We start from the raw sequence: 72,089 nt of genomic DNA on the forward strand, positions 1-72,089 counted from the left end.
GTTTACAAGTTGATCTACGCAAAAGGTTTGGGTTCTTAAAACACATTAAATGCATAAAAGGAAGATTTATTGTAAAGTTTTAATCCATTTTGTTCAGCTGTCTATATTTAATACACACCTCTGGTTTTGGAGTTCTGTTCCTCACCGTGCATGTAATAAAGTTAAATGCAACCATGTGACCATATGAATTGTTACAAACACTGTCACCACAAAGTCACTATTGCACATTAGTGGTTAAAAGCGAAACACTCTTTCAAAGCTCCATATTTTAAAGATCAATAAAGGGATAAAAGTTAATGAAGTGTTGCCGCAGGTGAATAATGCACTAAAAGGACATAAGCAAGTAAACAAAATGGCAAAATATTAGTTAACTTCTAACTAACTTCTCCTCTGCAACCAAGGTACACTGGATGCAGGGAGAATACATCTGGGGAAAGATATTGTCAGGGAGCTGGTTATGAATTCCTGATACTGGAGGCTGATCTATGTTAGTCCCAGCATAAATTAGCACAGTGTAGGGTCTGTAAGGGAGGATCACCAGAGCACAGCATAGCTCTCCTGTGACTTTCCTCGCTCCCTACCTCTTTTCACTCCCAACATACTCCTTACACCAAGGAGAGAGGGAGCATGACTGGCACCGGAGCCAGCCTTATGCCAGTAGAATATGCCTCATGTTAATCCTTCAGGGGAATTCTTCACTGGCCATTTGTAGCTAGGATCATGATCAGGAGCAGCCCTAGCCATTCTACCAGCCACCAACGGGCAGAAAATAGTTTTGCTGTTCCCGAGCAACTGAACAAAAGCAACCAATCAATGAGCTAAAAAAGCCTAGAGGCACAGCAATGTGGAGCCTCCTGAAAGTTGGCATTCAGGGTGACTGTCCTGCCAGGGCCGGCTCTAACTTTTTTGCTGCCCCAAACAGCAAAAAAAAGCGCCGCGCTGCCCCCCCGCCACCCCAAGATTGGCCGCCCCTTACCAGGTGCCGCCCCAAGCATGTGCTTGGTTGCCTGGTGCCTGGAGCCGGCCCTGTGTCCTGCTTGCCTACCCCTAGAACTGGCTCTGGTTAGAATGCTGTCTCTTTGCATGGCCTTAGTGCAAAAGGTCCTGATCTTAAGGGCCAGTCTGGCCCCCTGGGGTTATGAACTTTTATTTTTGAAAAAGGACACCAGGGCTGAAATCCTCAGGGATATTAAGTATCTAACTCCCATTGACTTCAGTGGGGCCAATTGCTCAAAACTGAAAACTCTTACCCACCTGTCTAGTCCCACTGATGTCACTGAAATAAGAAATCCCTGTATTTAAATCAATGTGATCACTCTCACGAGTGAGAATCAGGTCATAAGAGATCACTTCATACTGAAAAGTAAGTTGTTTGAAAGCTCTTAACAAAATATACAGTGTGTGGACAGGATCAAAACCACAGTGATTGGAAGGAGGCATTACAAAAAATTTATCAAGCTTTTGATTTGGGATTTGCTTTATTGCTGTCGCAAATGCATCTTTATCCTTCCACTGACTATTAGCAAATGCCAAAAATAAATAAATAAAGGGAAAGACGCATGGACATGAAGACTTTTCCAGTTGCTCTTCACCTCCTTTATCATTACAGTTCCCAGAATTTCAGGGAGGAGTACTTTGCTTGATCACTTCTTTAAATTGCTCAGCTACAATGCTCTGTTTGTCCACAAATCACCAAAATGCATTTCTCTGAACAGAATATCTTTTAGCAAGGAAGAGGAAATGAGTACAAATCCTCCCACTACACTTACAAATGGGGAAACCCAGAAGGCAATCAAAAAGGCACAATATACTGAACTATCACCAATCATTTATTTATCTCACGCATGGCAGAAGAATAATCCCTTTGCTCACAGCAGCATTTACAAACACCACGGATTGGGAATGGAACATCAGACCTGACTCTTTGTGATTAGCAGGCAATTAGTTTTAATTTGTTGTTAGTGATAAAAGAATTAGCAATGGTGGTTTCTCGGACCATATTTATCCATAATTTTTGGTAAGCCCAATTCTGTATGATTATATAACCTACCATTCCTGGTTACATTATAGCTTCCTGTTCATACAGGCATAAATCTTTCACGGGTAGTGTAGTCTATTTCTAATGAAAGTCTTAAACCTTAGAATAAGAAGCACTCAATTGAGGTGCTTTAGAAACAGTATCTCATTCAAACTGCTTAGGAGGCTGCTTAAGTACCTTGCTGCCCAAATGACTTAGGGAAATTAATGGACCAAATTAAAGTAAAAACCTCGATATTCCTTTCTTGTTACAAAACCAGGACAACCTAAAATTGCTGGGGGAGATTATATAAACAATCAGCTGCTAACAATGCTTTCCTAAGTGAGCCAATATATCAACATTATTTGGAATTCCAGATTTCACTGGGAAGAGCAATTATATTAGTGAAAAGTAATTGGGTTTAAAGCTTTTCAGGATTTTAAGACTTTTCCTTATGTAGCTAAGTAAGTTTTTTTTGTAATCTATATAAGTTTATTAATTCATTTAGATATGGTACTAATTAGAACTGGACTCGATCAGCAGAAATGTAGATCCTGATTCCCAATGTCTCAAAGTTCTGTATGTTTGGAGCCAGGTGTGCCATATCTGTATGAATTTATAAACTCTATTTTATATTGTGTGTTCAAAACATGTCTGTGAGTACTTATTGTGCATTTCAGACAGTGTCCTGCGCAGAAGAGGCACCTCTGTGAAGGTCTACAGTGGAAAAAACATCAAGATAGCCATTTTGGGCCATCCATTTTGAATTAATCAAATGCTGGCCCACCTCCATGAAACAATGTTTTTTCTACACAGGGACCTACAGGTAGATCTTGCCCAGGGGTGAAAGTAACATTGAAAACTTACCGGTATGGGGGCCAGCTCCACCCCCACGGAGGGGGAGGGGCCTTGGGTGGAAGGGGCAGGGCTAGGGGGTCAGCATCCCCCTGCCAGCCCTTCCAGGCTGCCTGGTCCGCGCCGATTGGGGCTCCAGTGGCGATTTAAAGGGCCTGGGGCTCTGGCCGCTGTTATCGCTACCGCAGCAGCGGCGGGAACCCCGAGCCCTTTAAAATCGCTGGCCCCAGGGCAGCTGTTCCTTTTGCCCCCCAACCCTGTTGGCAGCCTGTGGGGGCAAAAGGGGCAGCACCGATAAAGCGCTGCTGCAGCAGTGCTTTAAGCAGGGTACTTGAAGCGCTGCCATGGCAGCGCTTTAAAGTAAGGTGGTAGGGGCGGTACCAGCAGCCACTTTTTACCGATATGCCGTACTGGCCCGTACCGGCCCGTACCACCGTACTTTCACCCCTGGTCATGCCTGAGTCAGTGAGGGTACTGAAGCTTCCCAGAGGATCACATAGCAACGAGACAGAGGCTAGGTCTGTGCTACAAACTTTGGAACATAGCTGTGTCAGTTAGGGGTTGTGAAGAGGTGTGATTTGTGACTGACACAGCTGGGCTGGCAAAAGCTCCTAGTACCGATGCAGCAATTTTGCTTATATGAGTTATTTTACTGGAGGGGCTGGAATAAACAAAAGCCAAGCTTTGCCAGTATAAGCTGTGTCCACCCTTAAAGCACTTTGCAGGTGTAGTACACTAAAAAAAGTTATGTTTCTCGAATAGCTGTTTTATCCAATAGCCCAGTTTTAATGTGGAAATTAATATGCCCTTCAAGTAAATGATAAAACCTTTGCAATAATATTAAATGCATTAAAATTACTGCTTTCATTCAGTTGTGATTAGAGTGCTTTTTAAAAGCTATAAAATAACAAGCCACAATTGCACTTTATTGATTTACATTTTTAATTACAGTTTATAAAATGGAAAATTAATCTGGGGATGATTATCTAGTTAGTAAATATTTTAGCTAATTAGAAAATTGGAAAATCTCTTGGGCTATGTAGGAAAACAAGGGGTGAGGAAAGGGTTGACAGTACAAGATGTTTTAAGTATTTTGACCATTATATACTTGTTATGCAGTTTTGTGATGTCTGCCAGTGCCAATGGAGTTTAGACTCATTATTTCCACTGTAAAGACAGTTTCCAAGGGCCTATTTATAGCTTGGCCTTGAATGTTACCAGTGAGAAAACAAACATGTACATCTCGGTTAAGATTTTTTGATTAAGTAAAAGAACCTCTAGGCTAAAAATCAGGACAACCCTCTTGACTGTTTTCCAAGGGAAATCGGGGAAGTCCCATCTCTGGAAAGATTTAATCTAGACTTGGAAAAGAACCAGAAAAAATGCTGGAGGGAAAAATCAAGTAAATATGGGGGTTGGTATGAGAAGGGACTGAACAGATCTTTTTCCATCTCAAATTTCTGTTAATCTAGCATTTTATTTTTGTAATTAAATTTGAAGTAAAATAATTTGGTCATTTTAAAAAAAGCATAGTGTAATAGGAGTGTTGTGGCTTCAAATGTATTTCTTTGCCTTTTGTAGATTAAAAAAAAAAAGGCTGAAAGTAAATTTTCCAGGCATAAGGTCTATATTGGACTAATGTCTCCGGGTCATTTTTAAATGATTTAAGATTTAGGGTAAAGCAATACATGTTTTATATATGGGAATTCACTGCTTTTAGTTTTGCTTGTATTTTAGCTTTGATTGTATTGCCAAATTTTGCCACCTTCTTCAACCGGCCAAATGTTAGTTTGCATGCCAGCAGTCTGGTTCCATTGCTGCACTACAACCTCCAACCTCACAGGCCATTTCCCTGATGTGTAGAGGCAATCAAATGGTGCCTTGAAATTCTGAGAGCAGCAGCAAATTGACTGGATCAAACCAGCACCTTTGTGCGGGCCTTAGTATATAACCTCCTTTTTCACTGTACAAATGATTCCCAGCATCAGCTCCAGCATCAGCTCCAGCATCAACTGGTAGGCCTGAACCAGGTTCCTTTTAGAATTCAAGTAATGCTGACCCTGTTTTTGTCTGACATTTGAACTCATGTCCTGTATACAGAGCAGCACTGAAAAATTCTACTTACCTCTTTATCTGGGCAGAGTACATTTTGGGGGGAAGGAGAAGAAATTAAATACTATTAGCATAGTTTTCTTATTGTTATCATATTGTAGTAAAATGTGTAGATTTGTGTCTAGGCTGATAAATTTCCATAACTATTCTGGTAGGCTGATGTAGTGTCTGATCCAATGCCCACAGAAATCACTGGGCTTTTCACTGACTTCAAGGAGCATTAAAAAAAGTCCAAAATGCATAGCAGGACCAGGCTTCATAAAGATTTTTCTTATGCCTACTCAGTACTTGAGCAGCACCGAACATCAGTTACACAGTACATTATTGCTTTTAAAACAATGTCATTATAGACCACAGCTTTTCAATGGTTGAAGAATTGTCTCATTCTTCTAACATTGCCAATTTCCTGAAAGAAATTAACTGCTGATGTAAATGTATCACAGAGATGGTGATGGGAGCTACTTCCCCAGCTTAAAGCTATTGAGGAGGGCGAACAGCTAAATAATGTGGCAACCTGTGCAAGCTAAGATCAAGAGGAAAGTGGCCAGCAACCAGTATTCATTAACCCAAGAAGAGCATGGCCACTCTGTGCAGGCTTTGATGCTGTGCTGAAATCCAGACATTCTACACTTGTTCTACAGGTGCAATGGCTGCTGGTCACGAGGATGCTTCCCTCAACATGCCTGGAGGCATTATGCTTATCTCCAAAAGCATAATTCCTTCATCCGTTGCTGCTCAGACAGTGCATTACCTTCTTCCCACCCAGCAAACCCCAGGATCTCAGGGAATGTCTACACTACCGTTTCTCAAATGCGGCCACCAGGGGGTTTCTCTGCAGCCACAACAGCTTCCTTGGCGGTGATGTGGGAGGCGGCAAAGTGTCGGCCCCTCTCCCTCCCTCCCTGTTGCTCCTGGATGCACCACTCTGCACGTCTCTGGAGACAGGTGGGGCAGAACACTGAAGAAACAAGGTGAGTTCTCTACCGGGGTTGGGGGGGGGACCGGAGGCTTAGTGGGGCTTGGACTTCAGCCCTGGGGTGGTTGGGCGGCAGGGATTTAGGGAGCCTGGCTGCAGATTATGGCTCCAAGCACGGGGCTTCAGACTTCAACCCCTAGTCATGTAGTGGCGGGCTCCGATCCTTGACTCTAGCCGTATGGTGCCAACCCCCAATCCCACCAGCAGCCACTGGCCAGAGCCAGGGATCAGAGCCCACTGCCGCACGGCCAGGGGTTGGAGTGTGTTCTGACCCCCAGCCCTAGTCACTGACCCCATGTGCTGGCCCCAGGCACCAACCCTGAGCTCCAGCAGCTGCTGGCCCTGGGTGCAGATCCCCGGTGCAGGTCTTGGGCTCTGGTGGGTGTTGGCTGTGGATGGTGAACCCTGGCCATGTGGCAGCAGGCGCAGACCCCAAGCGCCAGCCCCAAACTCTGGCGGCAGTCAACCCCCAGCGGTGCGCTCTGACCTCCAGCCCTGGCCATTGCTCTTGGGCACTGCTCCTGGATGTTGACCCTGGGTTCGGCAGGTGCTGGCCATGAGCGCCGATCCCGAGCCCCAAGTGCCCGTCCCAGGTGCAGATGCCCAACCCCGGGCATGCATCAGCAGGCACCAACTGCAGGCTCCGGCGGGTGCTGGCCCAGAACACTGACTCCTAGCCCTGGCTGTGCAGCAGTGGGCATGAACCCCAACCGCCGACCCCCAACCCTGGTCGCACAGCAGCAGGTGTCAGCTCCGGGTGCCACCCCTCGGCTGCATGGCAGTGGGTGCTGATCCCTGGCCCTGGGCACACAACTGCGGGCACCGACCTGGGCAGCTCCAGGAGCCGACCCACATCTCCAACCACACGGTGGTGGGGCCCCCCATCCATCGCCCCTGGCTTCTGCTGCCTCACCCCTCCATCCAAGTCTTAACTTGCCAGGATTTGCTGTAAAAAGTGATATTAAACATACAAATATCACTTTTCACAGCATTATTTTATTGAGTCTGCAAAAAGCCCCTACATAAATAAATTACAATGATCTGGACGTGTACGCATGCATATTTATTTGTTTTTCCTAAAGTTAATTAAGTATTTTAGGAAAAAGTGTCAGTGCAGCCACCAGCAAGAGTTGATGACTGCACTCTGTGAGAACCCCTGGTCTACACTGCAATTAGGCACCTGTGGCTGGCCCATGCTATCTAACTTGGGCTTGCATGGCTATTTAATTGCAGTGTAGACGTTCTGGCTCAGACTGAGCCCAAACTCTGGGACCCTTCCACCTTGCAGGGCCCTAGATCCTAGCCTGAGCCTGGAAGTCTACACTGCAATTAAATAGCCTGACAGCCCAAGCCCCACGAGCCTGAATCAGTTGGCATGGGTCAGCCATGGGTTTTTAATTGCAGTATAGCATAATTAAGCCCTTTAACTGTACATAGAGTAGCAGGATCCAATGTGAATGTTCAACAGCAATCCACAGAATCAAATATCCAGAAAGGGTTTTGAAGTATTACATCTGAAAAGAGTTTGTAAATGAGGAGAGCTCAGCATCTACTCACAGACTCCAGTAAATCATTCCCACCACTTTGATTGCATCAGATAATGTTAGAATGTTTCAAGTCTGAGGCTCACAGAAGTTAATCTACTCTTTTAGAGAACTAGGCAGATAATCTCAGTCTTCCTCTCTTCTGTGTTGCACCAAACATTTGAAATTTGCATAGCTTATTTTTCAGTTTAATCCTATCTAAATTCTCTTCCACTTTGATTTATTTTAATAAAATCAATTATGTGATAGTGTGATTATTTTTTGCTTTTATAAAACCAATTGTAGTGTTCTTCATTAATTTCACTGTGTTCTAAAATGAATGATTATATTAAATGAATTAAATCTGTCTCTTTCTGTCTCTTCTATCCTCTCCTATTTCAGTGCAACTACACTACAGAATTAACTCAAACGATCCACCCTTGTGTTAAGTCCCTTGTGTTAGCTTGTCATACTACAGGCCATACTACAGAGAGTAACAATCAACTGCTAAATGTCCACATTGGTGCTGTACTCACTTGTGTGTGGCAGGAGGGAGGGAGGCCCCATGATGCATAGCCCCACAGTAACAGTGCCACTATGAGTGCTTCCACAAGGTATTGTGGGAGAACTTGTCTATACCTTCTGGTGATTGTAGCAATGTGCAAGGAAATTGGAGGGAGGCATACAGGTAGGTGTAGGAATGTCTCCCTGAGATTTCAGATAGCTTGAAATGATAGCTCTGAGAAGTGAGCAGTCACATTCAATTCAATAGGTGCTAAATAGGATGCTGGTGATGATACTTTAAAGGTCAACATTGCTTACTAAGGGCTTGTCTTCACTGCAGTTTTAGCTTGAGGCATAACTTGAGTGTTGCTACCAACTCGAGTCTTCACCACACCCAAAGATCTCTAGCACAAGTTAAGTGATGCTTTAAACTTAAGATAGCTGCCCCATGCTTGATCTGACACTAAGGCCTTGGCTACACTGGCGCTGTACAGCGCTGCAACTTGCTGCGCTCAGGGGTGTGAAAATGCCCCCCCCCCCGAGCGCAGCGAGTGCAGCGCTGTAAAGCACCAGTGTAATCAGCGCCTGCAGCACTGCACGCAAGCTCGCAGCACTGCAAACTACTCCCCTCGGAGAGGTGGAGTACATACAGCGCTGCAAGAGAGCTCTCGCAGCGCTGGCAGCACGACTACACTCGCGCTTCACAGTGCTGCTGTGGACAGTGCTGCCACGGCAGCGCTGTGAATTCCCAAGTGTAGCCAAGGCCTAAGTAAATGCATTTTACGCATACACTTCCATGATAAGAACCTTACCGATGTCAATTTTTACAACAAAATAAATCTAGTTGTCTAATCAATGGATGAGCTGGTTGTGAAGCTGCTACTTAAAGCCCTGGAAAACTTTGTGACAAGTCAGCCTGAAAACGAATTGGGGTTAAAGTAGAATTCTCCTAGTCAGCGATTTCAAACATGTTGCAGACTCTAATACTATAGCGGGTGACCATTCACCCAAACTTTTGGTGATTTAACCTATCTCAGCTCTGTTGTCGATAGCATGGGAAGCCACAAAAAAGAAGTGGGAGCCTGAATTGCAAAAGCATCATCAGTAATTGGGTGCCTCATCAAGAATGTCTTTCACAAAACCGAATACTGTGATATAGACAAAGCTGCTTTAGGGGTCAGTATTCTGACCTATGGGTCTGAAACATGGCCCCTCACTGTCAAGATTGGATCCCATTCAGATGAAGGATCTGCAAAAGACTAAAAACATCAAATGGTATGAATTCAAGTTGAATTAAGAGATCCACTTCCTAACTTAATGGGTCCTTCTTGCTCAAATGATCACCCAAAACTCTCTACCATGGTACAGTTATATGCACCAAATGCCTACCGGCTTCCTTGTGAGAATCATTTTCAACTTTGAACCAATGAAAGCAGGTTGGAAATGACCTCCAAGAAGACCTAAAACATGATGGCTGGACAGCATCAACAGACACCTGTCCCTCACAGGCATTCTACTCCATAATGTGCCAGATTTGGCCCATTGCATTAGGTGGCCACTACACTATTCAAGCAATAGCATGAAAACTAAACTAGCTGACCTGTCCAGGGGAATGGGTTGAAGCTTCAGTGCTGCTGCTGATCAAGCTGGTAATGCAGCAGGGAAGCAGCTACAGGCTACAAACTTGAGTTAGCACAACTCATCAGATGTTAATCCAATCACTCTGTGCTGCAAATCGAACAATTCTGCATAGCTCAAGGGTTGCTTTGCAGTGTGGCTGATCTCATTCAAGCTAGGCTAGCTTGAATTGAGTAACTCGAATGTAGTAACTTGAGTTAACTGTTACAGGGAAGACAAGCCCTATGTTACTGTTCATCAAGGGCGTGTAAGAAAGAGCAGGAAGTATCACATACTGAAGATCTAGACTAGCATTTCCAAAAGTGGTGGTGGTGGTGATGGGTATTGGGAGGGTGAAGGGCTGGCTGGGGATGTGAAAGATGTATAAATTAAGATGTGGGACTTTAATGACACATGTTGCGGGGGGCGGAGGGGCATAATTAGTTTCATTCTCCAGAAGGGGAACTGAGCTTTCGAAGTTTGGGAAACATTATTATACAGTATTGTATCAGAGTGGGAAGGCTTTTAATGACCCAGCCTGTCAGTAGGTGTTAGAACCCTGAAAGCTGCTTAATTTTTCACTGTCTAATGGGGGTAGGTGTTCTTCCAACTTGGATAGAATGATATGGAAGTGGATCTCTAGAGAACAAGAGCTAAGAAGCTAGGACAGAAGAGGAACTGGAGGGAAATCCTAGAGATAGCCAAGCTCAGGCAGTGTCATGTCCTGGTGGTGGGCGGTGAGACCTAGTGGTCAGAGGAGTCGGGAGTCCAGCTGAGTTGGGTAACAGTGGGCAAACCAAGAGTCAGGCATCAGTAACTAGTCAGGGTGCAGTTACCAGGAGGTCAGAGTCCAAGATAGGCCAGAAGGTAAACCAAGAGTCAGGAAGCAGGCAGAGTGAGAAGCCAGAGTCTGGGATTTTACATGCACAGGGTCTGAAGCAAGACAGGCAGACAGTCTGTATTGTTGCTCAGACAACTCCCTTTCAAGTCTTCCTGGCTTAAGTACAGGTGCCAGCCAATCAGTGGGCTGTGAGGAGCTGCCACTCAGGTCCTGCTGGGCGGTACTTCTTGCTCGTCCCAGCCTCACAGGGTCCTCCCAGAGAACCTAGCCTAATCCTCCCGTGGTGATGTGGAGGCATAAGTGGCCCTATGGTCCCAGGTTCTAGCCCTGCAGGTTCTTACAGGGAGGAAGCTTAGACTTATGCTCATGCGGTGTTACTGATCCAAATTCTGTGTTCAGATGTGACCCCAAATGAAATCAGTAGAGTTACTCCATATATACTCCATAGACTCCTGGTCAAACTGGCAGCAACATTTGGACCATTGATTTTTTGATACCCGTAAAGCTAAACCCCTGAAAGGTGTGTGTTCTCTGTTGAGGACCAGGTATCCTAACAAAGTAAATATTTAACACTAGAGGTGCATGCAGTTTTTGATTGTTGCCCATATTGTTTCCTGTTGCAAATGTATCTGGAGATTTATCTTATAATCATAAGATCAAGAATATAAATGCTTAGTTAAGAGTCTCTAGTGGGTAATTAGTGTGCAAGCACTTGTATTCAAATACCATATATGTTAGTGTAAGAAAGATCGAGATTTCATTCTAACAAAATAGAAGTGATTAGTGCTAAGTGAAAGATGTAAAGACTGGGGAACAGAGTATCTACAGTACTGAAGTATTAGCCTATACAATAGTAGCAACGTGTTTTCTTTCTAAGTAGCATTATTAACCACTGGGTATTTAAATTAAGAGTTTAAGTTACCAGTTCTAAGAATAACTTTTAGATAATATCCAATGATTGATGGTTATGACAGGGACAAATAGTGCTCTTCCAGTGAAACAGATATACCTCTACCCCGATATAACGCTGTCCTCTGGAGCCAAAAAATCTTACTGTTTTATAGGTGAAAGCGCGTTATATCGATCTTGCTTTGATCCGCTGGAGTGTGCAGCCCCGCCCCCCCGAGCGCTGTTTTACCGCGTTATATCCGAATTCATGTTATATCGGGTCGCGTTATATGGGGGTAGAGGTGTATTTGAAATGCTGGCTAGTCCTGTAATATTTTAATGTACATTTTAGATGCATTCCCACTTAAGATTCCTAATTAAAATGATCTCCAGAATCTCAGGAGATGGGTGTTTTTCCTGCTATTGTCTCTGATAATTTGTGCTGTATACCTCATTTGTGGTGTTCATCATATGTCTTAAAGGCCATTGACGCATGATGTGATATAGTCAGGTTGAGAATCTTGCTCACTGAAATATTTTCTCTTTCTATCTTCCTCAACTAGTTCATTATTGCCTGCTATGATAGGCACACAATTACTGTGTACATACTATGGCTGAATCAAGTAACCTGACCTCAGTGGTCATGTTTGGGGAGCTATTGAAAGGAAATTCTGCAATCACTGGAAAAGGATAGCTTAGGCCAGAAGCTTTAAGAGTAAAGTCATGGTAAGATAGTGCTCTAAAGAGTGCTGACCACAATTAAATTTGTTTTTATTTACTACTTCACAAATACTTCAATGTAGCTTTCCTTAATGTTCCCAATTTGTTTTTGTTGAATTTTGTTTTGGGATGGGGGTAAGGGTTGGTGCTGTGTGTATGTATCTGAAGTATATTTTGCTAAAAGTATTTTTAAACAAATTTAAATAGTAGAGACCAGGACATGAACTTGTATATCCTTAGTCACATTTTTCTCTACACCTATTTTAACTGTTTTTTTTTTCCTGCTTGTGTGGCTTTTAATTTTAATAATTTAAGTTAGGCTTTTTTTACAAACAGCATTTTTTCCATAACAAGTCTCCTTGCACATATTTTAAACCCTCTCCCACCCCCTGCTTTAGCCTTTACGTGCATTTAGCTGCAGTTCTTTATCATTTCTAGGGACAGTGAATGCTACTTATCAGTCACTGAATTGGGGCTGCTAGGCCATTTAGTTAACAATTAGATTTATAAATTTCTATTTTCTTTTAATAAGTCTCTTTGCACATATTATAAAATATCTCTCTCTTTTCATTTTAGTGTTTAGTTGTGTTTCTTTATCATTTCTAAGGGTAAAACTCCTTGTCAGGCACTGGTTTAGGCATTATTGGTTTCCCTCCTATGCAAGATGAGCCTTCTGGTTGCATGTCAGGGGTCAAAAAGGATTAGGCCAAATCCCTGAAGGACATTTCCAGTGAAATTGCCATTCCTGTGACATCTTCATTTTTGGTGACATCACTTCCAGTACAATGAAGTAAAGTGGGACTTCTGGTTAAGGGGGGGACTTCTTGTGATGTCATCCTTATCCATCTATTTACATTTGACTGATAGTAGGATCATTCTGCTACTAATAAATACTGACAGTTTCTTAGCTGTTGCAGCAAGTAAAATGCAAAGATAATAGGTTGTGAAGCATTTAGAAGTCCCGAGAAAGAACTATTAATAGTTTAAAATATTGATAAAGTGACTTGGAAATTTATTCTGAGTATATTTGTTTATAGATCATTGATTTTCTTGCTAGTCTCTTCTCTGTCTCAGGGCTGCTAAGTTTTACTTCTGATTATCGAGCCATAAGTCGGTTTAGACCAAAACTGCCTGTTGAAATATCCCCTGCAATATCCCTGAGGATGTCACCGGAAAAGCTAGAGGCTGGACCAATGTTGTGAAAGGGAGGGGGTGAAATGCTGATGTAAATTTACTATTAACATGTATTTTGGTTGCTAAAGGACATGGCTGACAAAGAGGTTTTTCTTTAAAAGAACAATCACCATTCTGTTACTGAAGTTCTGAGAAGAGATTATATCATTAGAAGCCCAGTCCCACAGTAATGTCTGTGATTTCTTCACACTTACTTTCTTGGAGAAATGCTACAGAACATCTGGCTTTCTAGAGATATGAGATAATCTTTTGCTGTTTAATTGAACTTCCTGGAACATTCAGGAAGGAATGTTTAGTTTATCCCTACTCTAGGATCTGTATATTTTGTAAATTGCACTGAATTTTCCTAAAGTGTGTTTTATTTATTTATTTATTTATTTATTTTAATTCAAGTCTTTCATGAATTGATCTTTACAACTATTTGTTTCCTTTTCTGCAATGGCTCTGGAATCTGCCACATCCTTGTGAAATGTAAACCACCACACAAAAATAGGTGCTCCAGACAGGGACCAGACAGCGAAGGAAGCAGGTGACTGGGGCGGCCAATAGAAAGGGGCGGCACCCCGTCCGGTATTGGGGCGGCACGTCCGGGTCTCTGGCGGCAATTCGGTGGCGGGTCCTTCACTCCCCTTCTTCTTCTTTGGTGGCACTTCACTGGCAGCTCGATCGGGTTTTCCTTTTTTTTTTTTTTTTGCCTCTTGGGGTGGCAAAAAAACTGGAGCCAGCCCTGGCTTCAGATACTTTACATGGTAAAAATATGTTATTTCGGTACTCAGCACTGTTAATTCTCTTCAAGGTCTGAAATGCTGTGATTCCCAGCATTCATTTTGATTGTATTTGATTGTATTTCTTTTTCTTTTAGAACTCCAGCAGTTTAAAAAGAAGACTGACAAAATAAAATACACAGGGTCACATCAACTGACAGTGACAAATGTGTCATAATGCACAATATATGACTCATCTTAATGCACAGGAGGTTCAAAGTTTCCTTTTGTTTTGCTCCTGTTATGTGAAATTCAGCAGAGTGATTTTTTTCAATTGCACATGTGTCTCAAAAGTTGGCATTTTTGTTTTCCACCTATCTACATACTTATTGCAAATTGAATCTTATACCATGTATGTACTAAGCAATGATTCACTGCTTAGTATTAGTCATGGGCTGGAAAGCACAGAGGTCATAATGATGACTTTTACTTATTTTTATTTCAAACATTCATTTTCTTTTAACTATAGCATTACTGAAGCAGACTTGCTTAAGAGACAGAGGTTTGCAGAAGGAAAGCCATTACCACTAGGGAAATCCATTGGCTGGTGTTGTAGGTAATCTAACATAATTAATGTACACTCTCTTGACTGGTACCGATAGGCTTCTTTTCTGACTTATATCAAAGTAAATCAGGACTTACTGTATTGAAATCAATGCAGTTCTACTGATGTAAAACTAATGTTAGTGAGAGGAGAACCTTAGGCCCATTGATTTCAAATAATTGACTCAGGTACCAGGGTATTGAGTGTGATAGAAATCCCTTCCTAGACAGACAGTGTGGACTGCAGAATAGGACAATTAAACATGATCTTAAATGCCTATACACAAATGCGGAAGCCTGGGAAACAAGCAGGGAGAACTGGAAATCCTGGCACAGTCAAAGAATTATGATGTGATTGGAATAACAGAGACTTGGTGAGATAACTCACATGACTGGAGTACTGTAATGGATGGATATAAACTGTTCAGGAAGGACAGGCAGGGCAGAAAAGGAGGGGGAGTTGCATTGTATGTAAGAGAGCAGTATGACTGGTGAGAGCTCTGGTATGAAACTGCAGAAAAAACTGAGAGTCTCTGAATTAAGTTTAGAAGTGTGAGCAACAAGGGTGATGTCGTGGTGGGAGTCTGCTATAGACCACCAGACCAGGGGGATGAGGTGGACAAGGCTTTCTTCCGGCAACTAGCAGAAGTTACTAGATCGCAGGCCCTGTTTCTCATGGGAGACTTTAATCACCCTGATATCTGCTGGGAGAGCAATACAGCGGTGCACAGACAATCCAGGAAGTTTTTGGAAAGTATAGGGTACAATTTCCTTGTGCAAGTGCTGGAGGAACCAACTAGGGGCGGAGCTCTTCTTGATCTGCTGCTCACAAACAGCAAACTGCTCCTTTTCTGACAAAATTAATGTTATCCTTAATTCAGACTCCTTTATTCTTGTTAGAGATGGGTTATTATTTTATTCCTTTATTTTTCAAATGATCATAAGTAATACATTTTGGAAAAGAGATTAGATGCAGGAGAAAATTTGGGCTAATTAATTCAATCAGACATAATTCTACCTGGCAATCTCAACTGGGAAATTGTCAAGAAATCTCAGCCTTGGTCATTTTTCCTTTTGGCATGCCTGGAAATGTGGAACAACTAAGGTAGAATTTTATTTTCTGTATAGGCAATTCACAGTAGCCTTACCAGAATGTCCTCCATATATCGTCATCTTTAGCTGATTATTAACTAAACATTTACTGATTCTTTGACTTTTTAGTTCATCCACAACCTCTATGGCATGAATCTATTGCCAGAGGCTGTACTAGAATTTTTAAGACACAAAAGTTATGTCTCTTAATCAAGTATTGAATTGAGTCTGAAATGTCAAATCTTGGGAGATCTTCTTTCCTCTCTGCTTCCTAGCCATCTCCCAAACAAACCTCTTCCTCCTGGCCCCATCTTCATTGCTTTTATCCTCAGCTCCACCTTCCCAACCCCAAACAGACTCAGTGGTGCCAGTGGTTCAAGAGAGATTAAAAAGGAGGGGTGAGGGGAAACAGCCCTGTTATGTCTCTCTTTCTAGTCGAAATGTGGGAGAAATAATTGCATTAGTTTATAGTGAAGCAAGGGGTGAGTTGTATAATACACTGACCCAATTCAGGAATATTCTTCCAAATCTGAATATTTTAGGACAATCATTAGATAAGGCCATTGAACCTTATCCAAAGCTTTCTCTGCATGTATAGGTAAGGCTATAAAAGGAACATCTGAGCTAGCTGGATCACATGAACAATTTTTCTCGTATTATCAGCAGCCAGTCTTCCTTTAATAAAACCAACCTCATCTGCATGTATAATTGATGGGATGATGGTGTTCACTTGTGTTGCTAAAACATTTTCAATTATTTTTTAATCTGTGTTCAATAGAGATATGGGGCAGAAGTCACCTCAATTGTGACCATCTTTGTTCTTCTTTAATATTAAAGTAATTAAAGCAGTTCTCATCTTATGAGACATGCTTCCTTTTTCAAAGAGACTGAATTAATAAAGTTTTAAAAGAGGGTAGTATAATGAATGAATAGAATGATACAAAATTAACATGGCAAACATTAAGTGGATTAAAAATAAACAAGGAATCATAGCTGAGCAGATGTATTTCTAGTGGGATCCTGCAGGGAATGGTTCTTGGCCCTATGCAATTTAACATTTTTCTCAGTGACCTGGAAGATAACCTAAAACCATCACTGATAAAAGTTTGCAGATGATACAAAGATTGGGGGAATGGTGAATCATGAAGGAAATAACCTGGAAGCAAGCAAACAATACATGTTTTAATACATCCAAATGTATACATCTAGGACCAAAGAATGTGGGCTATGCTTACAGGATGGGGGGAAGTTATCCTGGGGAATAGTGATCTCAGTGACGCATGTTGGTAATCAGTTGGCCATGACCTCCCAGTGCAATGCTGTGGCCAAAAGGGCTCATTGAATCTCCTGCTTAGCCACTGACAGTTCATGAGAGATGTTGTCAACTTGGGAACCCATCCCATTGAGGAGAATGGGATGATGAGGCACTGAATAGATATTTTTCAACTGAAAACCAAAATCTTTTTGGGTTCTGGGTGTTCGGACAGTAGACACTTTTTGTGAAAAAGTTTGTTTAGACAAATACAATTTTATTTTTTAAAACCTATTTTGATGGAGAATTTCTGACCAGCCCTACTCTCAACCTCTGTAATGTATTCAAAATATGACCAAGTTTATGAAAACCAAACGCACGCAATTATTTATATCTTAAGGGAAACTCGTCAAAGAAACAGACAGCCTATTAGGAAAAATATGCTTAGAATGAAGTCTATTCAATTAGGCAATAGTCTCCAAGGGGTGTGAAATGGAAGCCCATCAGTGGAAGTCACCATTACATGATCATAGATGATAAACATGCACAGGAAAGGGGTGAAACAGAGCTCTTCAGATTGTCACATGGCATAAATCAGTGTAGCACCATCGCATGGGCCTATGCCGATTTACAACAGTAAAGAACCCGACTAACCTGTGTCATATGTCTGAATTTTTTAAATGTGCAATATTCTTACTTTATATCCAGAGCTGTTTTTTTTTTTAAACTGGCCAGATTCAGAGGAGTGCATAAAGGAGTCTAAGCTGTAACTTCCACTTTCTTCCAGTTTACTCTCAAAATATAAGTTACACCAACTCAGAATCCTCTAGATCTACTTACAAATCTGTAATATATAGCCCTTTATTTATCACGGCTGAATTTGACCTTAAGACTAATTCAAAGGCACCTCTCTTTTTTCAGGTCTCACAGGAGATGAGCTACTGAAAAAATGTCAAGCACGTTGGAACTGTGTGACAGGGTTACAAGAGGAAGAGCCTTGTGGGATTCCAACTCTCTAAGAATGCTTGAGGGCTGAACCTGTTTGAAGCTTTAAACTTAATAACACAGTTTAAAAAACACAGGTGAGGTGATTACTGTTATTATTTTTAAAGAAAATGCAAGCAGTACCTATTTGGACTGTCACTTGTAGCTGGTTTACTGTAATTCATTTGTTAATCTCTTACAATACCAATGTCGCCAGTCCTGTAAAAGGCATACAATTTATATGACTTCAGCCTCAAACTGAAATAGTTCTGTTAGTTAAACAGAACCCATATAGTTACTTAGGGAATTATAAACGTCAAAACTAAATGATCTATTTTATCTATAATTCTGAAAGTACTAATCACGATTAAAACATAGTCATGGACTTTTTTATTAGAGCTATATGTTTCCTAATTTACTTCAAGGAATGTTGAATAACCTGACTAGTGTGTATCCAGAAAAGCATTTATCACAAGTTCAGTTACTTCTCGATACTTTCCCACTTGGATTGCTCCCTGCAGAGCTAATCGTATCTCAATAGAAATTTTATTGGAAATTCAGCTACTAAAGTTACTGATATAGAAGTCACCTCTGCCCTTTGTTTCCCTCTGACACATATTTTCTACCTATGTTTTCCCTTCCCCCATCAAACAGCTCTAGTTTTGGCCCTATCTGGTTTCCCCATTTTTTGTTTGTATCAATCTTCTCCATGTTTTCTCACCTTTGCTTTCATTGTTTTTTTTTTTCTTCTATAGCGTTCTGTATTAAGAAACTGAGTGGAATCATAGTACCATTCTACAACTACATGGATGTTCCCCCTGACCCAAGGTGCTAATATATTGTTTATGGTGGTTAGGATGAAGCAAAGCCTTTTGTGCATCATTAAAAGCACTATTCACGTGGAAGCAATAATACAGAGTGGCTGATTACAACAGTTCTGTATAAAGATCTGGAGTCACTAGGTTCTAAACAAAAAACCAGTTCAGGGGATGCTGTTAGTAGGACCAAGAGCTCTGGAAGGCGGGACAGCAGGAAGCCCTGAAAAACGATATCTTTGTTGCAGGTATGGAGTCATCCCATAGTACTTTGTGAGCCTATCAGATTATAATAGAAAGTTTAGCAGAACGTGATAGGTGAGCCTCAAAAGATTTTGAGTTGGACAACTGAATGGGCAGTCCTAGATGCTGCAATATATGTATTGCACTTAAAAACCTTTACCATCTACATTGAACATTCATGATGGGATTATTGAAGGCACCTAAGGGAGTTAGGCATCTAATTGGAACAGCTTTAATGTTTAAAGAACTTTTAAAATATTGAGACACATTCTCAGCTGGTGTAATCAGCATAGCTACATTGATTTCATTGGAGATACATTGATGTACATCAGCTGTGGATCAGAACTAATTTAATTTATCCTTACCACTTCTGTAAGTAGGCAATATTAATTTCACAGATGTGGAAAGGCTAAGTGAATTGCCCAAGATTTCAGAATCACTATCAAAACCAGTGTAATAACTCATCAGTTCCTGATTCCCAGCAGTGAGATGCAATTACAAGAGTACACAAGGTCCTATCCGATTCCCAGTGAGGCCATAGGGCGGCTGAATTGTGCCTATATAGAATCCTATATAGAATTTCATAGAGAAACCAAACCTCTTACCAAATCTGCAGGAATCCACTTCTGTGAACTAATCCTTCAGTGTCAGGTATGTTTAAGGATGCAAAGTATGATACTACTTGGACTTGCTCATTCCAATAAAAACTATCCACCAGTTCTGCAGCAGAGACAGGATGCAGTAAGTCAAAGTCACAAAAGCAGTACATAATGACACAAAGCTCAAATATTGACCCAGTGATGGATATTTGAAAAGCTACTCACTTGCTGGTGCAAGAAACAGAGGCTATCCCCACCACACCCTCACCCAGAAAAACACACAAATTAGCTTTTGTTTTTTAGCTATCATACTCCAAATCAATTGGAAGCTATGCAACAAATCTACACAGCTGACTATGTGCTGCAGTTGATCCATCTGCTACACAAGCCATATGTCAGTTGCTTTATTTAGTGTGGTTAGGGAGATAGAAATATTCTGAAAGGCAAATTAATTCTAATTGCTGTGAATCTTAGAAACTATTAGAGACCTAAACTTGCCAAGCAATTTCATATCTGTTAAAATGATGTGCATACTAAAAAGCATCAATCTGCAAAAAATTGCATTAATTATGTCATCGTATAGTAAAAGGGTCTGTAAATATTTCATACCAATCAACCCAAACAGAGTCTTTGCTTTGCTGACAACCACCGAAGCCACACAACTAGCCTCTCCCTACTATGTTTTTGCTCCCACTCTTATCTTTGGGCTTCTTCCATGTGTCTCATATTCCTGGAACTCTCACCCTAATTCATTTCATCATGGCTCTTCCTTCTCTTCCTTCAAGTTCATCCAGGAAACTGACTTTTAAAAGAGAGAGACAAGGAGGAAAGAGACAAGCTTTTGTGCTACAGAGAGTTCTTATTCTTCTGAAGAACAGATCTCTGTAGCTTGAAAGCTTGTCTTTTTCACCAAAAAAAGTCGGTCCAGTAAAAGATATTACCTCAACCACATTGTCTTTCTTTTATCCTGGGACCAACACAGCAATACTGCAAATACATTCTAAAAGAGCCACAGTTTCTATCCTTCTCCATCAGAGAAGAAACCCCAAACACTTTCAGAACCACTCTAAAAATTACACTGTTCAGTCTCATGGCTTTTGTTCATACCCCATCCCTCAATTATTTGGCCATTTTGATTGCAAATTCTTTAAAGCAAAGACCGTGTCTTCCCCTTCCTTTCTGTGAGCTGGCCAGCACATTTTTGATGTTGTAAAAAGAATAAATAGATAATTATTCAGAATAAAATGTCTATTCAGGTCCTGTATTAGCTGATCCCAAATTTTGCTTCTTGAGCTCATCTCCAGTTATATACAAAAAGCTTTCATGCTAAGAAGCTCAGATTCACCCAAAGATGCATGGCACAGTTTGATATGTGTGTCCCCTCTCACCCGTCGCCGTACAAAGATAACTTCAATCTACTTTTGTGCTTCCAAAGTCCTGAAACCAATGAGCTGAAGGTTGCTTTAAGTTGCATCTGCTGTCAATGCCGTCCCAACGGAAAGGGATTGCTGGGGTTTAAGGACACTCTGGGTATGCCTCCTTTCTCCTAGAATGCCCATTATACAACCAAACAGGAATGTGGTTGGCATAGTGGCTCTGCGCCACTCCAGGATACCATTACCCAAGGGTAATAAAAAATGGCCAGTTCCACAGAGGCTTGGTCTTATTTCTGTCAGGAGCATTATGCCAAAATGTAATACATAGTAGAATTGCAGCCTTTGTATTTTAGCTGATAATTCCTAGCACTGAAATATAGGAGCCAGCTCCTCAGCTGGTGTAATTCAGCACATATTCCTTGAAGTCAATTGGTCTATACCGATTTACACCAACTGATGCGCTGGCTGCTTATGTTTCTGAATATTTGATGTATAGCAAGAAGCTGTCATTCTGCAAAAAATCTGAACGTTATTGAAGTCAAGAAAGAAAATCCAGTTAATCCCTCACTTTTCGGAAATAAATAAATAGCAAAATGATTAACATAAAACTCATTAGATAAGGGTTCAGGAGCCTGCTGCGTCATTCGTATGGAGAAGCTTGTTTTGGAAGTGAACTAAGAATAGCAAGAAAAGGTAAACAGTTCAGCAATCATTTGTTTTAATGCTAGAGGGAAACTTTTCAGGATTTTGTCAGGGTGGTCACCACTAAAAAGTCAAAGGAATGAGGGGTACTTGTGGCACCTTAGTCAAAAAGTCTGTATTTGCCCACAGTGGTTCAGATTCTCTTGCTCTTTCAGATTCTTTGCAATGCTCAAATTATGCAAAAGTGGTGGACTCTGCCAGCAGCTGACCAGATAAGAATTCCCCCTCCCATGTAGGGGAGCTCTGAGCTCTCACAAAGCAGCATAACCAATTCCTACACCAATTGTCCCCAACTATGATGTAGACAGCGTGTTGGGGGGGAGGAGCACACCTGTACTTTGCCAGTTTTAATCTGGGATACAGTCTGTTGGGGACTGCAGTTAGCTGGCATAAGTTAGAGCAGCCCTGAAGGTGCTGAGAATCAGGTGGCCCTTCACTTCTCCTGCCACAAGTGTCTTATAGTGAAAGAAAATCTGGGCTACCTACCACTCACAATGGTATCTGGGATTACCACAATTATTCCCTATATCTAGAGTATATGTGTCTGTGGTGATGCCTGACAAATGTTGGCTTTTTTAATGGCTTATACTGAAGAGAGGCAAATGGCCAGATGAAAAGCAAAACAATACACCAGCAGCAGTTGAAATCTCTCTGGGAGTCTCAACAGAGAGACCAATGATTCAGTCACTAGCTGTGGCCCCTCCAAGTCAGGGTTCAGGCACATTAGCAGGGCAATGTAAGAGCAGCTTGCATTGCCATACCTGATCCGAGGATAGAAAGATTTCAATCCTCAGGCATTTCAACCTCAGCATTTTTCACTGCCACTAAGTCCTTTCACTTTAAAAAAAACAAATAAAAATCCTAGAACTAAAGAAAATAAGTAATAAACTTTCAATGTGGGGTGTTCAAATGATTTTGCATCCTCTTTGTGTCCCTTATCACAGAATCACCACTGTACCCAATCCCTAGATTACTTGTGTGGCCTGTAGACACATCATAGGTTAGATATTTGTGTTTTTAATATACAAAAAGATAATACCAGACAAGGGAGCATTGTGATAATTTGCAAGTTCTGATAACTTAGAAAAAGGAGTGGAAAATTCCCTGAAAAAACTAGTCTCTTCAGCATATTAGATTTGCATATGTAGTGATCCATTTCAGAGTTGAACCATCAAACCCTAGGAGGCTAATTTATCCAATAGACTGTTATAATCAACCGTATCAAATGCATTGCTCAGATGCTTAGAGACTGCAGAAGTGAAAAAAATGGTATTCATACAAATTTTTATGTGTCACACATCCTTGCAAAGGAAGATCTAATATAACTAGACGGTTCTTTCCAGAGAAGGCTGGGGACTGTATGAGCTAGTGGTGTTCTTTTCTGCACCTGGATTCTTTTTGGAAAGAAACAGTTCTGACTTTTTGGTGTAAAGCCATTCTTTTTCATTAGATGAGCTGCTGGTTTATCCAAAAGTTAGTAGAGGGAATATGTCTGTGTGAAATAAACAAATACAGCTTTAGTCCTATAGTTATTAATGCCAGGAAGAGTTTGTGATAGACTGTGTGGCTGGCATAGGGTAGTATACACAAATCACACAATGGTACAAAATTGTACTATTGTGCTTTTCTCTTAATGGAGCAAAACGCCCATTATTTGGCACTGTTCTATTACTGTCCATTTTAGATTTTTGTAAATAAATAGAAGTTTGTGAAGTGTAGAATGAAAGTGAGGGAAGCAGTGAGGGAAGCACGATGATTGACTGCATTACTGATTGCTCTGTACTTAGTCTATATCATATTGATGTTGTTTAAATTGCCTCATGACATCAGGTACATGATATTATCCATTGAAGCAGTATGATGTCCTAGTACCTTTGCATGCTTCCTCACTCAGCCAGGATGAATAGTGCATCTAGAACCTGAAGGCACCTGAAATCGGAATGGATTCAGGTACTACATGTGAACGATCAGTCTAAGCCCATGAACACGTGTGGATCTGGGTTCAGGACTGACCTTAGGGAAAATGGCACCCTGGGCAAAACTTTTATTTTGGCACACACCCATTGCCCCTGACCCCTGTGGGCTCCCCACTCCCCCTTTGCCCCTAGCTCCTTCACTTCCAACCCTTGCACCTCCTTCATCCCTAACCCCAGCCCCCTCCAGTGCCCTAACCCCTATACTGTGTCCCCTTTGCCCTTAACTCCTGCACTCCCCTCCTGTGCCCCTGGATGCATGGAGCAACTGGCATTGCTGCCTGCTCCTCCCTGGAATGCTGCTCCTCCGTGCACCACTAGGGGGTTGCGGGGCTGGGGGAGAGGAGGCGGACGTGAAACAATGTCAGATATCCCTGCATCCAGGTCACTTTTCTCACCTGTGCTGCATAATGGGAGGGCAGAGAGCAGCAGCTTCTGATGCCTGCCTCACAGCACAGCCCAGGTGGGGAAAGTGACCAGTATGCATGGAGCATTTAGTGTTGCTCCTCGCTCTCCCCCAACCCTCTATGGGGGCACAGAGGAACACTATGTGTGTGTGTGTGTGAGCGCTGTATCTGGGAGTGTCACCACTTTCCCCCCTCCCTCCCCATGTTCCTCCACTGGGAAGAAGCACAGAGAAATCTGGGAGCTCCCCCGGGAAGCAGTTTCTGTCACTACACCTGCAGCACGCCTTTGCACTGATGGACGGTACCCCTTTGACCACAGGGTGCCTTGGGTGGCTGCCCGGGTGACCCACCCCTAAGGCCAGCCCTGTCTGGGTTAACATTGCTGGCACAGCTGTAGGTTTTGCTTCATGTTCCCTCTTAAGTGGCTCCCTCAGGTCCCAAGAACTCTCCCTCCCTTTGTCTCACACACCCCACAGATGTTTTCTTGGGAGCTGGTAGACTGATCCTTCCAATCCCTGATGCTTTCTGGACCTGAGGGTTGGGTTCTCCTCCTCTCTCCTTCTAAGGGATTCTGGGTAACTATTTCCAGCACTATTCATCTCCTGGAATGGTAGATAATAGTAGTTATGTAGCATGAGCATTGGCCATATAAAACAATTATTTCCAATAATCATTCAGGAAGAACAAATTTATTTGGGCATAAGCTTTCGTGGCCTATAACCCACTTCATCAGATGCATGGCACATCTGATGCATCTGATGAAGTGGGTTATAGCCCACGAAAGCTTATGCCCAAATAAATGTGTTAGTCTCTAAGGTGCCACAAGGACTCCTCATTGTTTTTGCTGATACAGACTAACACAACTACTCCTCTGAAACCATTCAGGAAGAATTAATCTGTCAGTTTAGGGACAGCGTACGTAGATTAAAGTGATGTTAGGAGTTAAAAGTAAGGCTTAGAGGAAGATTCCCAAATCTCTCAGTGAAGAGCACTAGCTTGGAAACTGATGGATTTTTTGTGTCTGAGATGCGCTCAGGATCCACCTTTTCTCAACCGTGGAGCCTGGGATATATCAGAGGATCTGAACAGTACTCCCAACTTTCCTTGTTGGGTGTATTATTCACAGCGTACACCACTGATATCTGTCTTTGACCGCCTATTGGAGCACTTACCCTAAATGTAGTTGTTGCAATGTGCTGAACTCAAGTGTTTCTTCTTTACAAGGAAATTCTTCCAACAGGATATGAAGGTGCATAGGAAAGCTCTAATTGATCCTAGATTGAATGTTGCCCATTCTGGGGCTTCACACAGATGCAATTTTGGGGAAATGTGTATTGTTGAGGTGAAAGATATAATTAGTAGGGAAATTATACATTTGAGGGGAGAAGGAGGAAACATTTCTCTGGCAGCTTGATTTTGTCAGCTCTTTGAAGGTGCTCAAAGGTTAAGCGTGTTTTAGCAATTCTTACAGAGATAGATTAGTGAGCAGAGAGCAGGAGAGAAGATAGTGAAAGATGCACACTAAATTCATTTATCACATAGCTCGTCATTTTATTATTGTGGCTTTTTATGTTATCACATGGATCTCACCTACAACGCCAATGCTGACTCAGTATCCACCCTTTTTGGTATTCCAGTTCATAGACAGCAGTGGGCCCATGTTGGTGAATGGAGCTATGCTGTTGAAGTGGTGATTATGGAAAAATGATAGAATTGAGGGATTTAAAAAAAAAGGCAGGAAAAGGAAAAAAATAGAATGAAAATAAATTTATTTTTAAAAAGAGACTTCTTATAAATGGGCTCCCCTGTAGTTCAGTGTTATCATATTCCATGGCTATAGAATTAGAGATGACTAGAGCTGATAATATTTGCATGAGGATGTATTAAATCTTACTGCAGTATTGGCTTACTGTTGCCACAGAAACTAGCTCTGAAAAGAATCCCAGGGTATATGTGATATTGGAAAAGAGATTCCATAGCATTTTCAGTTCACCCTGTAAGAATCAAGTAAAATTTTGTAATAATACAGCCATTCTTAGCTGTACAGAGTGACTTCTATTGGTCATACATATTTTGTGTTGCTGTGTATATAGGGAGAAATTTTGTCCTGGGCCAGTGACAGCTATTCAATACATTAAAAAGTGCCATGACTTTGAAGGTCATTATTAAAGTTTTTGTGAAAAATATGTCCCTTTTTAAACATCTGAATTTTCCCAACAAGCTCTTCTCATCATCTTGTGACCCTGCAGGCCTAGATATCTGACACCTCCACTGCTGGGAAGGAGAAGAGGAAATTTCCAGTTTCCCATTTAGGATTTGCATCCCAGTAGTTCCCAGAGGCCCCAATCAGATTTGGAGCCCTATTTTGTTGCAACTGTAGAAACACATAAGGAAACATAGGTCCTGCTCTAAAGAGTCCAAATAGGAGGCTTGTTGCTCACCTGTGGCTCTGGAGGTGAGATATTGGTAGGATGTGATGTGTACATGTGTGTTGGGATAGTGTTTGTGGGCATCCTGGAAAAAATAAACCTTTAGGAGAGACTTGTGTGAGGAGAGGGTTGGGGCCTGGTGCAATGAGCATGAGAAGTTGTACCATGCAAATGGACCATCATGAAAGAAAGCTTTGATACAGGTGGGAGAAGGATGAGAAGGAGGTTCCAAGGATGGCAGCACTGGTAGAGTAAAGAGGGCAAGATGGCAAATGGTGGAGCTGATCAGGGCCTGGAAGGTGAGGATGAGAAATCTAAACTTCATATTGTAGGTAAGAAGAAGCCTGTGAAGGGATTTGAAGAGAAAAATAGCATGATGGGTAAAGAAAATAATTTTAGCAGCTGGATTTTGAATTTAATGGAGTGACATGGGTATCAAGAGGACCATGGAGAGGGTGAGTACAATAATCTGGGCAGGAGATAACCAGGCCACAGATGTTTTCTTTCTACCAACTTGTGGAGTAATAGTCTCCAAGCGAGCTCATTCTCTCCCTCTGGCTCTTCTGCATGGCTACAATCCAGACATGCCAAATTGAGCCTATATCTTCTAGTCTGCTGTTACTCAATATCTAGCTATTGGGTCTGGAATTTACAGAGCAGTTGCTTAAAAGCCTTAAATCAGTCTGGCTTTTGAAAACCGAGAATGCCATTAGCAGCATCATTCTTAAGCATCTTGCTTAGTTGGCATCTTTAATTAACACAGTTAAGTACCTTACAGTATTAGCCCAGACCTGGATGACAAAAGTAACAGACAAAGAGAAAGATTTTGACTGATGGGAAATCTTATCTAAGACACCTGCATTATGGAAGGGCAGCCAAAGTGGTTAAAATCTATTGAAACAATACAGCAAGAAACATACTCGTTGTTGCAGAGAAATTCAGTTTAGTGATCACTGCTTCCGGTGATGGCTTTTGGAGAGAAAGTTTTCCATTTTCTGTGGATTATGATGCATTTACCCTTTACTCCTGCAAGCTGTTGAATATCTCCTGTGAGATGCTGAATGCCTTCAAGACATGCCCTCAAGTCCCACTGAAGTTGATTGGATGGGCAGGATTAGGTCCATGGCCACGAGAAGAGCATTTATCTGTAAGAATTTGTTTGGAGGTTATTTTCTCTATGTTTTTGGTATTTTTTAGCATATTTTTGATATATTTTGCCTCCAGATGAATCATGGAAGGTAGCTCATTCATTTATGGATCAGGGTCTAACACTTCAAATTAGGATTCCACACTACCCAGCCTTGTGAACCACATTGGAACCCTGCTGAATAGCAGTTCTTTGCCCTTCTTTCATAAGAAGCATAGCTATACTAGTTAATGATACATGATGCACTGAAGACAAACATCTGAAAAACAATGTTCTGGAAAACTGACACTTGTGTCCTCCACTGTGAAACTTTTGCTCAGTTTCACAAAGAGCCAGATGGATTTATAAATTCTATTTTGATTAGTTTTTGGCTAATATTTACAGCTATAGAGTCTGTGTGTTAAGGATGGAATCAATTTTTTAAAGTGGGATCTTCATTGGAGCCAAAGGCAGTTAGGCACCCAAATAATGAGATTTGGACACCTAAATTCCTTAGGATTTTTTTCAGACTTCTAGACTTAAAATATACCTATCCAAATTCTCTGGTGGTGTTATCTTAATTGAAGGCAGTGGAGTACGATGACCGGAGAATTTGGCCCAGTATACTTACTTGGAAAATGAACCCACAAGACATAGTCAAAGATAACAATTAACTTAGTGGAAAATGAAAAATTAAATTTGTGCCTGCTTACTTATTTTGTCTTTTGAGGTGGATTGAGTATGCCCTAGCTGGCTTGGGATGTGCCTCTTTAGCATGAAAAAAATAACCATCTAACAGTCTCAGCACCTCAGCACCTGAAGGAGAAAAATATGTTCTCTTCTGCACTAACCAGTTTATATATAATTATGTCATAAAAGAAAGGATAAGTTCTCCAAGTGTGGATCTTTCTTAAATTGGATGTTAATGAGAAGCTGCTAGTGTAAAACGGAAGTGATATATTGCAGCACATGGAATTGCTCAGAAAAGGTGAGTGTATGGAATGAGGTGCATGGAACAGACACAACCTATTAAGAAGAGTTGTGATAGTAATTCCACTACTTTCAACTGAGCAGAATCTATTTAATTTTAGTGATACCTTGGAAAAAAAGGGGATGGAAGTTTGGGCTCTTCTGGTAGATTACAAATCTTAAATCTCTCACTTTTTCCTACTGATTGAAGAAATTGTATTAAACTACCATATTTACCTGGGCATTCCTACCTCAACTTCCGAATCAGGCTTATGAAAAAAATGTGGTCACCCATTTCGGATGACTGTAAAAGGTTGCCTCTATTCATGTTCCCACGTTCCTGAAAGCTATAGGTCTATGAAATACTGATAAAATAATGAGGCTTGATTGCAGGTTTATGAATCATACTTAGAGCAGTAATTCCAGGAGCATTTAGAATCACTGGATTAGAGTGACTAGAAATCTGTACACAGTGATACCAATTCAATATAATGAAATAAGCATTTATTATAATAATAGAGCTGTGGCATTATTAAAAGGAGGAAAGAAATGTGGTCTGGAGATGTGCACTCAGAAGTGGCACCCTGGAGCTATTGAGTTCTAATGAAGCACCACAATATTGGGGGAAATTATTTCATTTGTGAGGCTTAGTAAAGTAACTGTACTAATTAAAGATGGCCAATCATTTAAAATGAGAAAGTAGGATCTGAACATGCGAAATAAGAATGATCTAAGGCTAATAATAACTAATCAACAGTTCAAGTGAGACAACTGCTTCGCTATTAGAAACAGCAGCATGCTCGCGTTTATCATTTTCTACATTGAGACACTTATTGAACTTCTCTGGGATAGCTTGGCATTTTGCAGTAGAGTGGTCTTCACGATTCCCAGTACTTTTACTGATTTACAACTATTCTCAGAGCTGGTGCCTTCAAAGTCTTCTTGCCCAGACCTTTTGACTGGTTGAACTAGGACTTGCATTGGATATAATGCCACAAGCTGGAGGATACAAGCAGAAGCAACATAGATCAACAAAGGAAAGAAAGAAATCTCTATTTGAAGAGACGAGGAAGAGGCACCAAATACTGAATGCTTTGTAAAAGGTAAGACAGGTACCTGTGGTACCAGCAGGCAATTCAAGTAATTTTTATTCAGACTTAATGACTGCACAGTAGTCACTCTGAGGGTATGTCTACACTACAAGAGTAGTTCAATTTTACTTAAAGCGAATTAGTGGAACCGATATTACAAAGTTGAACATGTGTATCCACACTAAGGACAATAATTCGACTTTGTGAGTCCACACTAACGGGGCAAGCGTCGACATTGGAAACGGTGCACTGCGGGCAGCTATCCCACAGTTCCCACAGTCCCCGCTGTCCATTGGAATTCTGGGTCAAGCTCCCAATGTCTGCTAGGGCAAAAAATGTGTTGAGGGTGGTTTGGGGTAACTGTAGTCATTCAACCCTCACTCCCGCCCTCCCTCCGTGAAAGCACCGGCGGGCAATCAGTTCGCGCACTTTTCTGGTGATTGAAAGCGCGGATTCCACAGCACTGCGAGCATGGAGCCCGCTGCGATCATAGCTGCAGTTATGGCCGTTGTCAACACCTCGTACCTTATCATCCACCTTTTTCAGAGGCAGATGCTGAGAAAACGGGCGAGGAGGCTACGGCAGCGCGGTGAGGACATTAAGTCTGAGAGGGGCACAGACCTCTCACAAAGCACGGGATCCCACGCTGTGAACATCATGGTGGCAATGGGTCATGTTGATGCTGTGGAACGGTGATTCTGGGCCCAGGAAACAAGCACGGACTGGTGGGACCACATAGTGCTGCAGGTCTGGGATGAATCACAGTGGCTGTGAAACTTTAGGATGCGTAAGGGAACTTTCCTGGAACTTTGTGAGTTGCTGTCCTCTGCCCTGAAGTGCAAGGACACCCAGATGCGAGCAGCCCTGACTGTCCAGAAGCGAGTGGCCATAGCCCTTTGGAAGCTTCCAATGCCAGACAGCTACCAGTCAGTCGCGAATCACTTTAGAGTGGGCAAATCTACCGTGGGGGTTGCTGTGATGCAAGTAGCCAACGCAATCGTTGAGCTACTGCTCTCAAAGGTAGTGACCCTGGGAAACATGCAGGTGATCATAGATGGCTTCGCTATGATGGGATTCCCAAACTGCGGTGGGGCTATAGATGGAACTCACATCCCTATCCTGGGACCGCCAGTACATTAACTTAAACGGCTACTTTTCAATGGTGCTGCAAGCACTGGTGGACCATAGGGGACGTTTACCAACATCAATGTTGGATGGCCGGGCAAGGTTCATGATGCTCGCGTTTTCAGGAACTCTGGTCTGTTTAGATGGCTGCAGGAAGGTATTTACTTCCCGGACCACAAAATAACTGTTGGGGATGTGGAGATGCCTATAGTGATCGTCAGTGACCCAACCTACCTGCTAATGTCCTGGCTCATGAAGCCCTATACAGGCGCCCTGGACAGTGAAAAAGAACTCTTCAACTACCGGCTGAGCAAGTGCAGAATGGTGGTGGAGTGTGCTTTTGGACGTCTGAAGGGGGGATGGAGACGCTTACTGACTCACTCTCATCTCAGCGAAACCAATATCCCCATTGTTATTGCAGCTTGCTGTGTGCTCCACAATCTCTGTGAGAGCAAGGGGGAGATGTTTATGGCAGGGTGGGAGGTTGAGGCAAATCGTCTGGCTGCTGATTACACCCAGCCAGACAGCTGGGCGATTAGAAGAGTCCAGCGGGACGCGCTGGGCATCTGGGAAGCTTTGAAAGCTAGGTTCCAGAGTGAGCAGGGTAACCTGTGACTATTAAGTTTGTTTAAACAGAAGCTGAACCTGCCCCCATTTCTTTACCCAGTTAATGTTGATTATCCTCTCCAGTTACCAATTCCCTTTCCCCCCTTCCAACACACTTTTAAAAATGAAATAAATGAAACTTTGTTCATTAACACCGTTTTCTTTCTTAAGGATTTCGTGTTAAAGTGTTGAAACTGGGACGCAGACTGTGGTGGGGAGCAGGTGTAGTGATGGAAAGGACGCTTCTAAACTCGAGGAATGACAGGCTCCTGGCTCCTAGAGTGGTCTGCAGTGGTGGACTGGTTGTTTCAACAGAGCCTGCCACCCCTCCTTTTCGGGACTCTGAGTGTGGGGGCTATGTGACTTTGTGGCGGGGGAGGACGGTTACAGATCCCCTGCTGCGTGGCTCTGTCATCCAGGCTAAGGACTGCTGCATAAGATCTGTAACCGCCCTCCCCCGCCACAAACTCACATAGCCCCCCCGCACAGAACATGAAAACTACCTCCCAGACTGACCAGGGTGCCTAGTGACTGCAATGTCTGTGTGACCTTCTGCTGAACCTGCCCCCATGTCTGTACCCTGGTAAAGGTGACTGTCCTCTCCAATTATCAACCCCCTTCCCCCTTCAAACACACTCTCCTCTAAAAGAACATGATGGAAACAGTAATTAACAGAAACGTATTTTTTATTAACAACTACACAGTTAGGGGATGAAACTGGGATGGGGGCTTGGGTGAGGTGCTTTTGGAGTGAAGGAAAGGACTTATCAAATCTTTGGGAATGAGAGCCTTCTGGTACTTGAGCAGTCTGCAGGGGTGGAGTGACTGTTTTCACGGCCCTTGCTGCCCCTCCTTCTTGGGACTTTGGGTGAGGGGGGGATAGGACTTTGTGGCGGGGGAGGGCGGATAGAGATAGAATGCAGCGGGGCTCTATCCTCCTGCCTCCGGTCCTGCAGAACATCTACAAGGCGCCGGAGCGTGTCTGTTTGCTCCCTCATTAGTCCAAGCAGCGTTTGAGTCGCCTGCTGGTCTTCCTGCTGCCACCTGTCCTCCCGTTCGCTGTGTGATCGCTGGTATTGCGACATGTTCTCCCTCCACTGGGTCTGCTGGGCTGCCTCAGCTCGGGAGCAGCCCATAAGTTCTGAGAACATCTCGTCCCGTGTCCTTTTCTTTCGTTGCCTGATCTGTGCCAGCCTCTGGGAGGGGGATGCCGGGGTAGCTCGGGAGACACTCGCAGCTGTGGGATGGGAAAAAGGGAGTGAATTCCTCACAAAGATACAGTTTTGTGAACAATGAACATAGTCTTTCTCTGTGAACAAGACCATGCACGGCACCTATCACATGCGCACTCAGCACAAGGTCGAATTTTCGTCCTTCCCATTGAGTGTCTGGGGTCTTGCTGTACAGATCACACAAGCGGGGCTGGACAACGGAATTCGGCTACCAGGCAGACATGGTAAGCCATAGACTTTTGGCTGCTTAAAGCTTAATTTATAGCAGTGCCCTCCTTTCACGTTCCAAGCAATGCTCCTAGCGTTGGCCAGTTCCTGCTGCCGGCAATCCAGCCAGCATGAACTCTGCCCCTGTCCCACCCCCCTCGCGGCTGTCCCCGGGAAAGATCCCTGCATGCTGCCCCTGTCCCGCCTCCACTGCGTGGCTGTAAACCGCCAGTTACAGTTATGTAAAGGAACAGGCAATCAGTCCCAATACTAACATTCCCCTAATTCAAAGCAGGTCACCATGAGTGATATCACTCTGATGAGGATTTCGGAGACAGAGAAAGACCGCGTGCTGCGTGAATGCCAGCAAACATCAGGGCCGTATGCCGCCATGCTTTGCGAGGCAATGATCCCGGAGTACTTGCTGCTAGCCTGGCGCGGAAAAGTTTCCTACCATGAAGGATGCAATAAGGCCGCTCTCCCCAGGAACCTGATGCAAAGGCTTTCACAATACCTCCAGGAGAGCTTTGTGGAGTTGTCCCAGGAGGATTTCTGCTCTATCCCCAGACAAATTGACAGAATTTTCCAGTAGCTGCACTGGCAAGGACTAAAAACTAAAGCGCCTAGGGCAAACTAATCATGAAAAACCCATTGTTAAGATACCATTCCTATTCTGTTCAAAATAAATGTTTAAAACACTTACCTACTGATCCTTCCCCTGATTCACGGTCCGGGTTACCGCCTTGAGAGGATTGGTAGGGGATCTCCGTGAGGGTGATGAAGAGATCCTGGCTGTCGGGGAAATCAGTGTTGAAAGCTCTGTCGACTGCCTCATCCTCCTCATCTCCTTCCTCATCTTCCCCATCTGCGAACATCTTCAAGGAAGCGGCCATCGACAATACCCCATCGTCAGAGTCCACGGACAGTGGTGGGGTAGTGGTGGCGGCCGCACCTAGAATGGAATGCAGTGCCTCGTAGAAACAGCATGTCTGGGGCAGGGATCCGGAGTGTCCGTTTGACGCTTTGGTCTTCTGGTACCCTTGTCTCAGCTCCTTGATTTTCACGCGGCACTGCGTTGCATCCCGGCTGTATCCTCTCTCTGTCATGGCTTTTGAGATCTTCTCGTAGATCTTTGCATTCCGTTTTTTCGATTGCAGCTCCGAAAACATGGACTCATCACCCCACACAACGATCAGATCCAAGACTTCCCGATCAGTCCATGCTGGGGCCCTCTTTCTATTCTGAGATTGAATGGTCACCTCTGCTGCAGAGCTCTGCATCGTTGCCAGTGCTGCTGAGCTCGCCACGATGTCCAAACAGGAAATGAGATTCAAACTGGCCAGACAGGAAAAGGAATTCAAATTTTCCCGGGGCTTTTCCTGTGTGGCTGGTGGCTGCTCAGAGCATCCGAGCTCGGACTGCTGTCCAGAGCGTCAACAGAATGGTGCACTGTGGGATAGCTCCCGGAGCTATTAGCGTCGAATTCCATCCACACCTACCCTAATTCGACATGGCCATGTCGAATTTAGCGCTACTCCCCTCGTCGGGGAGGAGTACAGAAATTGATTTAAAGAGACCTCTATGTCGAAATAAATAACTTCGTTGTGTGGACGGGTGCAGGGTTAATTCGAGTTAACGCTGCTAAATTCAACATAACCTCCTAGTGTAGACCAGGCCTGAGAAGAGAAAGAGATTAATTACTAAAACTTGCTCATGTGAATAGTCACACTGAAGTTAGGTGAATAGAATTTGGCCCTAAGTCATTAGCATCCACTATAAAGACCCTGGATGAAATCCTGCTCCATTCAATGGTTTCAATGGAGCCAGGATTTCACCCTCTATTTCTGCTTTCTTAGGTTACTCACCAGTTTTATGGTGTGAGTAACACGTGTCACCACTTCTCCTCATAGTCTTTAGTCTTTCTCAATTTGTGAACTATACCCATTTGTGCAGCAACTTGCTATGGTCACTCATGGGGTACAGTACACTGTGATACATTTACATTGACTGTGAGTCCATACAGTGTGCATCCATAAAGGCATGGGGCATGGGGGGGGGAGGGCTGCTCTCATGTATATGGGGTAAAATTTCCGGCAGAGCCTAAGTGACTAAGAGCCTACACCCCACTGATGTTTCAAGTGTCTAAATTACTTGGTGGCTTTGAAAATTTTACTCATAGGCCCAATTCAAAACCCATTGACGTTTATAGGAAGATTCCTGTTGGCTTCAATTGGGCTTTGAATCAGGATCTACGGTATATCATTAGGAAACAGAAGAGATTCACAAAGCCCACTTATCACAACAGCTGGGTGAACACTGCTAGAAAAACATTGAATGAATATTCTTTTGAATTTTTAAACACCTGCATTTGTCACTTTTTTGGGATGAAAGAAGCTTCTTGCAAATGGGTTTAGTGAGAACCGTGTTATCTAAAACAGTGAATATTCACAGAAAATGAATTCCAAATTTGCAAGCATGAGTGTTCACATTGAAATCCAATGCTCATCCAATCAGAGAAGAGAAACATGCCATGTAATATATGTGTCTGCTGAAAATGGCTTGAATACTGAAAATGCACAAAGGACTGTGCACAAATATTGCACAGACCAAGAATTATTCAGAAATTCTAAACAATGATTCCATGTGATAAAATCATGATCTCATTGTGGACTGAAAAACAGGCAAAATTCATCCAAGAAATTATTCATTTTGCATTTGGCCTCATACATTGCACACATAATTCTTGTTCTAAAAGTGCAAGCTGCAAATTTGGAGTAACTCCATTAAAGTCACTTACTTCATCATATGTCAACTGGAACTGCAGCAGCAGTATACAATAAGCAACTTTCAGGTAGTTGAAGTTAATGGAGTTACTCTGGATTTGCACTGGTGTAACGTTGAACCAGAGTGTAATACACCTCTTTCTCCTTTGTATTCTCATTAATTGGGGGTTGATTGCACAGATCCATTTGTCACTGGTATACCAACAACATAAGGAAAAACAAAGAGGAGTCCTTGTGGCACCTTAGAGACTAACAAATTTATTTGGGCATAAGCTTTCATGGGCTAAAACCCACTTCATCGGATGCATGAAGTGAAAAATACAAGAGCAGGTATAAATACATGAAAGGATGGGGGTTGCTTTACCAAGTGTGAGGTTAGTTTAACGAGATAAATCAATTAACAGCAGGATACCAAGGGAGGAAAATAACTTTTGAAGTTGTAAGAGAGTGCCCCAAGGACGCCTCCTTGTTTTTGCTGATACCGACTAACACGGCTATCACTCAAAAACATAAGGACCAGCATACATTATAAAAATCAAGTTAATAATCTTTTGCCTGTGACAGGTCCATCATGTTTAGAATCTATTTCATTCAGATTTCCATGGTGATTAAACTTTTCATTCAATTGAATTCTCTTGTAATCTGTCAAGAATTTCATCAGCATTAATAACCTGCCATTGCACAGATGCAATAATTAAGGGTCTTGTTTTGACTGAATTGTTACAATACTGGCACCCTTCAAAAAACGAAAAAAGCAATTTATTTTCCTGGTCTTTACTAAACTAGAAGCTAAATACCATTAAACTCAGAGTGCCAGAAATTCGCCACTTCTTATTGCTAGCTATAATGTTAGATGTTTCTATTATAACAACACACAGTACAATTAATTTTTCCTTTTACAAAGGGTGGGGAATATACACAGTCCTTTCCCATCCAAACTCAAAACTTGGCATTCAGAGTAAATTGATGATGTTTTATATTCAGTCCTTTATTCATCAGCATAGCACAAAGAGGGCAGCATGTATGAATATAGACAGAGCCCTCAAGTCTTTGGATTTACTACCATTTTGCTGAAGAAATTTGAAGAATCTTGTTTTCTTTACTTAATCTAGTTTTCCTGGGAAATTTTAGTATATTACTCCAAAAGAAAATTTTGTGAATTCGAATAAAAAAATTCTATATAATCTCTCTGCAGGAAGTCTTAGAACTTATTAGGATCACCCCAAATTAATATTTTTAATCTGCAGGCAGATGTTTCCTGCAATATCCAGCAATTCATAACTCATGAAGAATGCTGTAACCTCTAGACAATGATCTCAAACACAAATCAAATTTCACAGGGTTATATGGATGCCTGTCAGTAATTTTGTGCATTTTATTTATTCTTGCAGTTTTCATCTCTGCTTAGTCAGCACAAATGAGAGGAACCATTATATTATACATATATTTTATGTCACTGCCCAAAATACTAGCTTGGCCACCTAAGCATTATCTGAAATTTGTGTACTGAGTTATTTTATTTCAAGTCAACATACAATGAAGTAGGTGTAATAAAACCCAATGAGAAACAAGACAGAAGAATCTACACCAGATTTAATCTTTGGAAAGATTAAGGGCTGTGAATGAATATGCTGGCTCAGTATTTAATAAAAACAATGGATATTTTATGTAATCATTCACAAACAATATCCATTAAAAATGAGTTGAGGTGGAAAGTGTGTTTCAGTGGAGTCCAGCTGGCACCCAAAATCAATATATTACATTCTGTTATGAATGGGAATTGAAGGCACTCAGCTGCCCTTGGTAGGTGCTTAGCACTTTGTATGATTGGACCTTATAGTTATTTGGACTCATCTAGACCACAAAAAGATTGAGTCAGAGGGCCCATTAGACCATGGCTGTTCTCTGACTTGGTTAGAACATGGTTAAGTGTACTTGTGTAGACGGGAGCTAGCCATGTAGTACCCAGATCATACAACTATTGTCTAAGGCTTTAGTTATATGGTTATATGACCCATTTACAATGTGGTTAGTATAGGCAGATCCATTAAGTGTTCCTGGGCCCAATGTCTTTTGATAGAGGGCAACCGCATTCTTTCAATAATGCTCCTGAGTATATTGCTAGGTTTTCACTGCACAGGTACCTTTCCCCTTTAAAAGAAAAAATTCCTTCATAAAATTGGAATGAAAGATATAGAGTTTTCTCAGAGATGCATGTAACGTTAAATCAATGCTCTTAAACTGGAGAAAATGTACTTGTTTACCAAGAACATCAATATATATTTACACAACATTACAGACTTAGCTGTAATTGTCTCATATCACTAGATTACCAGTTTGTTTATGAGTGGTAGCCCAGATAATACTAATTAATATTAATATCTGCTTAAGAAAATGCAGTATATATACAAGATTGGTTCAAATTGAAAAAATATTCTTTTCGCAGGCTTGTTCCTTTGTCAATTATTGAAGTGGGTTTCAATATATTATACTATTTAAAATTATAGTCTCTGTGCAATGGACTGAGCCTGTGTAAATAGAATATTACTTGTGAAGTGTGAATCTCTAGTTAGTTTAGGAGGAGGTGAAAACTTCTATGTTTTCCCTTCTTTAAAGCTCTTTGGCTACCAATGCCCCTTGGGTTTCAAGAGACTGATGTTAGGAGAGAGTCATCAACAATAAACGATTCTGTAAGCCCTCCATGTGTGGAACTCTTATCAACCTAAATGGGAAAATCCATGCACTGAAGGCATTCAGAAATGGGCAGCAAGGGTCATTCTGGGAATGAGATTCTGCTCAGTTATACAGGTGTCAGTTTAGAACAACTCCACTGAAGCCACTACAAACTTACAACAGTGTGTCTGAGAGCAGAATTTACCCCTCAGAGCTTAGTAAATGAGTTCCAGGGGGATATATTAGAGTCCTGTCCGGGCCAAATCTTGAAGTACACTCTCATTTTTACTTAGACTCTACTCAGGCAAGCTCCCAAAGGCAAACACACACACAACAGCTCATCTCTCTATCATGCTGCACTTGACAGTCCTTCACTTAACTGCTTTCATTAGATTTCACTGGATTTCTAATACTGCTTCCATGAGCCAGGATGGGAATTGTCAACAAAGAGACTATCGAGCCATCTAGACTGTAGTGCACTTGACAGTCTGGCAAACAGCTGTTCCCAAGTGTATGCACATGTCTGGGGGTGTAACTTGCAGGGAGAAATTCTGAACTCCCGGGATTCTGTTGCTGGAACAATACAAAACACCATCTGAGGTCCATTGCAGGCAAAATTTGGATTGGTGTCAGCACTCACTCCTAGTTTCCCCAAAGAAAAGATGAAAATGACCAACTCCCAGCCGGCTTCTAGACATATTGCTGCTTTTAATTTGTTTTCAAGAACAACTTTGACACATTTCATGACTTCAGTAAAATTGCCAGGCAAACGCTAACGTTTGTTAAATGGATTTTTTAAAAGATGTATTTATTGCTTCATCTGCAGCTGGTGTAACAGAGAGGTTGGGGTGATGGGAGGGTGATGGAAATGTCTAGTTGGAAAAGCTTCTCTACAAGTTTGCATTTTACTTTCACTGCAACATCAAAGGAGATAGATGGACTTTTCTCTACATTTGCTCTTTTATTTTTTGTTTTAATAAAGTATTTAACTTTATTTGTTAGCAGGAAGTTATGCTGGACTCTATGGGGACTTGATAATTTAATGCCAGCAAATGGAATTATGGATAGCAATGTTGATCTAGGATTTGGCAGGTAGGAAAATGTTGAGCCAACTAATCTTATGTTAGTCTAGCGAGGACCGGCACTGCATCATGTTGCTCAATCTTTTCATCATCAGAAATAAATCATAGGGATTGTGTACATAGCAACCAGCAACAGGGCAAGGGGCTCCTGGTAAATCTGAAGGATTAGATCTGTGTAATTTAATGTTAGTCATTTTTGCTACTGTGTTATTTGTAGGGTCCTGTTAGAGCTTGGGGAAATCTGGCCTGATAAGCAAGCTTTCTTTTATTTACTTATTTTCGTAAGCAGTGGGCTTTGGAAGAACATAATTATCATTATAGTTAACGGAGCCCTTTAAAGTGAGGCGGGTGATGAAGGATAAGCAAGGACCAATGTCTATCAAGAAATGAGAGGAATACATCAGAAAAAAGGAGAACAGAGCAACAAGGGTGAAAATAGAGTTTTCTACTTTCATTATGAAGTGGATTTTCTTGGTCGTGGATATAGCTGAGTGAATAACACACACAACATCATTTATTGGATTGTTAACATTGTTATGTATTATTTCTATTACAGTACTGCCTAAGGTGCTGCAAACATCTGCCAGATCTTCAGCCCCTCCAGAGGCTCTGGAGTGGTGAAAAAGGGGAATGAAAGGCAGGGCTGTTTTGGAGCAATCCAGGGCCCTAGACACATAACAACATGCCTCCACCAAGTGCTCTTCCTCCCACTTGGGGTACATCAGCACTGCAGCTGGGAGCAGACAGGCACATGGGTAACTCTGCTCAGGTAGACAGACACACACTAGCATGACTCGAGCTAGTGAACTAAGAACAGCAATGTCGCAAGAGTAGCACGGGTGGTAGATCATGCTACTTGCCTGACTACAACCCTGTTTGGACCCCCTTGGTATGTACTCAGGCAGCTAGTCCAAGCTGATGTCCATGCTATCCCTGGGTACAATGCTGCAGTGTAGACATACCATTGAACGTCTAGGTAGAGTAGGGTTGGGTGCTTGCCTCCCCTCACAGAGAGGCAGGGGCAACAGCATGAGGCCCTTTTCCTCCTCCAGAATGCCAGAATGGCTGCAGGAAGCCCTCCTCCCCTGAGGACCTTCATGGGTGTCAGCAATGGCCCCTGCAGTAGAGATCCATTGGGGTATATCTGCTTGGGAGAGTAGGTGAATCCCACTGCACTCTTTACCTACCACAAAGTCCCTCTTCAGGGAGGTGTTTCTCCATCAGTTACACTTGAGTCACATTTTCAACCTTTTTGTTGAAATCAGGAGTGATAGAAACTTACTTGGTTTTAAATGAAAGCTGAGATTTTGACATGATGATATGACTAGCTAGAGGCACAGTCCTCCAGTATGAGTTTGAGGGGAGCAGAAGCTGTTGGAAGCTAGTGTAGGAGGAAGAGGTACCAGAGAAGGAGAAGGCAGCAGGAGGCGCTATGGTGATGAGTTGTGCCCTGTCACACATGGTGGAGAATATGGGCACACAGTCAGTCCTGATATAAGGGGAGGATAGAGGACTGATTGCCAATCTCAGAGATTTGAGAGACAGTAAAAGTGGAGATAATGGAGCAGAGGCCTTCTTTGCAGAGGGTTCTTCCCGGACTGAACTCCAAAGTCAGTGCCCCCTGCAAAAAGAGGCTGACAAGCAGCAAGGGTGGCTTCAGCCCTGCTGCTGCAGGTGCTCACAACCCAAAAGAGACAATGGGAGGTACAGGAGTACCTGCAGGCCTATATGACCCGACTAGCAGAGCAGCAGCTGTACCTATTCAAGTCGCTGCGAGGGGAGGTCCATAGAGGCCGTAGAGAGCGAGAGAGGAAGCCAGGTACTGGAGCCACGGGCTGGGTCAAGTGAATGTTATGCCTGTGGGCAACATGGACACTGGAAGAGAGAGTTCTCCTACTGGGGTGGGGGAAAGAAGCCACTCCCAGAGACTGTTAAGGGGTGAGAGCCCAAGAGAGTCCCTCCTGTGAGGAGAACAGGGAGGAGATGGGCATATTGGACCTGTGGGCAACTGGGACACCTGAGGAGGAGTGCCCTCTTAGTTGCAGGGCCGAAGCTAGCCCAGGGGAAGGGGCTGAGGAAGGAAAGGACAATGGGAGGCCCATGGCCAAGGGGAGGCAAAGGGCTTGCTTCTGGTGCCATGAAGAGAGCCGTATAAAAAGGCACTGCCCCCTTTGGAGAAGTGGGATAAAAAAGGAATGCCTGAGAGCCAGGCTGGGTCAGAGACTGCCCAGAGGGATGGGGCTGTGACGACTGTAGACCCGGTGGGGAGCATCTTCCCACACCCAGCAGGAGGTGCCACAGTGGTGAATTGTGCCCTCCTCACAGGACCCCAGGAAATACCATGAATAAAGAAAATACCATTTTGCTTACTGAAAAAGGGGGAAGGGGGAAATGAAAAAAAAAAGATATGCAGGGAAAAATGAGAAACCAAAATCCTCCCAAAAGAACTATGTATTTCTTTATTTTTCTTTTCAATTTTGTCAAAACAAAACAAACAAACAAAATCCAGTTTTGATGAAAAATGTCCTATTTGAAAAATGTTGACTAGCTCTACCAAATACTGAGATTACCTAGTTGCAAATCTAAGTTATCTAAGGCAACTGGCAAGTTTATAATGGCTACCACTCAATAGGCTATGTTGAGTTCAACTGTATGACAGATTCTGTGACAAGTTAACTAAAATTAAAAATAAAAAAGAGGAAGTTTCATCTTCATTCTTTTTCCATCAAGAACAGATGTGTCCAGGTCATGTATGTCTAGGAAATGTATGTATTCTGTCTTAGTTTACTATCTCTTCTATTTGATACAGCGACTTGAAAGCTGCCTTTGTGGTTTTACAACTAGAAAGAAAGGAAGCACATAGAGATCTAATCTGAAGGTATGGTAGCCAGCGGGGAATAAGTAAGTTCAAGGGTAGACTTAGTATCACAGCCTTCAGGTCACTGGAGCAAAGGACATCATAAAACTGCTTCGTTCCCAGGGGGAAGTTGTGGTCTCACTCGACTGAGCTAATCATCCACTCAGCAAGCAGTGAGGAAGCCTGCAGCAAATGTAAGGAATGAGAAAGAGGAAATTAGTCAAAGGAACAATATTTGTCTATCAAAATATTTCTAATTAATTTAGTAGCTTTTTAGCTCTAGCATTAAAAGCACTAATATGAACTGGGTAAAAAACCGAATCCTAATAACGGATCTAAACCTTAAAGAAAGCAAGAGATTTCAGATCAAATTTGAAATTGTTAGAGCATGGCAAAGGTGCAAATGTTTTGATGTTAATGTGGCTCCATATGTGTGTGTAAAGGCCTACATTCACAGAGCCCAGTGGACTGTACTTCTTCCCACAGTGTCCTTCTAATCAGTTTTATGTCAGTAGCAGTTCAAAAAAAGGAACTTATCTCTTCTTATATTTTTTGACTAACATCCTAGGTTGTCCAATTCATTACAGCATCTTTGATAAGTACCAAGGAGCCACGAAGATTCTTCTACATTGCTGGCATATGTCATTCCCTTGGGATGTGAAACTCACCCCTGTGCAGAGTGTAAGAACAAGGCGTGCTCATTACATACCACTGGAGTCTCATTTAGGGATATATTTAGGGCTTATGTTGAATCTAAGCACTATATAGTCCTTGTACTGGCCCTCTGCACAGGGATCAATTGGACCTCCACAGAACACAATTAGATCTTGTATGGTAGCACATCCCCAATTCAGTGTTAGTGTGTGTTAACCCTTATTATGTCTTTTTAGCTTACTCACTTATAGTATGGTTGCTTTAAAAGAAGTTAAATCTTTATGGAGCTGCGCTGTTCTCTTTACCTTGGTTCTTTAAAAAAAAATATTTTGCAATACGTACATAGGTCTAACTGTCCTTTCATTTACACTGATGCAAATCAGAATAACTGCTTTCAAGTTAATGGAGTTACCCTAGAGTAAAACTGAAGAGAGTTTGACCTTATAAGGTGAAATCCTGGCCCTATGGAATTAAGTAGCCAAACTCCCATTGACTATAATGAGGCCAGGATTTCATCCATAATATAAGTAATATATGAATTTAAATAAAGTTAAGCAAGAACAGTATGACTGATAAGGGTAATTAATTGCATTTGCTCTTGTATTTTCCATAGAACATTAATACAGAAGTGTAACATCCCACGGCTGAAGGATAATGGTAGATTACTGTAGACTTCATTCCTATGGTATTGCATAGTTCATGCATATTAACATCATTAAAATGACTATCGAAAGAACCAGTATTCTCTTGCCCCTGGTTCCAGAATTAATGCCCCTGTTCTCCCAAAGGTATGAAGGAAGTGGAGAAGGAGATGGATGAGGAAAAAAAGAATGAAATATAATGTGTTTCTGAGAAAGCTGATCATGAATAAAACTTTGTCAGATGGCATGCGCTGATGCATGTGGTGTTTGACAGAGTGAGCGACAGAGGATATATCTGGGTGACCCTGAACAAAAGCATACATTAGGCATAATGTTGATAGATTTGAACCCAAATTGGGTGGTGAAAAATCCATATATGCCTGATCTGTGATTGAAGAGTGAAGAACAGTATCTGAATATGTTTGGGATCGGATTAAGGGGACTAGAGTAGATAACAGATGTTGCATGCTTCCTTAACATGTTGTCTCTTTCCCAGGAAAGCAAAGACAACATAATCTGTCTCCAACTCTATCCTGTGCCTTTTCTACCATTTTACAAGTATAAGAGCAATTATAGTTTTGATTATAATAAGTTTTGTGGCATGAAACACTTGTTTTCAGGTAGCAAACAGTCTGCATGTAGTCATAGATGACATTTTATTTAATTTGCAGAACCTCAATTGCACAATGCAATTTACAAGCTTCCCCTATCCTTCCTGCTGTTTAGCTTCTTACAATAATTCACATATTTGTTATAATTCTGCTCAACTGGTATATTTTACTGAAAGTGCAAAAGAAAATAAAGTAAAATAAGTGATATTTCTTCAGGTGGTTTGGAAATAGATTGGTTGCCAGTTCAAAAGTATAAATATGAAGGGAAATAATGGAAAAATCTTGGAATTAACTTTTGTTGTTTAATAAGAGTGATTTTTAAGTGTATATATGGGGTTTGTCAGCTTGTTTCCGGATATTGGCTTATCTCTGGCTGTTTTATGTCTTGATTCCAGAAAACGTCCCTATTCAGGACAGAATTTACGCATATGCTTAAATACTGTGCTGAACAGAGACAAACTTAAATATTTGTTTCAGTGCTTCCCTGAATAAGTGCCTTAATTACTAGATTGAGCTATAGGGCCAGATGTGTAGCTGGTGTAAATCAGCATAGATACACTGAAGTCAATGGAGCTATGCCAATTTACAGCAGCTCAGAATCTGGCTACATATATAGTATTAATTTGGGTCCTGTCCTCTGTACATTTTGAAGGACTTTTTCATTGGAATAGGTAAGCATGCCTGGAAATAATATGGAAACCTCTTAAGATGTGTATATATTACATGGGTAACTTTATTGTGTGTGAAATCAATTTTTAAAATTACTAGCATTTTTGTTATATTATATGTTCACTAATTTTTAAATGAAGCTTTATGTATGTGATGTGTAACTACTGGATTCATATACAAATCCATTTTCTTAGGCAATTACACATTCTTGTTGGAAAGTTTAGTAGCACTAGCTAACATGAGTAGAGTCACAAATAATTGAGCCCCAGGATAACATTAAATTTAAAACAGCCATTCAGTGTTGTTGTAGCTCTTTTAATAAATATGCAGATTTCTGTGTCAACACATTTGCTTCTCAGATGCTTCTCATCCTAGAATTATGCACCCATTGATTCATCCATCCATAATTCAGAGTTCTTTTACACATGGAGAAATAAAGGTGTTTTTTTAATCCAGAAACAGACTCTTAATAGGAAAATCTTCATTCCATTTTGCTTCTGTGTACAGATACAAGCAATAATTTAAAATATACTAAGTGCATATTTAGGACTAGGGACTACTAGCTTTATGTAGGGAAAGAAAAATAATGTTTTCTAATCAAGAAAGCATACATAATTTAAGAGGTAATTGACCAGCTACTGTTGTGTGAGACTTCTTTAACCCAATTACATAAGTCATTTATAAGGTGGGAATATAGCTAGAGTCATCATTTGCTGATAGGAACTATAAATAGTGACAGTTAAATGTTTGCTTGCTTCCATATCACCTCAGACTCCTTTTATTGTCAAATGTCGTAAGATAAGAAAATTAGCTTCTGCCATCATGAAGTCACAATTCTGCTATACAATCCTTGCATACAGTCTTGCTGAACTAAGTGAAATTCTCAATGAGCTCACGGGTCTGCCCAAGTAGCTCCAATTGCAGGATTGCGGCCGTAGAGATGAGACCTCACAGGAAAGTCCAGGTGCAACCAAAAAAATTGGCCATGATGAATCAGTAGTGAATCAATAGCATTAAGGGGTAATGAGATGCTAGGGTGTCCATCTTTAGGATGAGATGTAAACCCAAAGTCCTGACCACTGTGGTTATTAAAAGTCCCATAGCATTTTTTCCTGTGAGTAAGAGCATTAGTCCCAGTGTCCTGCCTAATCTCCTACTGAGTAATAAATGAAAGAATTTCAATTGCAAATCTTCCATTTTCTGTCCTGTAGTGCTATTGTATACTGTTTAAAGGCAGGGCTGCAGTTCAATGAAAAGTGATATGAGCCCAGTACATAAAAACACATTGGAGTGAAGTTTGTATAGCAGTTTATCTTATAGCAGCAGATGAAAAGATCTGTATAATTTTTAATTACTGTTATTAAGTGACATGCATGTTTGGTACTGTAAGCAAGACATTAGACTGAAAGCTGTGTCTTGCTTGTGCAGAAGCTTTTACTGTTCAAACTCTTTTCCTGTACAGAGAAACTCTGCTTGTTTGAGCACTGTGTGCTCATTTATTAGCAGACTCTATCAGTGGACTGACTACTCCTCAGGGGGCAGTGGTGATTTAATTACTTCTGTGCAGAAGGAAAGCATTTGAATACACAACCTGTGGTGATGATTCATCTTTGTGCCTTTCCAAAAGCTATTACGAGTAATTTCTCAAGAACATTCATGCAATTATAACAGGGTCCATAGCTAGGATGCTTTGATTTGGACTCGCATGCTATTGTGAGAGATATGGCAATTTCCTGAAATATCTGTGGGAGATCTTACTGCATTAAATTTAAGTATCTTTGTGGGCCAGGATTGCATATAATTCAGGGACCACAGCCCTCCAGGAGCTAAGAACAGTGAGGGATGGTTAGGCAAATTCACTCAGGTTGTAACACCTCCAGAGTGACTGGAGGGACTTGTAAGTACTGGTTCAAATTGGATTCTCCAGAGACCAACAGACAAATGGAGGACTTTTGGATAAATAGCCTGAGTTTAAACTGACTCAAGGCCTTCTTCCTGGTCCAGCAAATGGACAGAACCTTCTGTCCAAGATTCATACATTCCAAGGTCACAAGGGACCATTGTGATCATTTAGTCTGTCTTCCTGTATAGCGCAGCCATAGAACTTCCCCCAAATAATTCGTAGAGCAGAGCTTTTAGAAAAACATCCAATCTTGATTTAAAAATAGAGACTCCACCTTTGATAAATTGTTCCAATGGTTAATTGTTGTGTGTCAAAAATTTACACCTTACTTCCAGTCTGCATTTGTCTAGCTTCCACTTCTACCCATTGGATTGTGTTATATCTTTCTCTGCTAGATTGAAGAGATCATTACTATATATTTGTTCCCATGTAGATACTTATAAAATGTAATCAAGCCACCCCTTAACCTTCTCCTTGAGTCTCTTTCCCTAAGGCACGTTTTTAAACCTTTAATCCTTCTCATGGCTCTTCTCTGAACCCTCTGCAATTTATCAGCATCCTTCTTGAATTGTGGGACCTACAACTGGACACAGTATTCCAGCAGTGGTCACACCAGTGCCAAAGAGAAAGGTAAAATAATTTCTCTAGTCCTACTTGAGATTCCCCTGTTTAAGCATCTAAGGATCACACTAGCCCTTTTGTCCACACTGTCACTCTGGAAGCTCATGCATAGCTGATTATCTATCATGACCCCAAAATATTTTTCAGAGTCACTGCTTCCCAGGATAAAGGCCCCTAGTCTGTGAATATGTTAGTTCCTAGATTTACATGAAAATGGATATTCTTTGCTTGTTTACCAAGCGATCCAGATCCCTCTAAATCAGTGACCTGTCTTCTTCATTATTTATCTTTCCCCCAATTTTTGTGTTATCTGCAAACTTTATCAGTGATGATTTTATGATTTCTTCCAGTTTATTGATAAAAATGTTAACTATCATAAGGTTAAGAACTGATCCTTGTGGGACCCCACTGGAAACACCTGCGCTTGATGACTACTCCCCATTTACAGTTACATTTTTGAGACTTGTTAGCTCATTTTTATTCCACTTAATATGTGCCATGTTAATTTTATATCATTCTAGTTTGTTAATCAAAATGTTGTGCAGTACATAGTCAAACACCTTACAGAAGACTAAGTATATTACATTAGCACTATAATCTTTATCAACCAAACTTGTAATCTCATAAAAGAAAAAGATATCAAGTTAGTTTGGGGTGACCTCTTGTAAACTTATTAACACGCATAAACCTATGTTGATTTGGATTAATTACATTACCTTCCTTTAGTTCTTTATTAATTGAGTCCCTTATTAGCCGCTGTATTATCTTGCTCAGGATTGATATCAGGCTGACAGGTCTATAATTAGCCAGGTCATTCCATTTACCCTTTTCAGAATTGGCACATTAGCTTTCTTCCAGTCTTCTGGAACTTCCCTATTGTTCGAGGCCTCCTATCTTACTTCTTCTTCCTCTAATTCCTTGGTGGTCAGCTTCATTCTTCCTTGAATTTGGGGTACTGGTATTTCTTGAACCTGGCTGTCTAGGAACATCTCAACTTCCCTGATTTTAAGTAGCATGTCTGCATACCCCTCCAATCCATGAATCTTTTTCTCCAGCACAACCACTAACTTGGTGAGAAGTGAGAAGTGTGTTTGGTCATTCTGTGACTTCCACTTTATGCACAGGAAATTCCTTCTGGCTTCAGACAGGAATGAAAACATGGCACATCTGTTGCAGGTCAACACCACTGTTCTATCAATGTCCATCTTGTTGTCACACATTTTGCTGAAACTGGAAGGAAAGCACGCCCCCTCTTAATTCCCTCTGAAACTCTCCTGTCAGCAGCTTCTGTTTGTGGATCTCAAGTTTGCTTACCTGGTGACTTTTTATTCCAAGCCTTCCTTGATTAGGTCAGCTCAGCCACGCCCCTCACCACCAGTAAGTGATTAACTACTCAGAGACTTCAAACAGCTGGGTTGATCAAAGCTCTGAGGGTTGGAGCCTTGGAAACTTTAGCAAGGCACTCTCCTTTAGTAAGGCCCTACTACGCAGCCCATACATAGAGAATAACAACAACAAAAACAACAAAAACAGTCAACCAAACAAGCCATAGAGTTGCCGAAACACATCACTCACCAAGTCCTGCTACCTCCAAGCACAAAGTTTGCATCTACTCTGTCTGAAACCCTCCTGCTAGCTGCCTCTCTTTGCAGGCAGAGTGGGGGTAATCCTTGCAGAAGGATTGGAATGACTTCCACTAGCTAGCGCCCCTTGTTGGAGTTGGGGTGATCTCTGGTAAGCTTATTAGCATGCGTGTGGGTTATTTTATTGTTTTTAATATGTTTTTGTTCTGTAATGCTTTAATCTTAAGAATAAATGTGCTTGCTTAGAAAGAGCTGTGTAGTGTCTTAACTGTGGGCAGTTATGTTGTTCATAGATTTCAAAGAGAAAACAAAGGACAGATGCTGGGCCGTTTAGGCAGTCTGGTTTGTTGGGAATAATAGCATAGGCAAAGAACTATGCAGCCTGGAAATACCTCAGTCAGGAGGGAGAGAGACACACATCTTTGCCCAAGAGAGGTGATGGCTGGGAGGCACAAGTCCAGAGTTGGTGCCCTTGCTGGGCCATGGAGAGGGAATACAGGTACAGGTGCTCTGAACTGTGACCACTATGTGCTAGCTACATCTACAAAACATTGTGTATAGTGGAAAGTACTATTTTCCTCTCTACATATTAATACAATAGTTTTTAAACTCTCCTTGTGAAATCCGACAGCTCTCACCTTTCAGATGCTCGTTACACATAAACTTGTGTTGAAGAGTGAGGTCACTGGAAATGAAGGAGAGAAGAACAATAAAATGGAAGAGTTTTATAAATCTAATCCCCAAAGCCAAAGCTGAAACCAAATGATCTAAACCATTTTTGGTTTTGTTTTTTCTGAACATTCAAACCAGGTATTAGTACCAGTTTGTTGGAACTGAAACACAGCTGCATCCATCTATGAGGAATTAAAATCACAGACAAATAAAATAAACTAACCATTTGTCACTGTAGTACAAGGTTAAGCAAAGTAATCTGATTGGAAGAATCACTTTGTAGTCATCATGGTAGCATGTGCTAATTTAATTCTAAAAACCTTGTTTATCTTTCCTTTGTCCAAGAAACATTAACACTGTCCATGCCTACTGCCTTTGTTTACCAGTGCATATCCCTCTGAGCACAATGTATTTTGCTCAGGTCCTTACTTCGATCTGAATACTAATTCAGCCACAAGATAAAAGGCTGAAGTTTCCCTTAGAACAACTGTGGTAACATTTTAAATGTAATTGGTTTTGGAAACTGACAACTAATTATCCAAAAGCAAAACGCATGTTGGGCATTTAGATAATGAAATGTCAATCAGTATAATAGTGTCACTAATTTAATACTTTTTGGCTTCTGAAATTATTTTATCTGCTTTTAATATAGATCTTCATTATATATATATATATATATTATGTGTGTGTGTATGTACACACACACACACACGTATACATATATATAAAAATACACACATATATAATCTTTTTCTATACACTCACACGCGCGCACACACACACACACATACTAGGACCATCTATCTTTGAAAAAAAACCTAAGCACTAGGCAACAACTGCATTTCTGCAGATAGACATGAGGGTTTGTTCAGAAAGAACGGCATTGCCCTTGACATTGAACAGTGCTGGAAATCAAACTCCAAACCATCAAGCGCGGATTCAAAAAGGAGCAACAGAAAGATTTTCCTATGAATATTTATGTGAAATCCTGTTCGACATAAGCAGAAATGATAAGGACGTGCCATTGATAATGATGTTGTAATATATTTTTTTAACAATTAAATTTGGGGATATGAAAACCCTGGCAATTTAATAAATTCAGGAAAGCAGAACTTCATTCTAAGGCCCTGATCCTGCAATTATGTATGTGTATGAGTAGTTCCATTTAAGTCAATGGCACTACTCACATTAGTAAATTTATGCAGCTACATAAATATTTGTGGGATCAAGGCCTAAATGTTCCATTTGTTTTATTACAGTGAGAATAGCAGTGACTGCTATTGTTAGGGTGGCAAAATTGTTTCCACAATAAAGCATTATTTTCACAAGGACATGACTTTGTGAAACAGTTACCATTTGTGCTGAAATTTTCTGTGCCTGGTGTCTACCCAAGGATGATTCTTAAGTATTAGTTTATTTTTTGGAGGAGGTAGATATTTGGTAATTTGAGCAAAATGATTCAATCTTTGTTCATGTGAGGCGGATGAAAAAATACTTCCTCATTCTAAGAAAAAAGTTGTGACTTTCTTTTGAGCAGCACTTTTGCCAAAGCAACTTAGGTTTGAAAGTAGCAGTTTGGCATAGAATAATCCTTATTGAGGAGCAGTGCATGGCCTTGTTCTGAAGGGAATTGGTTTTGATTTGACTGAGTTATGAGCATCTAAAAATGGTGTAACAGGTTTGACCAGCGGTTTTTATTAAACTCATGAGGCACATAACCTAAGGAATGACATGCTGGTCACGCATTTGTAGCTAACTTACTTACATAGTTTAACGCTTAAACCACAGAAGATCTCCAAATCAGTAACAGATGTTTTAGGAAATTCAAAATCTGACTAAAGGAACTTCACTTTCTGCTCATACTCTTTCCCCCCGCCATAATGATCCCTCTGTCTCTAGGAGCTAAGGAATAGGAATCTGGAGGGTCTGTATCCTAACCCCATATCTTCAACTGATTAGTATTCCTTATTCTCTGGACAACCCTTACTTAATGAGCCCTGAACAGGGCTATAGCCAGAATGGTTGAAGTTTGTCTCTAATCTTAGAGGGAAAATTGTGTGGTGTTCTATATATGAAGGTTACTTACCTGTAACTGGAGTCCTTTGAGATGGCTCTACATAGTCGCACTTGTGGGTACTGTGCCGCCTTGTGGTGCCTTATGGTAAAAACCTCTTCTAGCAGTGTTTGCTAGGGGCTCTCTTGCCTCCCTCCGCTTACCCTCAGTGTCCCTAAATGTAAAAATCCTATGCAAAGTCCAAAAGCCCATAAACAACCATTCAAACAGAAAGTGGCATATAGCCCTTCTTTATTCAGGGCAAGCAGTTAATCTCTCTTCATTCTATTATACTAGGTACTCATTGCTGCATGAGTTCAAAATCTCCAGCAAAGAAGGCAAAGCGTTCTCAGTAGGGATGGTGCCTACTGACCCTAAATAATGGGGAAAAACTATAACAGATGAATTCTGGTGCTTATGGACAAAAGGAAATGCAATTATACAGAGTTACATTATCTGCTTAAAAATTCTACTCGCATATAATGAACTCACTGAATTTTTGGCACTGTTTGCAAATATCCTCAGAAGTTAGTGAGTAAGAACATAAGGATCCTCTGGTGAGTGCCTTCTTAAGATAACTACCACAGAGGAACCATCCTTAGGTCTCATGATAAAATGTAATGGCTGAATTTTCACAACTAATAGGAGTACCCTCCCCAGAGCTCTGTAAATAGAATGCCGGTGTAAGTTCAACTACAGAAATCTTTAGAGTATTAAAATAAAGAGAGAGAGAGGGGGGGGGGGGAAAGAGAGAAAGAAATCAAGTTGCTAGTTCACCATCAGAAACATAAACTGTTTGTGGTGGGTAATATCAAACTGCCTAAACTGACCAGCTGATGCTCTGATAACTTATAATTTGTTTGAAGATAGAACTCCAATGTGTGGGCTCCAAACTGTCTTTGTTGCATTCACTGACCCATTGAAGCAGAAAATGGCACTATGTTCTTCCTGTTGTAAAAGCTGCTGCTAAACGAAACTTGGAGTTTTCTGATACTGGATAATTTGTAAAACACCATTGTAAAACTAAATGCTGCAAGAGGGAGGTTCTGGTGATCTGAACTATATGCAAAATATATAAACCTTCTGAGTTTGCAACATTTATCTGGAAATCTCATGATTGTTTGATGAGATTTCCACACCTCTGGCAATTCTGAAGAGCTTCTTCCCCCTCCCCGCCCCCGAACTGACCTATAGATCAAAATAGTTCCATCATTTATACCTAACTGCATGCAAATCCAGCAGGCCTAATTCTGCTCTCAGTTACACCAACCCAAATCTGAAATAACACCATTGAGCTTCTTGGAGTTCCACCAGTTTAAACTCAATGTAAGTAGCAACGCATTTGGACCAAACAACTTGGATGGGCTGCAGAGGGGTAAATAAAGGGAGAATTTGGCCCACAGGGCCTCTTTTGAAAAACAGCCTGCATTTTTACAGGCATAAGTCTGTGGCACCACTATTTGAAAGTACAAATGCTATCAGTTAGATATCTCACTGTGACAACTCTCACAAAAACAGGCCAGATTAAGGCCTTTTCAAAATCAGACCCACAAAGACAAATCCCATCAATGGACAGATTCTGCATTCTGTAGCAGAGAGCAGAATTCACACAACAGCGGTGACCTAAGATCAGCTTACTCATGCATTCAGCTCCATTGCTTCAGTGGGACTACAGACCTGAAGGGAGAAATTGAATCCTGACCAGAAGTCTAGCACAAGGCTTATCTATTGCTGAAAGAGGAGGGATGAATTTCACAATCAGAGTTTACACTGTCCTATTAGAATGAAATTCACCCCCTGTGGAGAGGAGCAGCATAAGGCCCAGGCATCAGTGAAATCCCATGTATGTCATAATATTTCAAGGCATTTCATCCTTAGAGAGGTTCTAAAAGATGCTTTCTGGGATGGTGTTCCTTCAGATTTGCATCCCACAGGATGAGGACTTTGCTTACCTGAACAGCAGGTGCTTCACAAGTGCAGATTTAACTATAGACTCCCGCAGCAGGCACTTTTTTGTGTGTGTATGGGCGAGGGGAATGTCATATTCAGAGGAGATAAGGTTTCCTTGGAATGAGATAGCAACCTCAAAGGAATCCATCTTATATATCAGCATTGAAACAAACAGTTACTTGCTATTTTTTAAAATGTTTGCCTTTTGCTGACCTGCCAAATATTTCACTGAATAATCTAATGGGGTTTCACTTGTTATCTTTCAAGAATTAACACTTTGACATTTGCAAGGCATTCTTCTTTAAACAAAAGATAAGGAAAAATGTATATATGACTAAAATACTGGGCCAAATTCTGCACTGTGATCCTATTAAGAACTAGATGGTACTTTTAAAGTACAGCCTGACTGGAAGTGGTGGGTGAAGAGGACTGCATTGCAGCAGGAGGCCCGGGAAGATTTCTGGCAGATGCAGTTGGCATTCCTTCATGGCTCCTGGACACCAGTGTTGCCATGGAACTTAGCTCCCCACATTGTTTTAAAAGGCACAGTGTATTCTGTTCCTCTGGATAGGCAAAGGGGTCTAGCACCATCTCTGGCCCCTTTATATAAGAACATAAGAAAGGCCATACTGGGTCAGACCAAAGGTCCATCTAGCCCAGTTATCCTGTCTTCCAATAGTGGCCAATATCAAGTGCCCCAGAGGGAATGAACAGAACAGGTAATCATCAAGTGATCCATCCCCTGTTGCCCATTCCCAGCTTCTGGCAAGCAGCTTCTGGCAAACCCTCCATGCCCATCCTGGCTAATAGCCATTGATGGACCTATCCTCCATGAACCTATCTAGTTCTTTTTGAACCCTGTTATAGTCTTGGCCTTCACAACATCCTCTGGCAAGGAATTCCAAAGGTTGACTATGCGTTGAATGAAAAAAATACTTCCTTTGTTTCTTTTAAACCTGCTGCCTATTACTTTCATTTGGTGACTCCTAGTTCGTGTGTTATGAGAAGGAATAAATAACACTTCTTATTTACTTTCTCCACACCAGTCATGATTTTATAGACCCCTATCATATCCCCCCTTAGTCGTCTCTTTTCCAAGCTGAAAAGTCCCAGTCTTATTAATCATTCCTCATATGGAAGCCATTCCATACCCCTAATTGTTTTTGTGGCCTTTTCTGAACCATTCCCAATTCCAATACATCTTTTTTGAATGGGGTGACCACATCTGGACACAGTATTCAAGATGTGGGCGTACCATGGATTTATATAGAGGCAATATGATATTTTCTGTCTTATTATCGATTCCTTTCTTAATGATTCCCAACATTCTGTTCGCTTTTTTGACTGCTGCTGCACATTGAGTGGATGTTTTCAGAGAAGTGTCTATAATGACTCCAAGATCTCTTTCTTGAGTGGTAACAGCTAATTTAGACCCCATCATTTTATATGTATAGTTGGGATTATGTTTTCCAATGTGCATTGGTTTTTTGCTGCCCCAAGCAAAAAAATTAAATTAAAAAAAGCCTCCAAGAGCGCAACTGCTGAAGCAAAAAACAAACAAACAAAACCCCTCCCAGAATGCCGCCACTGGAATTGTGCCGCCTCAAGCACGCGTTTGGTTTGCTGGAGCCTAGAGCTGGTCCTGATTTCATCTGCCATTTTGTGACCCAGTCACCCAGTTTTGTGAGATCCCTTTGTCACTCTTCGCAATCTGCTTTGGACTTGACTATCTTGAGTAGTTTTGCATCATCTGAAAATTTTGCCACTTCACTGTTTACCCCTTTTTCCAGATCATTTATGAATATGTTGAACAGTACTGGTCTCAGAACAGATCCCAGGGGGACATCACTATTTACCTCTCTCCATTGTGAAAACAGAGTTTATTCCTACCCTTTGTTTCCTAGCTTTTAACCAGTTATCAATCCATAAGAGGACCTTCCCTCTTAACCCATGACAGCTTACTTTGCTTAAGAGCCTTTGGTGAGAGACCTTGTCAAAGGCTTTCTGAAAATCTAAGTACACTATATCCACTGGAAACCCCTTGTTCACATACTTGTTGACTCCCCTCAAAGAATTCTAGTAGATTGGTGAGGCATGATTTCCCTTTAAAAAAAATCATGTTGACTCTTCCCCAACAAATTATGTTCATGTATTTGTCTGACAATTCTGTTCTCTACTATAGTTTCAATCAGTTTGCCTGGTTTCTGTGGAGAGTCTAGTGCAATGTTTGCACTCTACAGTCACATTGTGACTGATTCCTGAGCAGCAGTGCAAGGAGAAAACAGCTTCTTGCACTGATACCCTGTCCCTTTGTAACCACTCCTCGTAGGGGGTTGGACAGGTCAGAGCAGAATTTGCCCACTGAGTCAAATTTTCAATTTTGGTAAGCTAGGCTAGGCATCTAGATCTGGCATTTGGGAACTCAATTTGGCAGTTAGGTGCTTAAATTTGGTATTGGGAATCTAAGTATCTATTTAATCAACCAAATGGGGGATTTAGATGCATAGTTTCAATATCTAGGCTTGAAAACTCAGCCCCCAGCAACATTTTTCTCTGGATTAAAAACAATTAGAAAACACCAGGAGAAAGGAAACCTTGTAAATTAACAACAAAGAGTCCTGTGGCACCTTATAGACTAACAGATGTATTGGAGCGTAAGATTTCGTGGGTGAATACATGCATCTGACGCTTGCGTCTGACGAAGTGGGTATTCACCCATGAAAGCTTATGCTCCAATACATCTGTTAGTCTGTAAGGTGCCACAGGACTCTTTGTTGCTTTTTACAGATCCGGACTAACACAGCTACCCCCTGATACTTGTAAATTACAAGTGTTCTAAAAATCAATATAGCTAACTACAGCCTCAGTGAAATCTCTTGATTGCACACATGCCAAAATCAGTATGGAAATAGCCACTTATCCAGCATGCAGGGATTCCCCCTGCTTCACTTAGCAGTGCTGTACATTTGTTTTATCACCTTAAAGATGCTCCAGATATCTGCACATTGGTGTAAAAATAAAAAAAAAAGAACAAAATACCCTCCCCATAGTAGAATACCCATCCATATGTTCTCTCCTCATATAATACAATGCATTTTGTTTGTTACAAACCAAAGTAGGTTCGTGTAGCATAAAAAAACCAGTTATCATACCAGAATTGGAAGTGACCATGGCCGCACAAGTTGCTCTGGTATACCAGGGCATTTTACCTAATAGTTGTTATTACATGTGCAAAGAAACCAAAGAAAATCAGAGGTGATTTTTTGTTTTAATTTCTTAAGGGTGTGGTCACTTGGCTAGTGACAAATGTTTGAATCATGGCCAAGGAATCCGAGCTCTAAAATATACCTAATTTTCTCTGCCAATATAATGCTTATTTTGTCTCTACTTTATTAATTGTTAACTGATAATGGTCTGATCCTGCAAATTCTTAGTCAAATTAACTGTTCAATTTACCACAAAAATAATTGATGCTACTATTTGTAGCATCTAATAACTGTGGATTGTGACAGATAATAGCGATTATGTGTTAAACAACAATGGGACAGATTCTCTTCTGCCTTGCACCTTGTGTAGTCATTTACTCCTTGGCAAAATGAGTGTAAAATGCTAACAGATCATAATGGCAGCATTTTAAACTCACTTTGTACAGATGTAAAGATGCAAGCCATGAAGAATGAGAACAAGTAACTTTAGTTAGGACAGAAATAGAAGAAACAGCATATTAGGCCCATCACAATCAAAAAGCTTTGCATAATCATCCTCATAATACAGGTTCACTGTAGCTGCCTATCTTTATTTTATTCAAAAGCAATATACAAAATTCAGCCTTTTGTTTAGGAAAATCATCCTAGAGTAAATGCCATACCAGCATTATTTAGTATGCTCCCTTTCCTTTTTCTGATTGAAATATACATGAAGTAATTATACGCAATTAAACTTATTCTTTTCAATGCTATTTCCTGATCTCCCTTTTCATTACCAAAATTACACTGAATTTCCTCTTACTAATCAACTCACACTTTCCAGGCCATTTTGTATGCATTTACAGTTGTTTATTATGCACCAAGGGGGACAATACAATATTTCGTTGCTCTTTCAGCGGATCCATCACCTTTGCCATTGCTCTTTGCATTGGGAATTTTGAACAAGATAGATGGCTATTTAGTTTTACACCAGTCTTTCACCTTTAGTGGTTATTTCTAAACGTAACTTGAGCAAGTAACTTTAAAAAAAAAGAGAGAGAAAAGAAGAGCAGACTCCTTCTCAGTGATCTGCTCTGTGGATGGTTGTTACATGTACAAAATTTGTTCTGTGCATGTACCTCTCTTTGTCATCAGTATGTTAGTACCTGTTAGTAAATATTCACCCTTTAAGTCCTCTTTTTCCTGTATATGACATTCATTTACATATGAACTATTCTTCCAAAATCTTTCTGGTATTAGCAAAGAGTGCATTTGAATTCTAAGGCCCAGAGCATTGCTTCTTAACATGTGAGTGACTGATATTCAGGAATTTTATATGACTGAGTGTTGGCCTGTATCTAATTATCCTCAACATCTTCAAGTCTGTGGGAATCCACGTGTCCAGAGAAAAGATCCCCTCAAACTACTACAATAGATAAAACTGGGTGATTGATAAGGGATACTTGTTATGGCAGATCTTTTCTGTTAATGGAATGGATGATTGATATGGAATAATTGTTATTACAGGTGAGTTCAACAACAGCTGAAACAATGACCTATTGAAAGATTTTTTAACTCATTAAGAACTGTCACTTTTCATAGCCATTAGCAACAATGACCAGATTAGAGATTTCTTTTTACTCAAGAATCAGGTAAACTGAGGACCATAAAAAGAAATTTCATCTGTAATTTGAAAAACAGAACACATAGTAAATGTAACCATGGTAAAGTATTTTTCCCTTAAAAAAGGGGGTTTCTATGTCTCATATCCTATAAAAAAGACAGGTGTTGGACGTTAGGTTGGGGAGTGCAAATTGCCAGCATCCTACCACGTATGGAGGAGAGAGATACAGAGGCCAGCTCATTACCTTTCACTATGGGTGGCAGCATCTCTATTCTTCCTGTATAGTGCTGTACTAATCTCTAATTGATAATCTTTGATTAAATACTTTCATTGGAGTTTATTTGACAATCTCAAATCGTTATTAAATTCAAGCACGGGACAAATGGGAATCCTACATGTGAAATGAGTGCAGAATTATGCAGCTGAAGTTGCAGAATATGGACAATGCAACAGAGCAGGAATGGAATACTCAAATTACAGTGTGGACTGGAGTGAAGAATTTATTTGTCTTATAGTATGTGAGCATTAGCAAGAATCATTAACCATAGGAAGGAGCTTCACACGCTACAGGTTTGTAAAACACAAATGGTTTTGTTCACTTAAGACAGGGATTCAGGTAGAGAAAAGTTATCTAGTATGCTCTGGGGACAGTTATCCAGTATAGGCTGCACTGAATTATTTAGATTGTAAGCTCTTTGGAGCAGGGACTGTCTTTTACTCTCTGTTTGTACACTGCCTAGGATAATAGGGCTTTGATCTTAGTCAGGGCCATTAGGTGGTACCAGGATACAAATAATAATCATCATCATCATCATATCCAACCACCACCAGTCAGGTTCAGTGATTCATACAGAGTCAGAGGTGACATCTGTTATCAAACCATTAATTGTTGCAACTTTGCAGAGCACTACCCTGACATTAATTAGCATGAAATGAAGACCAGGATCCTTTCTTGTTTACATAATCTAGTAGTGAGAGTGTGTTACAGGTCTCTCTTTGTGCCAGTTTTCAGAGGCCAGGAGTCTGTTTCAGCCTCACCTGCAAGGTGCCTCGGCTCTTTCGCTTAAGCTGTATCAGCTCATGCTTTTATTCTCTGGAGGTCCCTAGTTCAGTTCCTGACACGTTGGTCAAACCGATGGCGTCACACTGACGTTCTCTTTCCTAAGAAAAGCTTACAGACAAAACCAAAGGAATTGAGAACTAACATCTCAGTTTTGGTGTCCGCCAAAGAATGACAATTTCTTCCAGTCTTGTCTCCCACTGTGTTCTGCCACAGGGATTGAGGGACACAAAGCCCCACAACAGAACCCCTCCCACAACATATCTCCATGTTCCCAGCATGTGGCTGCATTGTTCAAACTTCTCAGGCATGTTTGGGTGGTCACGAAAGTGACACAGTTGTTATAACCACCCTTTAAAGAGAAGACACTCTTTCTCTCAACACCTGAGAATCCACCACCCTAACCACCACCCTTGCAACCACTCAATTGGAAGGTAGCCCTCTTTCAAGGGGGTGTTTATCATCCCAGAGATTGTCCCAGCACAAATTAAAAACAAGAGCGACTGCCAACAAATGCCAACAGCAATGGTGATTTTGTTTTATATAGCCACCTGTGCACTGGGAACTTGATTGAGAGGCACTCATTTTACATAGACTGCAGTCAACAGATGGTCTCAGTGTTCATTCACTAACACACTGGGATGAATTCTGAACCAGTGGCCTTGGGGTGAAAAGCTCTGTCTCCCATTGCCAAGCCCACAAGCCACCAAGAAGGTTCTTAGCTAATAGCCCTGTAAATAGGTTTCTAGTCCTTATTGTTTTCATTATGCCATGATAAGGCCTTTTCTCAGCTATAAGTGTTCAAAATGTGAAGTACAGAGTCAGCAAGGCAAATTCTCCTATCAGTTGCCCCCCCTATATATTGGGAGTAATTCCACATAGCTGAAGGCAGCCAAGAGCAGAATTTGTAGCTGAGAACAGAATTCGAGCCATCAGCTCTTAGACATACAGTTAGGGAATTCAGAATCACATGGAGGGCAACATTTCCAGCTGTCGGGTTTAACTGAGTGAGAGAAGAGTAATGATTCCATGCAATTAAATGTGACATTGACAAGAAAACAATATCTTTATGATTATTTGATTAAAGTATTTTTGTCCTTAGTTCTCTCTTCCTTTCTGTTATTTTGTTCCAGCTAACTTTGAATCAGGTATCTTCGTTGTGCCACACGCTGATTGTAATCATGCCCAGAAAAATACTACAGTCCCTTATCGTAAAGCCAAAAATACCATCGTACCAAGTTGCAGTGTTAGGGGTTGTTACTGAAGAATCAGCTGCTATTTTTATGAACATATTTAAGGAGCAATAGGTTATTTGATCAGCCATCATTATTGCATTGAGCCCTAAAACCTCTTATTGGAACAAATTTAGTCCTAGTGGAGCAATTCCATGGACGCTTATAAGGAAGTAAAAATGAGCTTGTGGTTAAGGCACTTCACTAGGATTTGCATAGGAGACCTGGGCTTAATTCTCAGTACTGCTGCAAACATCTTGTGTGACCTTGGGTGAATCACTTAGTCTCTTTGTGCCTCACTGTCCCCATCTATAAAATGCTGATGTTACAGGGCAGTTGTGAGGATACATCCAATTCCGGAAGTGGTTAATCACTTTGGAGATGGGGGACAGGAGGCAAATAAGTACTGAGATATGTATGAAGTTGAATCTACTGACACTAGATCTGAATTTGGTTCAGTTGTGACAAGAACTCCACAACTCTTAGGGAGTTAAATCCAGTTTTCTGAATAGAAAAGTGAACTGTTTTTTGTAGTCAGTTAAGGTGGGGTCAGTTCCCTCTTATCATGAAGCAAAGGATGCCATTTTATCCCCAGTGGTGCATGAATGTGGAAAACAGTGTATTCTTTCACATATCCTCATCCATACAGGAGCCTTTCTTTCAGCTTTGTTGATTTCTGAGTGATCCTTCTTCCCCTATTAGCAGCGGCCCATATGCACCTTAATGATGGGGGGAGTGACACGATTGCATTCCTCCACCTGCTAAATCTCATTCAGTGAATCAGCCAGAAAGATTGGTGTGAGAGGGAAACATCTGCTGGCCACCTCTTTGAACATGTTTCCTCTGTGACCTACACAGTCTCTAGTGGGCTTGGGGAAGGAGAATCCCAGACCTGCTGCTTCACTTCACATGGCAGCAGTGTTCTGCATTCTAATGCTTCTGTGTCCTGTCAGACATGTTCTGTCTTTTCTCTCTGAGACTTTGTGTTATTCTACTGCTGTTACTGGATTATGATTTCAACAGCATCATCAACCTTTGGAGTGTGAGAAACCACATAATGCATGAATATCATTCTGGTTTCCTACTTATAGCCAATTATTCACTGAATTCACTGGATTTTCTTATTAATCTTTGAATAAATTATTCCACTAACAATATATGACCAGCTATAAAACTGTTTGGAAAAAAACTATTAATTGAAAAATACTGGGAAAAATATTGGAAAAATATTAATTCAATAATATTATTTTATCAAATAATTTGTTCAACTCATAACAGTAAAATTCACAGGATAATTGTATATGACAAATTAATGTTTGACCAATTCTGCTTAGAAGCTCAGATGAAGTTCTAATTCCCACTGGATATTTGCTTATCTGATGTTTAGCAGACCCTATGCCATATTTCCCATGATTCTACTTGGCCATTGGGTGACCGTGGATGAGTCACTCAGACCCAAATTCTCAAGAGTAGCCTCCAATTTTGGGTGTCTTAGTTTTTGAGTGTCCAACTTGATATACGTAAGGCCTGATTTTAAAGGTGTTGACCATCCATAGCTCTCATTAACTTTAATTGGAGTTGTGAGTGCACAGCAACTCTGATCATCAGGTTGTGACGTTATTAACATGAATGGTGACCATATAGATCATTGTTGCAACCAAGGTCCTATAATGGCACCAAATCTTGTACAAAGGAGCAGGGCTGGCTCTGGCTTTTTGGCCGCCCCAAGCAAAAAAAAAAAAAAAAAAACCGGGGCGGCCAGAACAGACAAAAAAAAGAACCTGCGACGCAGCCGGAGCACCATTGCAGGGGGACCGGCTGGGGGGGGGGCAGCAGGAGGGAGCGGGTGGGAGAGAGAGAGAGAAGGGGGTGGCCAGGGCTAGAGCGGGGCGCTGCCACTCAGCCCCTCACGCTGTGCCGCCTCCTGCCGCCTGCCGCGAGGGCTCCGCTCTGGTCGGCAGGGAGGGAAGGAAGAGGACTGCCCTGCAGGGCGCTCTGGTTCTCAGCGCCGCCGCCCCCTACAGGGCAGCCGGAGCGGAACAAGAACAACAACAACAAAAACAGTGGCTGTGCCACCATAGGATTAGGTAGAATGCCGCCTCCAACAATCTGCCGCCCCAAGCACCAGCTTGCTCAGCTGGTGCCTGGAGCTGGCCCTGCAAAGGAGGTCAAGTAAGGTGTCTATGAAAAGGTTATGATTTCCTGGTTATGATTATGCTATCTGTATGCATGTATCATTTCTGTATTTAAAGTTATAAGTATTGGCTCTATACTGTCTATATTTCAAACTTGTGCTGTGCTTCTGGGTGACACCCCACATAGTTTGGCATCAGCACGGCCTGGCCTGCTTGATGGCCCATTAAGGACCATCAGCTATACAACTGACCCATTGAGAGAAGGCAGATACATCTTGTGATTCAGCAAGGCATGCGGGGACATGCCTATAGACAGAACGCTAAGCTTTTTCCATGCCATGTGCTGGATAGCTTGTGTTTGGAACAAAGGAAGCACAAGCCACATGGCAAAAGGACTATAAAAGGAAGCTGCATCTCCTCCATCTGGTCTTCAATTCTGCTTCTTACCTCTGGAGGAACTTTGCTACACTGAAACTCTGAACAAAGGGCTGAATGACCCATCCAAGCTGTGGATGTACTCCAGGAACTTGATTTGAGCCTGCAGTTTATTCTATCACTGCTACAAGCCTGAGCCAAGAACTTTTCCATTACTGTATGTAATTAATTCTATTTAACCAATTTAACTCTCATCTATATTTCTTTCTTTTTATGAATAAATCTTTAGATTTTAGATTCTAAAGGATTGGCAACAACGTGATTTGTGGGTAAGATCTAACTTGTATATTGACCTGAGTCTGGGGCTTGGTCCTTTGGGATCGGGAGAACCTTTTTTCTTTTACTGGGGTATTGGTTTTCATAACCATTCATTCCCATAAGAAGGGGTGCTGGTGGTAATACTAGGAAACTGGAGTGTGTAATGGAATTGCTTGTATGACTTCTCGTTAGCCAGTGGGGTAAAACCGAAGTCTCTGTTTGGCTGGTTTGGTGTGCAAAGGACCCCAGCCTTGGGCTGTGACTGCCCTGCGCTAAGCAATTTGTCCTGAATTGATGCTCTTAGTAGTGTCCCACCAAAGGCCGCATTGTTATCCAGGCCCTTGAAGACTCCATTTGGGAACCCAAAAACTGATCACTCTCAACTTCCAGTGAGGCCAGTGGGACCTCCAGGCAGGGCCGGCTCCAGGCACCAGGCAACCAACCACATGCTTGGGGCGGCACCTGGTAAGGGGCGGCCAATCTTGGGGTGGCGGGGTGCAGTGCGGCGCGGCGCTCGGCGGGGGGGCTCAGCGGCGCAGGTTTTTTTTTGCTGCTTGGGGCAGCAAAAAAGTTAGAGCCGGCCCTGCCTCCAGGTGCCTGGCAACTTTGAAAATCCGGTCACTTTAGTAAAGATGAAGAGAAGTGATTATGAATCATTTGGAATTCAGGTATCTAAATTGAGACACATGATCCTGAAATATTTGGAGCTAGGTATGTAAAGATGGATGCCCAAAAGTGGAGGCACTGAGACTGCTCTAAGTAACTCCAGGACCCCAAAGGCTCCAGTTGTCCTAAGGATCAGGTGAATGGAAATGATTGAGATCTTTCTTTTCTCTGACCCTAATCTGCATGGAATGGAGCTCGGCTGTATCTGGGGATCTGGTACATATGTTTTATATCTCAGATTGGGTGTAAATTACCAATGCATAACAGAATCACTGCCCTCCAGATTCATGCCACGTTTTCTGAATTTTGCCATAAATAGAAATTATTGTGTTAATGGTGTGCCCTTTTGCTCCTATCTCCTTCCCCAGCTGGTTGTCAGTAGATCTCTTCAATAGGGGATTATCTGATTCCTCCCCTCTCAGTAGAATCCATTCACCACTTTACTATGGGGCTAATGTGCTTTGAAGATTTTGGTATGAAAATTATTAATAACTGTTATTAATTCAGTTCTCTGCTTGGTCAAAATTCACTACCTTTTCACTACATTTTCTTCCTTTTCTAGCTACAATGCTGACAATTTTAGGATGTTAGCCATCACCTTTGGGAGAAGAGCACAATTATTTAAATGGAGGGGGGCCTCTGACAGAGCTATAGAAAGTTGTTCTCCATGGATTTGAACCTGAAGATCATGCACCTAGAGGTTGGCAGGAAAAAGGTGGACTTCCCTTTCCGTATGCCTATTATGCTTGTGCTCACTAAGCCTGAAGAATCACTTAACTGAGATCAGAACTAGACACAGTGGGGGGTGGTCAGAATTGGCAGACAATACAGAGACTTTGCATTATTTCAATTTTAACAGATCAACAATATTCCTCATCAATAAGAGGGAGGCAGGGAAGGGGAAATAGCTGTAGGGATATTTACTGAATTCCTATAACTACGGGCAAGCAGCTAGATTGGATAAGCAAAATATTTAACTGAAAAGAACATTCACAATGGGCATTATGATCCTCCTTTTTTCCAATCATCTCATACAAGAGGTCTGCTCTGTCCCGATAGACTGCAGCAACGACACCATGCCTCACAAGTTTGGGAGGGTTTATTGAGTCCCCAAAATAACTACATTTAGTTTTGTTTTATGATGTATCTGGCACATTGTTGAACAGTAACACTGGGTGAAATTAAATCCTGTGCAGAGGGTAAGCACAGTAGTACTTAAGTGGGACTTAATTGGCAAATAGTGGGATTTGTACTGGCCATCTGCATAGAAGTGAATTTCAGCCATAATGAATAACTCTTAAATATATGACCCAAAATTATTTTGGTTGGTTTTTGATATTAAATTATCCACTAAGTATGCCATATTGTGCAGTAGATGGTAGCTACCTTCAGATAAAGCTTAATCCCCCAATAATGCATATAATGAAGAAAGACTGGATCAGACCAGTGGAGGCTAGTACCAGATGCTCAAAGTATGGTGAAAAAAAATCCTTCAGTGGACAATTAAAATTCATGTGGCTAATTTTTGTAATCTTGGATCTTCAGGAAAAATTTCTCCTTGGTCTTCAGAGAAAATCAGGTGATACTCATCAGTCATGGGGTCTGAATATCTTTTGGAAGGTGGGTCAGTTTCTATTCTTGGTTAGACCCTTTTAGCCACACTGAAGGCTTGTCAACACTACCGCACAGGGTCGATCTAAGATACACAATTTCAGCTACATGAATAGCGTAGCTGAAGTCGACATACTTAGATCTACTTATCGCGGTGTCTTCACTGCGGTAAGTCAACAGCTGACACTCTCATGTCGACTTCGCTTGCGCTCCTCATTCTGGTGGAGTACTGAGTCAACAGGAGAGCGCTCAGCGGTCGATTCATCGCATCTATACTAGACACGATAAATCGACCCCCACTGGATCGATTGCTGCCCGCCAATCTGGCGGGTAGTGTAAACAAGCCCAGAGTTTAAGTGGGCTGCAATGGCATAATTATGAAATGAGTTCTTTAGCTTGCATAGCAACAAATGTTAACAATGGTAATATGTTATCCGGCCATATAAAGTCAATGGGATTTCAAAACAACATGGATTTGAGTCTAAATTCACACTGGTGTAACTCCATTGGTTGCAATAGAGTTGCACTTGATTTACTCTATTGTTAGAAAGAAAAGAATGAAGACCTCAGTGATGCATATCCAATTCCCTAGTAAAAAATCCTTTATTTCTACTCTCACTATGCTATTCTGACCTTCAGTTTTGTTGTCTTTTCTATTGTTAGTCAACATCTCTCTGTACTGCTGTTCAGGGATACTTTGGAACTTGGTTCTCCTTTAATTGGTCTCTATCACCATTTCTTTACATATATCTGAAATTTTCCACAGTGTCAAGCATATTGTGTTATAAATTTCCAACTGAGAAACACAAAATATGCATCTTATTCAAGCCATAAATATGAGATACTTTAGGACATTTCTAAAAAAAACATTTTGTGTCCTACATGAAATTGGAAGCAGAAATTTACTCCCCGTGAGACATCACAAAAACATGAAACTTGAGTTTTCAATCAAGTCATTGTACATCTGTGCAATGTGCAAAGAACAAGCTGAGCATAAGATACCTTTGCAAAATTATTAGACTATTCACTCTGAGTTGCCTTTAAATTATTTTTATAAAGCCTTAAAAGAATTTAGTATGTTGGAAAACAGTGAACATCTAAAGCAATGAAAATCTTACGTCTGATATTGAACTCATTTTGTTTGCATCGGTTTTTCACTGGGTGTTCCACCACTGACTTCACTGGAGTCACTCCAGATTTATATCTTTGGAAACGAGTACAGAATCTAACTCTATATACTACATTCTTTTCCATGCCTAGTCCACAGTCAGGAAAGTCCCCAGTTGAGCAATAAGTGTGGCTGGAAACTGGGGTTAACCCTCAAAATCACTTGCATATCCTTATCTACACTTAGGGGTCAGCACTAAACCAACTGCTGAAGTGGAGTTATATCCTAAGTGTAGACAAGGCTCCAATTATACTTCTGTAGATCTACAGCAGTTCCACTAAAACCAATAGATTTATTTCTGATTTATAAAGATATAACTGAAATTCAACTCTCAGTTCCTCCTTCTTATTACACATGTGAGCTGGCTTGGACTAATTGATTCTTCTAAAACCCAGGTTGACTTCCTCAGGTGGCTTTCCATAATCTTTCAGGCCCATCTAATTTTATGAGTGATTTCCCATCATATAATATTAGTATTGTTTTATCAGATGATTCCATTTATTTAGCAGATACAATATGAAAACACCTCTGCATATTAGTGACTTTTCTGTCACAAGGCATTAGTGAAGCAGAACACTAATGAGATTTGATGGGGTGGAAAATTGTTAGTGATATAAAAGATGTTCACACTTTAGAATAGACATGTCACTCTTCACTGTTGTAAAAGAAGTTTGGGGTTTTTTAAGGGTTTAGGGGTCTCTCTTTCTTTCTACCATGTGGTACTATTATAGGACTGGATTTACAATTCATATGGTGAGTGATTAAATAGCTTTCATTCTCTGGATGTTGAACGGTGCTGCAAATTGTGGAGGCTTTTGGGGGTAGTAGTATTAGGAAGAAACTACAGTTGCATTATCTTATCCACAGCATCTTTTGTTACTTTAAAAACATGGAAAAGTATGTCAAATTGTGGCAGAGATAGTAGTTTTATCTAAAATAAACGTATTAAATTAGACACTGTTTATTATCAAGTCAGAAGCCAAGCGTTCCCTCTTTTTGAATACCAAATAGAGATCAATGTTCATTATGCAGCAGTGTCAGCTGAGATTGCAGAAGACCCAAGGACAGCATAAAGACTGTGATTTACTGAAAATATTTCATCAGGGTAAGAGCCCTGAGATGAAGCGTAGTTTGCCCACAGAATACATCCTCACTGCTTCACTTTTCAGCATGCATTTAGCAAAGCTACTTGCACAAACTGTAAAAGGTACTATTCTTGTTGCAACTCCATTACTGTTGAGCTATAAAGAATTGTTCAGACATTCTAAGCAGTTCCTCTAAGAATAAAAGAAGCTTTATGGAACATCATATATTGCCATTCAATGCTAGACAACGTTAACAATTTTGTTGTTGTTGCTTATGACAGTTGCCCCTACACGAAAACTTAACTGCAGAACAGTGTGTTTCCTTTACTTCTCTGCAGCACTTGAGAGAGAAGGAGAGAGGATATCTTAATAAATCCATGTTCACCTAATTTTCATAATGCTGCACATCTCACTATGACGCTTAGAACATCACAATATTGGCCCTGCTTTGTCTGGGAGACCTGAGAAATTCAGAACTCAAGCTGTGATGGCTCCCTGCAAAAAAACTTCCCAACAAAATAAAAAATGGGACACACACACACAAAAGTACAGAGATACTGAACTGAATATATCAACTATAATGAAATATAAAAAGCTATGCATTATGCAATTAATGCAAAATCATCTCCACTGTATTGCCTCATCTTCAGAATGACTATTAGAAATTATTAAAAAGTACATAAATCTCAGTATTTTTTTCAACAGCATAATTCACTACTATGTGGAGAAATTCAGATTAGTGAGAAAAAAGTGCTCACCCTAGGTTGTTTGGTGAAAAGAATCAGGCACATCATGTAAATAATGAACTTTGTATTCAGGAGGCAGGGGCCAAGCACCCTTACATGAGTCTAGTAGACGCCAACCTTGGAAAAACCCTGGATGATAAAAATTGGAATGGAGGTGGTGAATAGGTAGGAAAAGTTATAGATATAGACATATGGCTAAATTCTAAATGGATCTAACACTTATACAATCCTACGGACTTGTGGCATGCACAGGGAATAAGTCAATGCAGAATATGGACCATATAAGGCAGAGCAGACGCCTCCAGAATAAAAGAGTGAATTTTGTCAAAGTAAAAAATAAAAATCCAGTGTTTGTGCATAAGGACAAGAAAGAGATTGGGGCTAAGCCACAAGTGTGTGCAACACAGAGATCTATGGGGTTTACTAAAAATGTCTCAGAACTCTTCTTTTCCCACTAACAGAATTATTAACTACTTGAAACACTGTAGACTGATGCAGTCTTGCTCTATTGTGAATCTGTAAAAAAGGCAATTGACTGTGATGAGGAAGAGAAAAGTTAATTTGGCTTTAGACAAAACATACTTTAGGTATCAGTTAGATTTTACAGCTTTTCCTTCATGCTTAGAACCCAACTAACTATTTCTATCAAAATTTCAGTGGTGTTTTCTTTGTGTATCAGATTTTATACCTCCATTCAAGATTTTATAGCTCTGTTACAGTTTAGGAACAATATCGTTTCAGAAGTGTGTGACATTACCCAGGGTACAATCTGGACTGTTGAACAGCAGTGTCCCCTTAACTCTCTAGCCTGGCGTACTTTTTACACTGCTTTGCTGTCAGAACACCTATTCACACAGGGTTTAGCATGCAAATTCAGTCCCAGCTAAATACAGTAAAAGCTGTGTTATCTGCCACTTTACCAACCGGAAAGCTCTATAAACCAGCATTTCTGATCTTCATTGAAAGTCTGGTTTACAGTCAGGCTGGCACGGGGCTGGCAGGCTCCCTACCTGACTCCGCGTGGCTCCCCGGAAGTGGCGACATGTCCCTGCTGCTCCTAGGTGGAGGAACAACTATGAAGGGTTTGGAGTGTGGGTGCGGGTGCGGGGCTGGGGATTGGGACATGGGAGTGGTTTTGGGGTCCCAGATCCAGGTGACACTCACTTTGGGCAGCTCCATCACACCTACTTTGCTTCAGATCACGCTCAGCTCTTTGGTGCAAATATTTTTGTAATGGTTTTTTAAATGAAATTAAATATATACAGACAGGTAACACTCAGTATCAGTACCTGCAAGTTTTATTGTTATCTTAGCAACAGATCCTGATCTGTTACAAATTTCTTTAGTGTTTTTTTATTTTGTGTGTTATACTCCTGGCTTGATGAAGTCCTTCCTTATACTTACATACATTTTATGTGATCTAGAAGTTACTGTTTGGGAATGTATGTATTAAGAATGGGTTGGTGGGATATGTAGAAATATTTAATTTCATTTTAAAAGCCATTACAAAAATATATGGACCAAAGAGCTGAGCATGATCTGAAGTAAAGTAGGTGTGATGGATCGCATACCTCAAACCCAAGCCACTGGGCAGTAATCAGGCCATGACACCACCACCTAGCAGTTCATCTAAGTAACCAGAGAAGTGAACCTTCCCCCCGAAGCTCCTTATTGGGAGAAACACCAGCACCCACAATTGGCTGAGGAGCTCTCTATACACCAGAAAGCAGTACAGGGCATTGTCTGAGCAACTAGAGGAATCCCTGGCTGGTTGCTACTATGGACCTCTTCTGCTTTCCTGAGTCCTTAGCCTTGCATTCCTGCCTGCTCCTGATTCCTATCCCTCTTATCACAGACCCCCATCTACTTCCAGTTCCTGCTTTCCTGCCTTATTCCAGATCCCTGCTCCTATGTCTTATCCCTGGCGCGGTCCTTTGGCTTGGCACCTGACTGACTCTGGCTCTGACCACTAGGCCTGCCTGCCCATGCCATGGTAATTGCAGCAGGAATGGATTCATGTTTCTGGTGTTTCTGGAATATAGGCCAGAGTCACACTGCCAACTATGATGATTTGGCTGGCACTGTGCCCGAATACCTTTGTTACATAGGCCAACTGCAATGTCAGATGGCAGTAAACTCATGGCTGGCCAACTGTGAATATTATAGATGGAAGACAACTGAAAAAGATAATTTGCTCAATGTTTATAAATGCATTCATGCCAAGCATCATACCAGTATGATACTCAGTAATGAATGTAACTGCATCTGTGGCACAACTGTTAGACAGTATGGCAGGTGAAACATGTGCACTGAGCCTATCCTGTGGAGAACCTAGTGTGAACCAAAAGATAGCATGCAGTTGAATTCCTGAGTGAATTATTCCTGAGGATGTATACAATTTGTATTTTTAACAGTGAGTAGCTGGAAACAAAGTGCTAGGTGGTGAGATGTGGGATTTTAGTGCTTGGGGAATCTACTGAGCAGGCCTTGTTTAAAATCTGTGTAATGATTTGAATGATGCGGGAAGGCTATGAATGAACTAGATAGTAGAATGAGCGTAGTGATGAGTGAACGGCAAAGAAGAAAGCAGAGGCTAGTTCATCCAAAATTAAGAGGACTTATCAGAAATAAGTAGCAGCATCTGGGGCACTGTGCACTCTAATGTTCCACTACCAGAAAAACATTGATGAACTGGGGAGACTTCACAGTAGAACAACAAAGTACTTAAGGGTCTGGTGGGATTCATTATTAAGGGAAAATTAAGAGAACAAAATATATAAAAGTTGGCCTAAATTATGACTGAGGGGTATGAAATAACCAATTCTTCAGACTCACAGGTTAAGTTACTCCCAAGGAGCTATAACTAATTGAGCAGAAGAGAACAAAGAACAGTAAACAAAGTCTTCCAGCACTGAGGTCTATTAGTCTGTGGAATTTTAAGATAATTAAACCTAGGCTGGAAAAGAGGCTTGGGAATATACTGTAGAGTTTCAAAGAACATTCCTGCATCTATCCTACCATACCATGCACTACGCAGGAAAAACTCATTGCAGGGCCAGGAAACTACTGCATGTCCACTCAGCTTTCTATAGACTGTTTGTTGGGGGAGCGTTTGCCCCATACAGCAGCTGCCGATGGCATGAGATCCACGGGAAAAATCCACAGGTAGAATGCAGGATCACTTGCATAGTGGCACTGGGCTGTACACAGCTTCCCAGAAACATCCCTTCCCCCATGACAACACAGCTTACTCAGAAGCCACTTCCCTGTGATCCCTGCTGGCATCTGCCCTAAATATCCCCTCTCCCAAGAGGAAGGGGAAGAAAGGAATGCAACATGTGGTAAGGGAA

This window comes from Trachemys scripta, chromosome 4, assembly GCF_013100865.1.
Source record: "Trachemys scripta elegans isolate TJP31775 chromosome 4, CAS_Tse_1.0, whole genome shotgun sequence".
Taxonomy (NCBI): Eukaryota; Metazoa; Chordata; order Testudines; family Emydidae; genus Trachemys; species Trachemys scripta.